At 41.1% G+C, this 72,089-nt stretch overlaps 2 protein-coding genes and 1 pseudogene across 3 annotated transcripts; all 3 read left to right on the forward strand.

Annotated features, from left to right (window-relative positions):
* Positions 1-30,127: 30,127 nt before the first annotated feature.
* Positions 30,128-47,811, forward strand: LOC123649146 (E3 ubiquitin-protein ligase TRIM58-like). 2 transcript variants are annotated; one of them, XM_045567067.1, is made up of 6 exons: positions 30,128-30,588; positions 32,919-33,014; positions 35,647-35,877; positions 37,871-37,893; positions 37,966-38,090; positions 44,204-47,811. In XM_045567067.1, exons 1-6 carry the CDS (start codon positions 30,166-30,168, stop codon positions 44,791-44,793), a joined length of 1,488 nt encoding a protein of 495 aa, XP_045423023.1. In that variant the 5' UTR covers positions 30,128-30,165; the 3' UTR covers positions 44,794-47,811. The 2 variants fall into 2 exon arrangements, with proteins under 2 accessions (XP_045423023.1, XP_045423024.1); XM_045567068.1 differs by having other exon boundaries at positions 37,990-38,090; positions 44,204-47,810.
* LOC123649381 lies at positions 47,649-49,534 on the forward strand (annotated as a pseudogene).
* Positions 49,535-57,466: 7,932 nt separating this feature from the next.
* LOC123648903 (olfactory receptor 2AK2-like) lies at positions 57,467-59,266 on the forward strand. Its single transcript, XM_045566825.1, has one exon. The coding sequence runs from the start codon at positions 57,580-57,582 to the stop codon at positions 58,498-58,500; it is 921 nt and encodes a 306-aa protein (XP_045422781.1). The 5' UTR covers positions 57,467-57,579; the 3' UTR covers positions 58,501-59,266.
* Positions 59,267-72,089: the final 12,823 nt, after the last annotated feature.

A 72,089-nucleotide genomic window follows, 5' to 3' on the forward strand; every position in this document is an offset into this window, starting at 1 on the left:
AAAATGATGTTGGTAACTTAATAGGAATTGCATTGAATCTGTAGATCACTTTGGGTAGTATAGACATTTTAACAATGTTAATTCTTCCAATCCATGAGCATGGTATGGATTTCCACTTATTTACGTGTTCTTCAATTTCCTTCCTTAGCGTTTCATAGTTCTCTTTATAGAGGTCCTTTACCTCTTTAGTTAAATATATTTCTAGATATTTTGTTTTCTTTGTTGCTATTTTGAAAGGTATTGAGTCCTTAATTTGGTTCTCCGATTGAATGTTATTGCCATATATGAATGCCTCTGATTTGTGTGTATTCATTTTATAACCTGAGAGTTTACTGAATTCATTAATTAATTCCAGGAATCTCTTGGTTGATTCCTTGGGGTTTTCCAGATTCAACATCTTGTCATCAGCGAAGAGTGAGAGTTTGATCTCTTTTGTCCCTATTTGGACTCCCTTGATTCTGCTCTCTTGCCTGATAGCTCTCGTAAGGACTTCCAACACTATGTTGAAGAGTAATGGGGATAGTGGCAGCCTTGTCTGGTTCCAGTTCTGAGTGTGAATGCTTTCAATTTTTCCCCGTTCAGTATGATGTTGGCTGTGGGTTTGTCATGTATGGCTTGTATCATTTTTAGGTAGGTCCCATTTATGACTATTTTGTTAAGCCTTCTTATCATAAAAGGGTGTTGAATTTTGTCAAATGCTTTTTCTGCATCTATTGAGAGGATTATATGATCTTTATTTTTTCTTTTATTTATGTGGTTACTTACATTTATAGATTTTCGTATGTTGAACCACCCCTGCATCTCAGGGATGAAGCCTACTTGGTCGTGATGAATTATTTTTTTAATAAGCACTTGGATACAATTTGCTAGGATTTTATTGAGAATTTTTGCATCTATGTTCATGAGAGAAATGGGTCTGTAGTTTTCTTTTTTTGTTGCATCCTTTCCTGGTTTTGGTATCAATGTTATATTGGCTTGTTAAAATGTGTTGGGGATAATTCCATCCTTCTCAATATTGAAGAATAGTTTATGTAGGATGGGCACCACTTTATCTTTGTATGTGCGGTAAAATTCAAGTGTGAACCCGTCTGGACCAGGGCTATTCTTTTTCGGAAGGTTTTTTATTGCTGTTTCAATTTCAGTTCTTGATATTGGTCTATTCAAGAATTCTATTTCTTCCTGATTCAGATTGGGAAGGCCATGTGTTTCTAAACATTTGTCCATTTCCTCCTCATTTTCCAACTTGTGTGCATAAAGATTTCTGTAAAATTCATAGATGATGTCATGTATCTCTTTGGCATCGGTTGTGATTTCTCCTTTCATGTTCCTGATGGAAGTCATTAGAGATTTTTCTTTTCTGCTGTTTGTTAGTCTAGTCAGTGGTGTGTCTATTTTATTTATCTTTTCAAAGAACCAACTTTTTGTTTTATTAATTTTTCTTATAGTATTTTTGTTGTCCTTTTCATTTAATTCTGATTTGATTTTAATAATTTCTCGCCTTCTGCTGGGTTTGGGGTCAGTCTGTTCTTCTTTCTCCAGCTCTTTGAGTCTATTCATTAAGTTCTCTATTTGTAAGTTGTCTGTCTTTTTGAAATAGGCATTTATGGAAATGAATTTTCCTCTCAGGACTGCATTAGCTGCATCCCATAGATTTTGATAAGTTGTGTCTCCTTCATCATTTAATTCAAAGCATGTTTTGATTTCTGACTTGATTTCTTCCTTTACAAAATAGTTATTCAGGAGAAGGTTATTTAGCTTCCATGTCTTTGAGTAGGAATGAGAGTTCCTGTTAGAGTTCATTATTACTTTTATTCCACTGTGATTTGAGAAGATGCATGGTATTATTTCTATGTTTTTAAATTTTTTAAGACATGCTTTATGTCCTAGGATATGGTCAATCTTAGAGAATTTCCCATGAGCTGATGAGAAGAATGTATATTCAGTGTATTTTGGGTAGAATGTCCTGTAGATGTCAGTCAGGCCCATTTGTACTACCATTCTGTTTAAGTCTACTATTTCTTTGCTTATTTTCTGCTTGGAGGATCTGTCCTGTGCTGTCAGTGGGGTGTTAAAGTCTCCAACTATTAACGTATTGTTGTCTATCGTTTGGTTCAGATCAAGTAGGGTTTGCTTTATGAATCTGGGTGCACCTAGGTTGGGTGCATATATATTAAGTATGGTTATGTTTTCTTGTTGAATTGTGTCTTTTGCCAGTATGTAGTAACTGTCTTTGTCTTTTATTACTTTTGTTTGTTTAAAGGTTAAGTTATTGGGAATTAAAACTGCCAGAACACCTTTCTTTGGGCTGCCGTTTGCTTGAAATATCAATTTCCATCCTTTTATTTTCAGTCTAAATGCATCTTTGCCAGTTAAGTGAGTTTCCTGAAGGCAGCAGATACTTGGTTTGTGTTTTTCTATCCATTGGCCCAGTCTATGTTTCTTGAGTGGGGAATTCAGGCCATTGACATTTAGTGAGAGAACTGATAAGTGGGACAGATTTCTGTTCATCTTATTGGGTAGAACTTAATTGCTACATTTTCTCTCTTGAGCCATTGTGGTGGCTGGAATTGATCTTTAGCTCTTGGGTGGTTTTACATTCGTGGGTCTTTGTTGTGATGATCCGTGTGTAACTCTCTTTTGAGTACTTCTTGGAGCAGTGGTCTTGTTTTGGTGAATTCCCTCAGGCCTTGTTTATCTGATCTTTGTGATTGTTAATTGTGCTGCTATAAACATTCGGGTGCAGATGACTTTGTTAAAGAATATCTTTTGTTCTTTTGGGTAGATGCCCAATAATGGGATTGCTGGATCGAATGGTAGGTCTACTTTAATCTGTTTAAGGTATCTCCATAATGATTTCCACAGGGGTTGCACTAGTTTGCAGTCCCACCAGCAGTGTATGAGTGTTCCTGTCTCTCCACATCCACAACGACATGTATTGTTTTGGGACTTTTTGATAAAGGCCATTCTCACTGGAGTTAAGTGGTATCTCATTGTGGTTTTGATTTGAATTTCCCTGATGATTAGAGATGTTGAGCATTTTTTCATATGTTTGTTGGCTATTCTTCTTCTTTTGAAAAATTTCTATTCATGTTGTTTGCCCACTTTTTGATAGGGTTGTTTGATTTTTTCTTGCTGATTTTCCTGAGTTCTAAATAGATTCTTGTTATCAATCTTTTATCTGATGTGTAGTATGCGAAAATTTTTTCCCATTCTGTAGGTTGTCTGTTTGCTCTCATGACTGTTTCTTTGGCTGTGCAGAAGCTTTTTAATTTAATCAGGTCTCATTTACTTATTTTTGTTTTTGCTGTGATTGCCTTAGGGTTCTTCATAAATTCTTTGCCTAGACCAATGTCTGTAAGAGTCTTTCCCACATTTTCTTTTGCAATTCTAATAGTTTCCCACCTAAGATTTAAGTCTGTTATCCACCATGATTTTATTTTTGTGAGAGGTGAAATCTGTGGGTCCTGTTTCAGTCTTCTACATGTGGCTATCCAGTTTTCCCAGCACCATTTATTAAGTAAGGAATGTTTTACCCAGAGTATGTTTTTGTCTGCTTTGTCAAGTTATAGATGGCTATATGAGGATGGTTTTATATTTGGATTTTCTGTTCTGTTCCACTGGTCTGTGTCCCTGCCCTTGTGCGAATACCAATGAGTTTTGATAACCACAGCCTTGTAGTGGGGTTTGAAGTGTTGTAAATTAATACCTCCCATTTTGTTCTTATTTCCTAAAATTGCTTTTGCTAAATGGGGTCTTCTCTGGTTCCATACAAAGTGTAAAATCATTTTTTCTATATCTGTGAAAAATGATGTTGGTAATTTAGTAGGGATTGCATCGAATCTGTAGATCACTTTGGGTAGTATAGACATTTTAACAATGTTGATTCTTCCCATCCACAAGCATGGCATGGTTTTCCACCTGTTTAGGTGCTCTGCGATTTCCTTCCTCAGTGTTTCATAGTTCTCCCTGTAGAGGTCTTTTACCTCCTTAGTTAAATATATTCCTAGGTATTTTATTTTTTTTGTTACTATTTTGAAGGGTATTGGGTCCTTAATTTGGTTCTCAGTTTGACTGTTATTTGCATATATGAAAGCCTCTGATTTGTGTGTATTGATTTTGAAATGTATCAAGCAAGAGAGCAGAATCAACGGTGTCCAAATAGGGACAGAAGAGATCAAACTCTCACTCTTTTCTGATGATATGATATTATATCTAGAAAACCCCAAAGATTCAACCAAGAGACTCCTAGAATTGATAAATGAATTCAATAAAGTCTCAGGATACAAAATCAATACACAGAAATCAGAGTGAAATTCTATAATTATTAATTACCATGATAATGCAGGTAGTTTAAAAAACTCATAGATAGTTAATCGTAATTTTACAGCTAACCAAATGTTGCCAGAATCATGACAACTTAAGAAAAGTGATAATATTTCATTCTAATGACAACCTAACTTCATTATGAAACATAAAATAATGATAATATTATTATAATATTATGGCCAACATGTTTTGAGCATTTATCTAGTTGAAGTCCCATTGCTAAAGGCATTATATACATTACTTTATCTACTTTCACATTAGGTCTGAATGTTTGTTGTCAATTTACAACTAAGGAAGCTGAAGCACAGAAAGTAGGCTATCTGCTCCAGGCTACCCAGATCAAGGTTATTACAATACTGTGAGTTCTGCATAGAATATCTTGATATAGAGGCCGTATTTGTCAACACAAGTGTCTTCTGTTCCTCTAGTCCCAGAGAGTGGTAGAGATCTGCTTTATCAAATATACGTGTTCACTGAATAATGAAAGAGAAGCTATTTTCTATTTAAATCAGTAGAAGTCTCACACAGCATGGGGGCCAGAACTACCTTTAAAATCTTTGCTTGAGAAGCTTCTAGATAATGTGGTATATGGTGAATGGAGAATGTCATGAGGTTTTAGAATCACGCCAACAGAAATGTCATGAAGAAGTAGAGGCATTATAATTGATTTAGAGAAAACAAGAGAATATATATATGTGTGTGTCTCTGTGTGTATATATATATATATGTACATATATATATATATATATATATATATATATATATATGAATCATCTTACAAGAGGCATTAAATGGTTTACAAGAGGAAATAAAATTGCTCTGTTTCACCATAAAAGTAGAAATGCTATTAACAGAAGAAGGCTTTAGGAAAATATATTTTCGTTCAATAATGGAAGAACATTCTAAAACTCAGGCTTGAAGTTGTTTGGAATATTATCACTTGGTTAGGCTATACAAGGCAGTAATGATTTAATAAATGGGGTAGATATCCAAATGTTTTCTAAAATTTAATTCAATGATTTCATAAACAAAAATTATTTTGAACTAACTTAGGGGCATAACTTACTGACAAAATCTGAATTCAATATTTTCAGTATAGGTATTGCCTCTTCCTGAGGACAAAGAGGAGGGCATTTTCCAAGATGCATTAATCCAGGTTTTACTTTCGTAAAGCTACCACCTCCTTCAAACCCATGCAAATACTACATCATTGCTTCCCTGTGAGGGGATTTGATGTGTGATGGGCAGAGTCATCTACATGGTCCAGGAATTCTAAGTACAGCCATCTAAATGGTTGGAGGAGTTATCTTCAAATACATTATATTTATTTTCAATTTCTTGTAAAGTAAGAATGGAGATTACCCAAACCTTATATGTCATTGCTTGCTGTGTTTTCCACGTATTTTAAGGTATGGTGGGGCCATTTTTAATAATGCTTTGCATTATGTTTCTAGCAAAGTGATAGGTGACATTGTATTTTTTAGGATTTTTTAATGTCCAAGGGCAATCTTGGGCAAGGTAGTCAGTTTTAATTTAGAACCACTCTCTGGAATCAAGTAACTGTATAAAACTGTAAGGCTGGTACATGGATTTGGAGGGAAAAATAAAACCAAAATAAAAGGTAACTAGTAAGGTAAAAAAAGATGTAGAAAGGCTATGAGCACGGAAATGTGTTTTTGTTAAGAAAAATCAGCGACAGAATAATTTGTGTGGAGAAGGATCTTGTGTAGTGACTTTTTGTCCTGGAACAGAATGGCTGGTTATTTAAAAAAGAAGAAATTTAGGACAAAAAACAAAGCACAAGTATGTTGTAGATGGTCTGTGTAGGTTGTGATGGAGTTCATAGGAGGAATTTACGAAAAAATTTTATATATGGTTAAGTCAGCTATGTTAAAAAAAAGAAAGGTTTAGTTAAAATCACAAAGTATTCTTAAAATACTGGTTTACTCTTAATAAAACCGCAAAAGTGCTTTAATTCTAGATCTACTGACAGCCGAAAAAGGAGGGAGCTACATCTTCCTTCAGGAGAAATGCTGCTACTATGTCAATGACAGGCCCCCTCCAATGTTTAGCTGTCTAAGCCTACTGTCACTTACCTTGGACTTAGTCTCACCCCCACTTTCTGTCATCTCACTGTTAATTGCCAGCAGGCTCTTCGCAACCTCCAGCCTCCCACCACTGCTGAACAAATTCTATTCTTCCTCGGGTTTGCGGTTTCTTCTGACAATGGATCCCCAACTTTTCTCTCCTTGCCAAACCCCTCTATGAGACAACATGTGATGCCTCCACTGGCCCTCTGTTAAACCCTCACGCTGTCTGCTGCACCTTCCTAAACTTCACAACTCTCTCTTAAAAGCACGCCCCCCCCAAAAAAAAACTCCCTCATCCTAAAATACCCTTTTATCTCTACACGGATAAGTACCAGGGCCTGGCCCTCGGCGCCCTGACACAACATCTGGGACCCACTGTCTCTGCACCTTAGCCTCAGCTGCTACTCTCACCAGGGAGGCCCTAAAATTCTCCCTGGGACAAAACTTATATGTCTTCTCCACCCACCATTTACAGGACCTTCTAACTCACCACACTTTAGCCCTTCTCACTCTGACTAGACTACAGAAATTCCATCTCTCTCTTTCTCTTTTTTTTTTTATTTCAGCTCATTATAGGGACACAAAAGTTCAGGTTATACACATTGCCCATACCCCCCCCATCCCCTAGAGTCTGAGCTTCAAGCGTGTCCATTCCCTAGACAGTGTGCATCGCACTCATAACGTAGGTATGCACCCATCCCCTCCCCCCATTCCCCCCCCAGTCAGAACTTCAAGCGTGTCCATTCCTCAGACAGTGCGCATGGCACTGATCAAGTAGGTATGCACCTATCCCTTCTCCCCAGCCCCCACCTCTGTCCGATACCCAATTGGAGTTATTACCAAATGTGCACTTAGGTGATGATCAGGGAAACCAGTTTGCTGGTGAGTACATGTGGTGCTTATTTTTCCATTTTTGGGATACTTCACTTAATATAATGGGTTCCAACTCTCTCCAGGAGAAACAAAGAGATGCCATATCACCGTTATTTCTTATAGCTGAGTAATACTCCACGGTATACATATACCACATTTTGCTAATCCATTTGTGGATTGATGGGCATTTGGATTGTTTCCACATCTTTGCAATTGTGAATTGTGCTGCTATAAACATTCGGGTGTAGGTGTCTTTTTTATAGAATGACATTTGTTCTTCTGGGTAGATGCCCAATAATGGGATTGCTGGAACAAATGGTAGGTCTACTTGAATCTGTTTAAGATATCTCAGGGGGAGGGAAGATGGCGCAGTGGAGGTGACCTCCAGGATTCCTGCTCCCAGAGAGGAAGGCATGGATCTCGACCTGCCACAATGCTAGAGGATCGCTGCCCCACAAGAATGGCGGTATGAACCCACAGAGAATCACTGTGGGACACAGAGAACAAGAAAAAACAGAGGCGAGTGGGAAATCAGACCGAGATAATTTGGAGAGTGCGGGATGGAAAATAGACAGCGGAGTGCGGGACGGTTGTAGTTGCCTCAACAATGAGTTAGCCGGGTTCAGCCCCACAGCAAAGCAGCTTGGTGTCCCCACCGACTTCCACACCCACTCAATCAGGGATCTGACTGAAGTTGGGGCAGAATCACCGCGGGAGACGTGGAACTCCGAGGACAGGTGACATAAGCAAGAAGGACCTTAGACTATGGGGGGTTTCTGTGGCAATGCAACACTTAAAGGAAGAGGTGCAGAACTGTGCTGAGGTGAGGGACAGCGATCGTGGAATTATAAAGTGTTTTATTTTTTTCTTGTCTTTTCCTTCTTCAGTGGCCCCCCGGCCAGGGAGCTGCTGAGGACCCTGGTGCTCGCTGGGCCCCTGGCTTTGGTGCCTGCTGAGCTCTGGACATACTCCCCCAGAGCCGGCAATGGGCGGGCACACGGTTGCCATCTTGGGACCCACAGCCTAGCCGCTGAGGAAACATAGGGTGCCGCATGGGTCCCAGGGTAGCTCCCTTTTATAGTCCATGAACCCATGCCAAGAGCTGTGGCTCTATATGAACTCTGTAGACAGGAGACATCAGCAGGAAAGAGCTTAGACTCTGGCGGATCCCTGCAGGGATGCAGCAATTAACGGGAAAGGGGCAGAACTGCGCCCAGGCGAGGGACTGCGATCGCGCAATAATAAAGCATTCTTTTTCCTTCTATTTTTCTTCTTTCGCGGCCCCCCCAGCTGGGGAGTTGCTGAGGGCCCTGGTGCTCGCCAGGCCCCCGGCTCTGATGGCTGCTGAGCTCTGGACATTCTCCCCCAGCGCCAGCGATCGGCGGGCGCACGGTCACCATCTTGGGGTCCACAGCCTAGCTGCTGCGGAACCATAGGGTGCCACGTGGATCCCAGGGTAGCTCCTTTTTATAGTCCGTGAACCCATGCCAAGAGCTGTGGTGCTGTATGAACTCTGTGAACAGGAAACATCAGCAGGAAAGAGCTAAGACTCTTGGGGATCCTCGCAGGGATGCGTGCTTAAAGGGAAAGAGGCAGAACTGCGCTAAGGTGAAAAGCTGTGAAGGGTTGTGGAATAACAGATTTTTTTTTCTTTTTTTTCTTTTACTTTTACTTTTTATTCATATTTTATAAAATTATTATTATTATTAATTTATTATTATTATTATGCTTTTTCCTTCTTCTTCTTTTTTTCCTTTTTCTCTTTCTCTTTTTCTTTTTCTTTTTATTAGTTTTTATTTTTCTCTCTATTTCTTTTCTCCTCTTCGGTGGCCCTCTAGCCGGGGAGCTACTATATACTCCTGAGCTTGCCAAACCCCCAGCTCTGGTGCCTTCCAAACTCTGACATTCACCCCCGGAGCCGGTGATGTGCGGGCGGGCAGCTGCCATTGTGGGGTCCAAGGCCTAGCTGTTGCAGAGCCATAAGTGCCAATCAGCACCCAGAGGGGCTCCCACCTCTGGTACATGAACCCTCTCCAGGTCCCCTTCTGGGTGTGAACACTGAGTGCTTCCCCCAGACACAAGAGTGTGGAGCCTGGACCTTGGGGACATTGGGACAGGGTAGACTTTTGCCCATGGGAGCTGAAGTAGATGGGGCACGGAGCGAGGAAGGGCACCGCCTCTTCCCCCTAGCCAGTGTCTTACCTTTGGAAAGAGACAGAAACCACCCATCTAGAGGAAGAAGCAAAGGACAGGAAAAGAAAAAAAAAAAAGAGAGAGAGAGAGACAGACTTTCTGCTTGCAAATAGTGTGAATCCTGCCTGCTAACTGAAAGTCCACAACACAGTGACTTAACTTGCCAAACAGGTCTTAGGTCAAGCCAACCCTCTGAGGCTGGACACATCAGAGGCAGCCCCCCAACTGAGATAGAAAAAACTCTAATCAACTCACAAAAGTCTCCCCCTCTGGACAAAGGAAGCAACATGCCTAGATTGTTTCACAGCCTAAGAACAGAGTATAAGGCATGCTCTTAGCGAGATTATAGCTATGAGAAAAGATCTAATGATAGATCCAGATGGGAAGGGCTCAGCGGAAAAATATGGGGAGCACAAAAAACCAAATGGAAACCTCGCCCCCAAAAAGAAATACCAGTTTTCTTCAAATTGACACAAACCAGATTGAAAATAAGAACATGTTACTGGAAGAATTTCAGTTATGGATTATAAATAAGCTGAATAACATACAAGAAAAAATGGATAACTAACACAAAAAAAACACAAAAACAATCCAGGACTTTGAAGAAAAATTCACTAAGGAAATTGAAATATTGAAGAAAAACCAAACGGAACTCCTAGAAATGAAGAATTTATTAAGGGAGGTACAAAATACAGTGGAAAGTCTCAAGAGCAGGGTAGATCAAACAGAAGAAAGAATCTCACAGATTGAAGATAACTCCTTCCAATTAAATAAGTCAGTCCCAGAAATAGAGCAAAGAAATAAGAAAAAAGATCAGAGTCTACAAGAAATGTGGGATTATGTGAAGAAGCCTAATGTGAGAGTTATCGGCATCCCTGAGGGTGAGGAATATAATAAGCAAGGGCTGGATAAGCTATTTGAAGACATAATAGAGGAAAATTTCCCAGGCCTTGCTAAAACTCTAGATATAGAGGTTCAAGAAGCTCAAAGAACCCCTGGGAGATTCATAGCAAATAGGAAAACACCATGCCACGTAGTCATCAGACTGACCAAAATATCCACTAAAGAGACCCTTCTTCGAGCTATAAGGAGAAAGAAACAAGTAACATACAAAGGGAGGCCCATTAGAATTACTCCAGATTTCTCAACTGAAACTTTACAAGCAAGAAGAAGTTGGGGCCCCATTCTCACTCTTCTGAAACAGAATAATTCCCAGCCTGGAATCTTGTACCCAGCTAAGCTAAGCTTTCTATATGAAGGAGAAATTAAGACATTCTCAGATAAATAAGGAATGAGGGAATTGACGAAGACAAGACCAGCCCTCCAAGAAGTACTCAAAAGAGAGTTACACACGGATAATCACAACAAAGACCCATGAATGTAAAATGACCCATGAGCTAAAGATCAAATTCCAGCCACCACAATGGCTCAAGAGAGAAAACATAGCAATGAAGATCTACCCAACAATTTGAACAGAAATCTGTCCCACTTATCAGTTATCTCAATAAATATCAATGGCCTGAATTCCTCACTCAAGAGACATAGACTGGGCCAATGGATAAAAAAACACAAACCAAGTACCTTCTGTCTTCAGGAAACTCACCTAACCTGCAAAGATGCATTTAGACTGAAAATAAAAGGATGGAAATCGATATTTCAAACAAACGGTAGCCAAAAGAAAGCTGGTGTGCCAGTTTTAATTTCCAATAACTTAGTCTTTAAACCAACAAAAGTAATAAAAGACAAAGAAAGTTACTACATACTGGTAAAAGGCACAATTCAACAAGAAGACATAACCATACTTAATATATATACGCACCGAACCTAGGTGCACCCAGATCCATAAAGCAAACCCTACTTGATCTGAACCAAATGATAGACAACAATACTGTAATAGCTGGAGATTTTAACACTGCACTGACAGCACAGGACAGATTCTCCAAACAGAAAATAAGCAAAGAAATAGTAGACTTAAACAGAATGCTAGAAAAAATGGGCCTGACTGAAATCTACAGGACATTCTACCTGAAATCCACTGAATATACATTCTTCTCATCAGCTCATGGGACATTCTCTAAGCTTGACCATATCCTAGCATATAAAGCATGTCTTAAAAAATTTAAGAAAATAGAAATCATACGATGCATCTTCTCAGATCACAGTGGAATAAAAGTAATAATGAACCCTCTCAGAAACTCTCATTCCTACTCAAAGTCATGGAAGCTAAACAACCTTCTCCTGAATAACTATTTTGTAAAGTCAGAAATCAAAACATTCTTTGAATTAAATGACAAAGGAGACACAACTTGTCAAAATCTATGAGACACAGCTAAAGCAGTCCTGAGAGAAAAATTCATTTCCATAAATGCCTATTTCAAAAAGACAGACAACTTACAAATAGACAACTTAATGAATAGACTCAAAGAGCTGGAGAAAGAAGAAAAGACTGATCCCAAACCCAGAAGAAGGAGAGAAATTATTAAGATCAAATTAGAATTAAATGAAAAAGACAACAAAAATACTATAAGGGAGATTAATAAAACAAAAATTTGGTTCTTTGAAAAGATAATCAAAATAGACACACCACTGGCTAGACTAACAAAGAGCAGAAAATAAATATCTTTACTAACTTCCATCACGAACATGTAAAGAGAAATCACAATCAATGCCACAGAGATACACGATATCATCTACAAATTCTACAAAAACCTTTATGCACACAAACTGAAAAATGTGGAGGAAATTGATAATTTCATTGAAACACATAGACTTCCCAAGCTCAATCAGGAAGAAATAGAATTCATGAATAGACCAATATGAAGAACTATAATTGAGGTCGGGTGTGGAAGCTCATGCCTGTAATCCTAGCACTCTGAGAGGCCGAGGGGGTGGATCGCTTGAGGTCAGGAATCAAGACCAGCCTGAGCAAGAGCGAGACCTCATCTTTACTAAAAAAATAGAAACAAATTATCTGGCCAACTAAAATGTATATAGAAAAAATTAGCCAGGCATGGTGGTGTATGCCTGTAGTCCCAGCTACTCGGAAGGCTGAGGCAGTAGGCTTGCTTAAGCACAGCAATTTGACGTGGCTGTGAGCTAGCCTTATGCCACGGCACTCACTCTAGCCAGGGCAACAAACTCACACTCTGTTTAAAAAAAAAAAAAAAAAAGAACTGAAATTGAAACCGAAATAAAAAAACTTCTCAAAAAGAAAAGCCCTAGTCCAGATGGGTTCACAGCCCATTTTACCACACATACAAAGATGAACTGATGCTCATCCTGCATAAACTATTCTCCAATATCTAGAAGGATGCAATTCTCCCCAACACATTTTACCAAGCCAATATAAAACTGATACCAAAACCAGGAAATGATGCAACAAAAAATGCAAACTACAGACCAATTTCTCTCATGAACATAGGTGCAAAATTCTCAATAAACTCCCAGCAAATCATATCCAACTGCTTATTAAAAAATAATTCATCACGACCATGTAGGCTTCATCCCAGAGATGCAGGGTTGGTTCAACATATGAAAATCTATAAGTGTAATTCACCACATAAATAGAAGCAAAAATAAAGATCATATTATCCCCTCAATAGATGCAGAAAGAGCATTTGACAAAATTAAACACCCTTTTATGATAAGAATGTTTAACACAATAGGCTTCAACGGGACCTACCTAAAAATGATATGAACCATATATGACAAACCCACAGCCAACATCATACTGAATGGGGAAAAGTTGAAAGCATTCCCACTCAAAACTGGAACCAGATAAGGCTGCCCACTGTCCCCATTACTTTTGAACATAGTATTGGAATTCCTTGCAAGAGCTATCAGGCAAGAGAAGAGAACCAACGGTGTCCAAATAAGAACAGAAGGGATCAAATTCTCACTCTTCGCTGATGATATGATGTTATATCTGGAAAACCCCAAGGACTCAACCAAGAGAATCCTGGAATTGATCAATGAATTCAGTAAAGTCTCAGGTTACAAAATCTATACAAACAATTCAGAGGCATTCATATATGCTAATAACAGTCAAACGGAGAACCAAATTAAGAACTCAATACCCTTAAAAATAACAACAAAGAAAATAAAATATCTAGGAATATATTTATCTAAAGAGGTAAAGGACCTCTATAGGGAGAACTATGAAACACTGAGGAAGGAAATTGCCAAACACATAAATAGGTGGAAACCATACCATGCTCGTGGATTGGAAGAATCAACATTGCTAAAATGTCTATATTACCGAAAGTATTCTATAGATTCAGTGCAATCCCTATTAAATTACCAACATCATTTTTCACAGATTTAGAAAACAGAATTATATCCTCCGTATGGAATCAGAGAAGACCCCGTATAGCAAAAGCAAATTTAAGCAATAAAATCAAAATGGGAGGTATTAATTTGCCAGACTTCAAACTGTACTACAAAGCTGTGGTTCTTAAAACTGCCTGGTATTGGCACAAGGGCAGGGACACAGACCAGTGGAACAAAACAGAAAATCCAAATATAAAACCATCCTCATATAGCCATCTAATCTTTGACAAAATAGACAAAAACATACTGGGGGGACAAGAATCTGTATTCAATAAATGGTGCTGGGAAAACTGGATAACCACATGTACAAGACTGAAACAGGACCGACAGATTACAGTTCTCACAAAAATCAAATCACGATGGATAACAGATTTAAACTTTAAATGGAAAATGGTTAGATTTCAGAAGAAAATGTAGGAAAGACGTACAGACATTGGTCTAGGCAAACAATTTATGAGGAAAACCCCTAGGGCAATCAGGGCAACAATAAAAATAAACGAATGGGACCTGATTAAATTAAAAAGCTTCTGCACAGCCAAAGAAACAGTAACGAAAATAAACAGACAGCCTACAGAATGAGAGAAAATTTTTGCATACTACACATCACATAAAGGACTGATAACAAGAATCTATTTAGAACTCAGGAAAATAAGCAAGAAAAAATCAAACAACCCTATCAAAAGGTGGGCAAACAACATGAATAGAAATTTTTCAAAAGAACATATAAGAATGGACAACAAGCATATGAAAAAATGCTCAACATCCCTAATCATCAGGGAAATGCAAATCAAAACCACAATGAGATACCACTTAACTCTGGTGAGAATGGCCTTTATCAAAAAATCCCCAAAAACACATATTGGTGTGGATGCGGAGAGACAGGAACACTCATACACTGCTGGTGGGACTGCAAATTAGTGCAACCCCTGTGGAAAGCATTATGGAGATACCTTAAACAGATTCCAGTAGACCTATTATCGATCCAGCAATCCCATTATTGGGCATATACCCAGAAGAACAAAAGTCATTGTATAATAAAGACAACTGTACCCAAATTTTTACAGCAACACAATTCACAATCACAAAGATGTAGAAACAACCCAAATGCCCATCAATCCACGAATGGATTAGTAAACTGTGGTATATGTATACCATGGAGTATTACTCAGCTATAAGAAATAACGGTGGTACAACATCTCTTTGTTTCTCCTGGAGAGAGTTGGAACCCATTATATTAAGTGAAGTATCCAAAGAATGGAAAAACAAGCATCAAATGTACTCACCAGAAAATTGGTTGCACTAGTTTATAGTCCCACCAGCAGTGTATGAGTGTTCCTGTCCGTCCGCATGCACGCCAACACGTATTGTTTTGGGATTTTTTTTTAATTTATTTCAGCTCATCATAAGGGTACAAAAGTTCAGGTTATATACATTGACCATGTCCCGCCCATCCCCCTGATTCGGAGCCTCAAGCGTCTCCATTCTCTAGACAGTGGACCTGGCACTCCTCATGTAGGCATACACCCATTCCCTTTCCTCACCCCCCGTCTCAGTCTGATATCCAATTGATATCCTTCCCTGATGTGCATTTAGGTGATGATCAGGGAAACCAATTATCTGGTTAGTACATGTGATGCTTGTTTTTCAATTCTTGGGATACTTCACTTAATATAATGGGTTCCAACTCTCTCCAAGAGAATCAAAGTGATGTTGTATCACCGTTATTTCTTATACCTGAGTAATACTCCATAGTATACATATAGCACAATTTACTAATCCATTCGTGGATTGATGGGCTCTTGGGTTGTTTCCATATCTTTGCAATTGTGAATTGTGCTGCTATGAACATTTGGGTACAGGTGTCTTTGTTATACAATGCCTTTCGGCCTTCTGAGTATGCAACCAATAATGGGATTTCTGGATCGAATGGTAGGTCTACTTGAATCTGTTTAAGGTATCTCCATAATGCTTTCCACAGGGGTTGCACTAGTTTGCAGCACCCCCAGTGGTGTATGAGTGTTCCTGTCTCTCAGCATCCACACCAACATGTGTTGTTTTGGGATTTTTTGATAAAGGGCATTCTCACTGGGGTTAAGGGGTATCTCATTGTGGTTTTGATTTGTATTTCCCTGATTACTAGGGATGTTGAGCATTTTTTCATATGTTTGTTAGCCATTCTTATATCTTCTTTGGAAAAATTTCTATTCATGTCATTAGCTCACTTTTTGATAGGGCTGTTTGATTTTTTCTTGCTGATTTTCCTGAGTTCTAAATAGATTCTTGTTATCAGTCTTTTATCTGATGTGTAGTATGCGAAAATTTTTTCCAATTCTGTAGGGTGTCTGTTTTTTTTCGTGATTGTTTCTTTGGCTGTGCAGAGGCTTTTTAATTTAATCAGGTCCCAATCATTAATTTTTGTTGTTGCTCTGATTGCCTTAGGGGTTTTCTTCATAAATTGTTTGCCTAGATTAATGTCTGTAAGAGTCTTTCCTACATTTGCTTCTAGAATTCTAACAATTTACCATTTAAGGTTTAAATCTGTTGTCCACTGTGATTTGACTTTTCTGAGATGTGACATCTGTGGGTCCTGTTTCAGTGTTCTATATGTGGTTTTCCAGTTTTCCCAGAACCTTTCATTGAATAGGGATTCTTCTCCGCAGAGTATATTTTTGTCTATTTTGTCAAAGATTAGATGGCTATATGAGGATGGTTTTATATTTGGATTTTCTGTTTTGTTCCACTGGTCTGTGTCCCTGCCCTTATGCCAATACCAGGCAGTTTTAAGAAACACAGCCTTGTAGTATAGATTGAAGTCTGGCAAAGTAATACTTCCCATTTTGTTTGTGTTGCTTAAAATTGCTTTTGCTATACGGGATCTTCTCTGATTCCATCCAAAGTGTATAATTTTCTTTTCTAAATCTGTGAAAAATGATGTTGGTCATTTAATAGGAAGTGCACTGAATGTATAGATTACTATGGGTAGTATAGACATTTTAACAATGATGATTCTTCCAATCCACGAGCATGTTATGGTTTCCACCTGTTTACGTGTTCTGCAATTTCCTTCCTCAGTGTTTCATAGTTCTCTCTATAGAGGTCCTTGACCTCTTTCGTTAAATATATTCCTAGATATTTTATTTTCTTTGTTGCTATTTTGAAGGGTATTGACCTTAATTTGGTTCTCCGTTTGACTTTTATTGACATATATGAATGCTTCTGATTTGTGTGTATTGATTTTGTAACCTGAGACTTTACGGAATTCATTAATTAATTCCAGGAGTCTCTTGGTTGAGTCCTTGTGGTTTTCCAGATACAACATCATATCGTCAGCGAAGGGAGAGTTTGATCCCCTCTGTCCCTATTTGGACACACTTGATTCTGATCTCTTGCCTGATAGCTCTCGCAAGGACTTTTAATACTATGTTGAAAAATACTGGGGACAGTAAGCAGCCGTGTGTGGTTCCAGTTCTGAGGGGGAATGCTTTCAATTTTTCCCCATTCAGTATGGTGTTGGCTGTGGGTTTGTCATATATGGCTTGTATCATTTTTAGGTAGGTCCCATTTGTGCCTATTTTGTTAAGCATTCTTATCATAAAAGGGTGTTGAATTTTGTCAAATTCTTTTCTGCATCTATTGAGAGGATAATATGATCTTTATTTTTGCTCCTATTTATGTGGTGAATTACATGTATAGATTTTTGTATGTTGAACCACCCCTGCATCTCTGGGATGAAGCCTACTTGGTCGTGATGAATTATTTGTTTAATAAGCACTTGGATACGATTTGCTAGGATTTTATTGAGAATTTTTGCATCTATGTTCATGAGAGAAATGGGTCTGTAGTTTTGTTTTTTTGTTGCGTCCTTTCCTGGTTTTGGTATCAATGTTATATTGGCTTTTTAAAATGTGTTGGGGAGAATTCTATCCTACTCAATATTGGAGAATAGTTTATGTAGGATGGGGACCAGTTCATCTTTGTATATGTGGTAAAGTACGGGTGTGAAACCCTCTGGACCAAGGCTTTTCTTTTTCGAAAAGTTTTTTATTGCTGTTTCAATTTCAGTTCTTGGTATTGGTCTCTTCAGGAATTCCATTTCTTCCTGATTGAGCTTGGGAAGGCTGTGTGTTTCTAAAAATTTGTCCATTTCCCCCTCATTTTCCAATTTGTGTGCATAAAAATTTTTGTAAAATTCCTAGATGATGTCATGTATCTCTTTGGCATCGGTCGTGATTTCTCCTTTCATGTTCCTGATGGAAGTTATTAGAGATTTTTCTTTTCTGCTGTTGGTTAGTCTAGCCAATGGTGTGTCTATTTTATTTATGTTTTCAAAGAACCAAGTTTTTGTTTTATTAATCTCCCTTATAGTATTTTTCTTGTCTCTTTCATTTAATTCTTATTTGATCTTAATAATATCTCGCCTTCTGCTGGGTTTGGGTCAGTCTGCTCTTCTTTGTCCAGCTCTCTGAGTCTATTCATTAGGTTGTCTGTTTGTAAGTTTTTACTGTATTTTTGATATAGGCATGTATGGAAATAAATTTTCCTCTCAGGACTGCTTTAGCTGTGTCCCACAGATTTTGATAAGCTGTGTCTCCTTTGTCATTTAATTCAAAGAATCTTTTGATTTCCATCTTGATTTCTTCATTTATAAAATAATCATTCAGGAGAAGGTTATTTAGCTTCCATGAATTTGAGTAGGAATGAGAGATTCTGTAAGGGTTCATTACTACATTTATTCTGCTGTGATCTGAGAAGATGCATGGTGTAATTTTTAGTTTTTTTAATTTTTTAAGACATGTTTATGTCCTAGGATATGGTCAGTCTTGGAGAATGTCCCATGGGCTGATGAGAAGAAAGTATATTCAGTGGATTTTGGGTAGAATTTCCTGTAGATGTCAGTCAGACCCATTTGTTCTAGCATTCTATTTAAGTCCTTTGTTTCTTTGTTTATTTTTTGTTTGCAGTATCTGTCCTGTACTGTCAGCAGTGTGTTAAAGTCTCCGATTATCATAGTGCTGTTATCTATCATTTTGGTCAAATCAAGTAGGGTTTGCTTTATGAATCTGGGTGCACCTAAGTTGGGTTCATATATAATAAGTATAGTTAATTCAACTTCTTGTTGAATTGTGCCTTTCACCAGTATGTAGTAACCATCTTTGTCTTTCATTACTTTTATTGATTTAAAAACTATGTTATAGGAGATTAAAACTGCCACACCAGCTTTCTTTTGGCTTACATTTGCTTCAAATATCGATTTCCACCCTTTTATTTTCAGTCTAAATGCATCCTTGCAGGTTAGATGAGTTTCCTGAAGACAGCAGATACTTAGCTTGTATTTTTTTAACCATTGGGCCAGCCTATGTCTCTTGAGTGGGGAATTCAATCCATTCACATTTAATGAGAGAATTGATAAGTGAGACTGATTTCTGTTCTTCATGTTGGCTTGAATTTCATTATTTTGTTTTCTCACATGAGCCATTGTGATAACTGGATTTTTTTTCTTCTCCTGAATAGTTTTATATTCATGGGTCTTCTTGTGGCGATCCGTGTGTAACTGTGTTTTGATACTTCTTGGAGATCTGGTCTTATCTTGGTGAATTCTCTGAGGTTTTGTTTATCTGAGAATATCTTTTATTCACCTGCATATATAAATCTGAGCTTAGCTGGGTATAAGATTCTAGGCTGGACATTATTCTGTTTCAGAAGAGTGAGAATGGGGCCCCAGTCTCTTCTTGCTTGTAAGGTTTCAGTTGAGAAATCTAGCGAGATTCGGATGGATTTTCCTTTATATGTTATTTTTTTCATTCTCCTTACAGCTAGAAGAAGCGCCTGTTTATTGGATATTTTGATCAGGCTCATAACTGCATGACGTGGTGTCTTCCTATTTGGTATGAATCTCCCAGGCGTTCTTTGAGCTCCTTGAAACTGTGTATCTAGAGTTTTGGCAAGGTCTGGGAAATTTTCCTCAATTATATATTCAAATAGCTTATCCAACCCTTGCTTATTGTCTTCTTCACCCTCAGGAATGCTGATAATTCTCAGGTTAGCTTTCTTCACATAATCTCACATTTATTGTAGATTCTGATCTTTTCTCTTATTTGTTTGCTCCATCTCTGAGACTGACTTATTTAATTGGAAAGTGTTATCTTTGATCTCTGAGATTCTTTCTTCTGTTTGATCTACCCTGCTCTTGAGACTTTCCACTGTGTTTTGTAGCTCCCTGAATAAATTCTTCATTTCCAGGAGTTCAGTTTGATTTTTCTTCAATATTTCAATTTCTTTAGTGAATTTTTCTTCCAAGTCCTGGATCTTTTTTGTGGTTTCTTTGTGTTGATCATCTGTTTTTTCTTGCATAATATTCAGCTTATTTATGATCCATGTTTGAAATTCTTCCTGTGACATGTTGCTATTTTGAATCTGGTTTGTGTCAATTGGTAGAGAACTAGCAATCCTCTTTGAAGGCGAGATTTCAGCTTGTTTCCTTATACTCCCAGAGTTCTTTCGCTGAGGCCTTCCCATCTGCATCAATCGCTAGGTTCCTTCTTTCAGCTTAGACTGGATAGAGGCACTCCATGCAGGCTGATCTTGGGCTGTGCAGCAGCCCAGGTAAGCTGCCTCCTCTGTCACTAGGGGGAGCCCTTCACGTGTTGTTCAGGATTTTGCTACCTCAGCTGGGGAACTGCTCCTGTTGGGTCCAGCCCCAGAGAATTAATTTGACCTGAAACTGGTTTGAGAGTCCAGTCACTGGACTGTTCTAATTGCAAACGGAAAGCGATTTTTTCCTTTCCTCTTCCTCTCCCTAGGTGATTTCTGCCTCTCTCTGCACGAAAGACAGTGGCTAAGGGGAGGGGGTGGTGCCCTTATTCATCTGGTGCCCCGGCTCCTGCAGCTCCCACACGTGATGGTCCACCCCGCCTCAATGTCCGCAAGGTCCACACTCCACTCCCTCGCGAATGGGGAAGTACTCAGTGTTCATGCAAAGGCGGAGCTCCTAGTGGGGGTCCACGGACTAGGGGAGCGAGCAACCCAGGGAGCTGCCCGGTTCCTAATCTCTCCGCAGCTGCTAGGCTGTGGACTCCAACAGTGGCGACTGCCCTCCTGCCGGTCGCTGGCGCTGGGGGCGAATGTTCAGGTTCCAGCAGGGGCTGGAGGAGCTGGGGATTGAGGGAGCCCAGCTGCCCGCAATGGAGACAGTTTGGCGTTCCCCAGGTTTCTTTTGCTGCAGCATAGTGTGAACCTTCTCCCGCCAGTTGCAGTCCACCCACAGAGCTCCAAGGTCCAGAATGCCTCCCGCTATTGTCTCCTCTCCACAGAGTCCCTCGTCTCCCTTGGTGATTCTGCAGCGGCTTCCGGCAGATCCCTAAATGAATCGGTGTGGTGGTCAGTGGGGAAACAGGCTGCTTTACTGTGGGGCTGAACCCCCCTCACTCACTGGTGAGGCGGGTACAGCCACCACACGCTCCTCTCCCTATTGTCCGTCCTGCAGTCTCCAGATTTTCACGATCTGATTTCCAGTTCAGCTCAGTCTTTTCTTGCTCTCTGTGTCCCATGTTGATTCTCCGTGGATTCACACCGCTGTTCTTGTGGGGTTCGATCCTATAGTGTTGTGGTAGACTGAGATACATGCCTTCCTCTCCAGGAGCACGAATCCAGGAGGTCAGCACCACTCCACCATCTTTCTCAATAGAAATTCCATCTTTTGTTTATAAAAATCCCACCATTACTTTACCTCAATCCCCAGCTCTAAATCCTGCCACTCTGCTCCTCATTCCCTGCCTATCCCTGTCCTCACACTCTTGCTCAGAAATGGTTGAAACCTCCACTACTCCTAGACCCAATCTGTCAGACAAACCACTCCCTACAGGGGACTTAACTTTCTTTGTTTATGGCAGCTCGGTCACAGGTGAGGACGGCAAACCCAGGGCAGCCTATGCCATTGTCTCTGCATCTCAGGTAATAGAAGCCTCCCATCTTCTGGAGAACACCACATCCCTAAAGGCAGAATTCATTGCTCTCACCCAAGCCTTACACCTAGCCAAAGGCAAGATTGTAAACATTTAAACGGACACCGAGTATGTGTTTATGATAGCTCACTGCCATGCTGCCATATGGAGAGAATGGGCCTTTCTCTCCACCAAGGGCTCCCCTGTTATTAACGCCACCCTTATCTCCCATCTCCTTGACGCCTTTCAGTTACCCACTCAATTAACTATCATACACTGCAAGGGACACTAGTTGGACCGGTCCCCTGTCACTAAGGAAACAACTATACTAATACTATCGCCCGCAGTCTGACATTCCCCCAAACACCCTAGTCTGGCTCATCTTCTTTTCTGTTCCATTCCTTCCCATTCCTTCTCTCCAACCTCGCTAAACTCCAGAGGAGCACAACAGCCTTCTCACCCAAAGGGTATCAACCACCACTGAAGGGTGGGTCCTTCTTAAAGACAGCAAGCTGGCTCTCCTTAAGGCACAGGCCCTGAAACTTCTTGGCCAGGTCCACTCCTCACTTCTTATTGACACTAAGGGCCTCTCCCACTTCTTACAGCCTCTATTTTCACACCCTTCCCTATATTCTCTCATCAAAACTGTTTGCTCAGACTGTGACATTTGTGCCTCTATTAACCCTCAAGGGGGCCTAAAACCCCCTGTGTCAACCCCCCAGATAGGTGGTCACCTCCCTGGACAATACTGGCAGGTCGATTTCACTGATATGCCACCTCACAAACATTCCAAACCCATGTACTGTCGGCCTTTTCTTATTAGGCCTTTTCTCATTGACCATTATCTTCCAGCTCAGCCCCCACATTGACCCTCCCATTTCCATATCTTCCTCTCCTCAGGCAACTTCCCCGTGACAGCCCGATGACTCATTTCTCCAATGCCGCCTGCAGGAATTATCCACAGTGGCAGCAAATCAGATACTTCTTCACCCCTACTCTCCCCTTCCAGTCACCCCTCCATCAGCCTACTCTGGCCCATAGCCCCCACTATGCCCCTAAAAAGCAGGAAGTAGCCAGAAAGACCACGGTGCCCCATTATCACTAAAAGGCCGGAATGTAAGGCTGGTGGCAGGCACCCCTCCCCTCCCTAATGGAAAAAGAAGAAGCCCACGAGACCTGCCAAGGACAATGCCTTCAAGGCCCAGCTAAGTTAAAGGACGACCACAGCTGGATGGTTACCCTGATAGAAGTCTTGGTTCCTGGTGTCCACACATACCACCAGCCCCTCCTATTTCTCAATACCTGCCCTAAAACTGCAAGGGACAATTCCTTGTTATGCCCACCATAAATCTTCCTGCCAAAGAAACCCCTACCCCCATCCCTAAAAACATATATAAACCCACTCAGACTTCTGGGCGATGCGACTTCCCGGGTCTCTCTCTCTCTCTCTCTCTCTCGGGGCTGGTAAACCTTGCCGGGGAGCTCCCCAATAAAGCTTCATTACTTACCCCTTTCAACTCTGCTCGTCTTTCTTTCTCTCGTGCCGGTCTATCCAAAAACCTTACAAAAACCAGTGAATTATTTCAAACAAGCAGCCTCAGAATATAAATAACAAATCTAAGAATCAATAATTATTCTTTTCAATTCAGCCACATCTTAAAATCAGCAGGTGATTTGTTACTATCTTCAAAAGCCTCCTGGCACATAATGAAGGAGAAAGTCCTTACTTCAGAATATTTCTACCTTCAACACACAATGGAGACAAGGAAACTTCAGAACAATAGCCCCTGCAGACAATTGTACAAAATATTTCCCCAAAGATTTGGATTTCCTTTTCTTTCTCCCAGGTGAATTTTGTGACTGGGGAGCTGGGGGTTTGGATGAGCATTTCTTGTGTACGTGTTAGATTCCAGACACTGCATGGATAATATCCCATCTAAGTCTTATAAGAGGACCCATTTCACCAGACAGGGCTTAGTCAGAGAGGCTCACATAATTCACCAGGTCACAGAAAGGCAGTATCCGAGCACTGGTGTTTGAATGCAGGTCTAGTTCAGCCTCAAATCCATCGTCTTTCATCTCGATGCACTTCTTTCAGGACAATTAGGGAACCTGCAGGTGCTGTATTAGTGGAGTCAGGCTCAAAGGGGCACCAAAGGTAATGAGAAAATCTTAGTTCTAAGAATGATGAAAGGTTTCTGGCCCTGCCAGGTAATTCACAAGCTCCCAAGAGACACAAATGAGGAAGAGACCTGACAACTGAGTGGAAGAGAACGCCCACCGCTACCAAAGTTGCTAAGCAGGGTCAGGGGGAGGGGTTGGTGGGAAAGCCCTCTGCAGAGGGGTGGGGAGAGTGCTGGGGAGAGCAACTGGACTGATGCTTCCTACCGACCTGTTGATCTAGAAGATCTGCTTTTAAGATAAATTTTACTTAAATAATTTTAAAAAAAATTTACTCCTGAAAGGCCTAGTGTAAATCATATTACCTTCTTTAGTGCTTTGAAAAATGTGTTCAGTTTTTTTAAAACTTGAAGTTCAGTGTTGTAAGTTTTGAGTGCTTTGCCTCTTGCTATTTCCACTATTGAGAATCTCCCCACTTCAAATATCGTCATGAGTTTTTTTCCTGATTTTCCCTCCACCCTTCCACCATTTAATCCAATAAATATGCCCCTTATCTTTCTTTAACTCTTATATAAAGCATAAAAAATCCTCTTTTATGACTCTCACATTTTTTCCTTCTTGTGCTATAGTGGTGTGTTTGTAGGAGATTCTTGAATTCACACACATGCTTAGCAGGAGCATGTCATTTGAAAGTACTAAGTGGCAATGCATATCTTTGAATCAGATTGATTTGTAACAATGACACAATATGAAACACCAGATCTATATACTAGGCCACTTATTGTGGATGTGGGGAAATAATGCCTCTGTGGCTTTCTCCTCTGGCATTTTATACAGCACAGAGACAAAAGAGGGCTGCTGAGATATCACTGCAAACCCTTTGGAGAATCGTTCAGAGGCCTTTCTTGAAGGAGTGGCCAGAGAAGCTTAGGCTGCATGTTTTTGCATTTATCGGATAGAACGATGGAATCCATGCAAATGCAATTGAGTCTGGGCCACCTCTGGAAATTGGCAGAAACTCCCATAACTTTACTGTCCCATCCCACCCACCCCTAGCCACTGAACAGCATCCCTCAGGGTAGACGGAGCCTGCAACTCACAGTGGTCCATAGGGCTCCCTGCTGACAACCACTGGGAAAGACAACAGTAGGGTCTAGACATCACATCCAGTGACGATAATTGTGAAAGTCTGTCACTGTTACCCATTGTCTACCCATAAAAATTAAACTTTTCGGCATAGCATGCAAAGTAGCCATTCTCTGTCCTCCCATAGTTGCCACCTAAGTAGGAGCCACATGAAACTCTGGGTGGTCCTGAGACATCATAGTCTTCCACCCTCTCGTGAACTTTGCACGTGCTGTTCCCTCTGACCGGATTCCTTCAGAACTGCAGAGGCAGGCCGGGAATCTCAGGCCTCCTGGGGACTGAGTTCCCGCAGAAGTTCTGGGTGAACTTTCCTAGACCTCTCCCCACCGTGCTCGTACGTGGTGTCTTCATTCTGGTTGTTCCCTGGTACTTGTATCCAGTAATATGTGTCCCCTCTGTGTTATTTTGTCCATGTGCCACTTCTTTCCTCAGCAGGACACAAGCTCTGTGTCCGTAGCCCAATCCCTGGTGTCTGGCTCCTAAACCTGACACTGAGCAAGTAAATAGATGCCTGTGACCAGCCTGACTGACGGGGCACACCGGGAGCATCATCCAACACCAGACCTGGAACGACAGACAGGATCCATTCATCATGTTCGCTCAGGTCTCAAATTTCTCATGACTGAAATACAGATGGGGTTTATGCCACTTCCTCCAGAGAGTGTAAACCTCACATGGGACATTGCATTATTTATTTATTACAGAATCCATACTGAGCCCTTACTATGCCCAGGCCTACAATGAAGGGACTTTGGAATAAAAATATTAACAGGAAATGTTCTTCTCCCTGAATCCGTCAAATTATGCAAAAAAAGTAAATCACTCTTTAAATATAATATGATTACATAAATATACCTTTGTTATAATGCATATGTGCTGCTAGGGTCCCCTGTGCATAGAAAGCAGGCCAGGGCCAGGATTCGTTTCTCTGTGTTAGTTTCCTGTGGGCCTCTTGATCCACTCTCAGCAGCGCTAGTCAGCAGGAGCTGTCTCTGCTTCCCACCTTCTCTCTGAATCCCTTCCATGGAAGCACAGAGCTCCCCTGGATCCCAGGGCCCCTTCCCCAGGCAGGGAAAACTGAGGCTGTGCCCATAGGGAGCATCACATAACCTTAGCTCAATCTTACTTCAATATAGTCTCCGGGGAAGAAAGAAAAAATTAAATTGCAGGGTGTACCCCCTCACACACATCAATAGCAGGATGGCTCCTATTGAAAAAACAGAAAATAACAAGTGCTGGTGAGGATGTGGAGAAATTGGAATCCTGTGCACTGTTGGTGGGAATACAAAATAGTACTGCCGCCGTGAAAAACGGTATGGAGATTCCTCAAGAAATTAAAGGTAGAATTATCTCGTGGTCCAACAATTCCACTTCTGCATACGCACTCAAATGAATTGAAAGCAGGGTCTGGAATGGATATTTGTGCACTGTGTGCATAGCAGTTTTATTCCCAACAGCCAAAATGTGGAAGCAACCGAGTGTCCACAGGAATGGATAAGCAGATTGTGGTGTATACACATGGTGAGATTGCACTCAGTCTTAGAAAAGGAGGCAATTCTACAATATGATACAGCATGAGTCACCCTTGAAGGCATGATGCTAACTGAAATGTCAGTTGTAAAGAAACAAATGCTGTGTGATTCCACTTGTGCGAGGTACCTCGAGTAGTCAATACCATGCCGCAGAACGTAGAATGGTGGTTGCCAGGGCCTGGAGGGAGGAGACAGTGGGCGTTATCCTTTCATGTGCACAGAGTTTCGGTTCCCCCAGATGTAAGGAGTTCTGTAGATGGTTGCACAGCACCACGCCTGTACTTAATACTACTGAATTATGCACTTAAAAATGGTTAAGATAGTAACTTTTTTGTCATGTGTATTTTATCACAATTTTAAAAATGGGAGAGAAACGCAGGGTGCCATTGCTAAAATGAAAACAGGGTTTTTTTTTTTTTTTTTTTTTTTAAAAAAAAAAAAAAACCACAAACAGGAAGGAAACTGCTGAGTCAGGGGTTGTTGCTTCTGAGGTTTGGACTGACTTTTTTCTTTTTTTTCTGTTGTGAATTGGGCTGAGTTTGGGGGTTGGGAGATGTGAATCCACAAAGCTGAGGCAAAGAGTGTGGCCACAGAGAGCTGAGAACCTCTGTGAAAAGGGTTCAAGTATGGAAGAAAATACTGCTGTCCTGAAGAAACGGCTTTAGGAGCTCAAAGCCACGATGCCAAAGAAGTTATGAACAAGAGCAGTAGGAATGGTCAGAGGATGGCAGCTTCCATGTTTCAGTGCAGTAACAGGATGTCAGAGAAAGCGGACACGAATGGAGAGGAATATTAGAGAAGGAGGATGGTGGGGGAGGAGGGTGGTCAGCTAGAAGATTTGGAACTCTGCAACCTGTTAAAGGCCAGAGACTGGCTAAGAATTAAGGAGGGGGGTGTATCAGAATGTGTATCAGCATAAATATAAAGGCACTTTATTCAGCCCTGAAAGGAAGATCATGAGAAAATGCAAATTTAAGTTAGATCACCCCTATGGGAGGCACTGCCCATAGGATTTGTAAATCTACTACAGTGACATCTGGTTATAACCCTGTCCATTACTTACCTGTATGGATGTGCTGTTAGGGAATCTGGGTTTCTTAGAAGAATGTACAGACCTCATCCCTAGTCTACCAGCATGAGAGACAAAAAAGCTTAATCTGAGCAACTCTAGAACCAGCGAGAGAAGTGAGCCCACTCACTCCGCCACATTCTCCTGGAAACCACTGCGACCCCCCACACCAGAAGCCAGCGACCTTTCCTTATCCTCCCAGGCACTAGGCAGTCAGAATTCACACCGCCCTGGTTATCAATTTGTCCATACATGTGCACAAGTATATTGCTTTACTGTGTCCCAAGATAAAGGCTGTAAAAATGTTCTAGCATTTGCCAGAGCTATGGAGAGCTAAAGCTAGACCATGTATGTAAAATGGAGAATAACACGGATCTCACATTTGACATAGTATGATCCCCTTGAAATTCTCTCCTCCATTAGCTTCTGTGACAAACTGTACTGATTCTGTTCATCACTTATTCACCTGCTTGTGCAACTAGTGCTTACGGTGTATGCATACGTGCCTGTCGTTATTCAAGGTTCTGTTACTGCAGCAGCAAACAAGAGAGAAAAACATCTCCCCATCCTACTGTAGCTCCCATTCTGACTCGTCGTCCTTCGTGCATTCATTTTGCTGTTTTCTTTTTTTTTTTTTTTTCAATTAAATACATCTGCTACGTGCCAGGACCTATATTAGGCAGGAAATCCCTGCTAGCTCGTTTAATCCTCTGAACAGCCGTCCTCATTGTAGGTCAGAGAAGACGCAGCACACAAAGGTGGCAGAGCTTGTCTCAAGGCTCTTAGCAAGTGGCACAGCCTTTAGTCTGAAGCCCTCTGCTCTTGCTTTGTAATTTTTTCCCTAATGTCACATGTTTGATGTTTTGCTCCTAAAGATTTGTTTTCCTCAAAGAATCTATCGATCATAATTATCCACTTCACCTTTAGGCAGAAGGCCTCTAAGTCCTTTAGACTCTGGCCGCCACCAAAGCTCCAGGCTGAGACTCTGTCCTTATAGTAAAGACCCACAATCCTCCCAGGAGCCACAAGGACCTCAGTCATCAGGCCCCGCCCCTAAATGCAACCTTATCTGCTGCAGCTAGTCCAGCCCAGCACGCCAGCCTGTCTGGCTTCTGCCTGTCATCTGGGTGTGTCCTGCTCCTCCCGCTGGCGTTCACTCTGTGCCCTCTGGGTGCACAGGCTTGCAGAGCCCCCCTTCCTGCCAGCCAGTTTGGTTCACCCATCAGGTGTCAGCTCAGAGACCCTCAGAAGTCTGACCTTGACCCTACAGACTAGATCACAGTCCTCTGTTACATCCCTGCAGTTCTGGCGAGTGACCTTTCTCCAGTCACTAGTTTGTAATTACAGGTTTGCATGATCCCACGACCCCCTGTCGCAGCTGATCTTAAGGGTCCTTGTGAAATGGGGCTGCGTGTCTTTCCTCACCCTCCTGCTTTCAGTACCCAGCGCGGCGCTGGGGACTGGGCGGCTACCAACAGACAGGAATGTGTGCCGGAGAACGGACTGAATGATGTCCCACAGGCCCGCCCCATACTGAAAGCCACCCACACGGAAGTTATTTGGCTCAGGTGACAGGCACTGCCAGGGACTCCTCCACTGTCTGGATGACCTTAATGACCTCCCTGTACTCATCCTGATTCGGCCTCCTCTCGGGGAAACTGACATCCCCTCTGTGCAATCATCTCGCTGCCGGCTCAGCCTCCCCCACCCACAGGTGCAGCGTTGATAGGCTAAGCTTGGATTGTTCCTTCTAATGAGTACCTTCGTCTACAGCTTCCTCAGCTCCAAGATATGCTCTGCGACAGGAATAACACACGTGTATGTGTCACAGGGCTCTCACTGAACTGGGACGGATATTGACATAAATATTTGGAAGTGACGCTGGGCTGTACACGTGTCACTATTATACACGCACCTGTGCAGCTGTCTCCCCACCGGCGGTGTCACATTTCTTTCTTTTCTTTTCTTTTTTTTTTATTTCAGCATATTACGGAGGTACAAAAGTTTAGGTTACGTATATTGCCCTTGGCCCCCCCACCCCCGCCCGCGAGTCAGAGCTTCAAGCGTGTCCATCCCCTAGACGGTGCGCATCGCACTCATGAGCCAATTCATGTACAATAGAAAACATCGTTTGGAAAAAAAGAATTTTCTGAAAAATGATGATGCCGCATAAAAATTTTTAAAAATAATGATTATGCCATGAGAAGATCACGGGGCGGTTCAGCACATAACGGAAGGAAGGAGCTCAGGAATTCCCCAGATCCACTGACAGTGAAACTAGGAGACTGGGGGCCCCTTTGAGGCGCACAGCGAGGGACCGGGTAGAAATGCCCTTTTCTGCGAGGTGAGGTCAATGGTGTGAACGTCGTCCTCTCAGTCAAGTGCCTGCGTTGTGACTTTTCGCAGGGCGTGGCTGCTTTGAACTCCTGAACCCCCGCCAGCGGTCACACCCTCCAGGCACCGGCTTCCCGGAGGCCGCCGCCCCTCTGCGCCAGCCAGCGGGCCAGAGCGCCGCTATCCGCGGGCCCAGGCGAGGCCGGGCGGCCATGGCCGCGGGGGCGCCCGGGCAGCGGCTGCGCGAGGAGGCCAGGTGCCCCGTGTGCCTGGACTTCCTGCAGGACCCGGTCAGCGTGGACTGCGGCCACAGTTTCTGCCGCGGGTGCGTCTCGGAGCTGTGCGCCAGGGCGGAGGGCGCGCAGGGCGGCGTCCACGCGTGTCCGCAGTGCCGGGCGCCCTTCCGGCCCGCGGGGTTCCGGCCCAACCCGCAGCTGGGCAGCCTGGTGGACGGCGTGCGGCGGCTGGGGCTGGGCGCGGGGCCCGCGGGGGCGCGCCGGTGCGCGCGGCACGGCGAGGACCTGAGCCGCTTCTGCGAGGAGGACCAGGCGGCGCTGTGCCGGGTCTGTGACACCTCCCCGGAGCACAGGAGCCACCGCACGGCGCCGCTGCAGGAGGCCGCCAGGAGCCACCAGGTGAGAGCCAGGCGCTGCGAGCTCCTGTGGCAGGGCGCGCCTGGAGAGGCCCCGTTCCGGGTCTGGAAATGCTGCCCTGACAGATGAGCAAGCCGAGCAAGAGATGTTAAGTGACCTGCCCAGAGCCCAGTGATACCACCCAGGTCTCCCGAATGACTCCTGTCTCCCCCTGCCCTCCGCCTTCCCCACCCCTCCCTCACAGCTCACACTCGGGTCGGGGTCTCTGCTCTGCTCCTGCTAACCTTCTTTGGGGCCCCTGCTCGGAAGCCCAAGGGCACTCATTATTTTAGGCTGTCCCCCTCTCCCCTGAAGCCTTTCCTGGTCCTTTAATTCGTGCTGGTCTTACTTTTCCTGATACTGGCTATCTGGTTCTCACAGCCGGAGCTCTGCTGGGGAGGGCTGTGTGCCTCGCTTGATTCTTGGTGACACTTGCACATCTTTATTGTAAACTTTATGTAATAATTCTTATTTGTACAATGTTTTCCTCTTGCATAGTGTTTGACTCTGTGTTAATTAGTACTGTCACCAAAACACCCCTAAGGTTTGGGCATTTCTTAAGAGTAGCACCGGTGGGGCCTGCGTTCTGACACCTTTAAGGCTGTCTGCAGGCTTGTGTCCCCTGAGGTAGGAATGGGGTAGCACACAGTCCACTGTCTATTCAACAAATATTTGGGAACCTTTGCTTTGACCATCCTCAATGAAGAGGTGTACTGGAGCATTTGGCCCCCAAAGTGGCAACTGCGGAGCTCTGTGTGTAGAATTCTTCCTTCACCAGCGTGCCCTTCACAAGTTCTTGCATGTTCCTAGCACATTTAAATTTCCAACATCTAGAACAGTTACTAGCACAAAGTCAAAGTCATGTTTAAGCTACTGACATATTTAATAAAAGAATTATCACACTGTGATATAGTGCAAATGCTAGCTTTCTTAAAGTATTGACTTATTTAGTCTGACTGTTTTAAGTTAAGATTTGGGATAATTTCCCCTCAACTTCTCTCTGGGTCTATCTGGAAATCTCTCTCTTGGCTTTTCTTCTTGATTTTGGTTGTCATCTACAAAATTCAGGGACTCTGTACTTTCTAGCTAGACTTTTACAGTATGTTCTTGCCCCACCCCCTTTTTAAACCCAGAAAGTACCATGTGGACCATGGCTAGTGTAATATTTCTAAAGACATTCTCTGTATTTTCAGTAGTTCTTCAATTAAATACCAAGTAAATATCATCTAAACTCCTGAGCCTATCAGTCAAGACTTTCTAGGGCCTTAAGTTGTTTCTACAGCTCTTGTCCTAACCAGTCATGAGATCCAGCAAAATTAGCCAAGTCACTGTTGTCACCAAACACAGCACACTTTTTTTCATCTCCTTGCTTTTGGTCACAGTTTCTTTGGTCTGAGGGAGATTTTCTTCATCTACAAGTGTCAAAGTACTCTGTTCTTTGTAAACACCAAAACAAATGTCAGTTTCCCCACCTTGTCAAATGCCATCATGAATTCTGTTGTTATTTTATGCATAGCATTATACTATTCTTTTAAAAACAATTGATGTGTAGCTACGAATAACTTTGGGAATAGAATTTTTTTAATTAAAAGCCTGTTTATGTGTGTATCCTTGTGGATATTCTCTATGAATAAAATACACATACTTACCTCTAGCAAGGTTCCTATTGTTGAAGGGAGATTTAGTTTTTGTTGTATTGTATTTTTACTCATTGTAAGACTTACAACTTACTCTACTTTTTCCCATTTAAAATATGTTAACCTACGAGGTTTCTTCTGGCCCAGGGATAGACTACTAATACTACTAATTTTAAATCGCCTTCTTTTCATAAGTAATAAATAATTTTGAGTAGTCAAAATATAGAGAGATCCAAGAAATAGCATCTCTCTTCAACCTAGCACCAACAGACAACATTTCTTCTAATAACATTTTCACATACCTCTACCTGGTTTTTATATATTTGTTACAAGTACATTTTTTCTAAAATTAGTGTTAAGTTTTATAAGATATACTTGTTTATTTGACATTATTATTGTATCTCTTCTCATTAAATATTCTGGAAGACCTTATTTTAATTATTAATACATCCAGTTAATATATTTTTTATCACTCCCCTATTTTTAACATCTTGGTTAATTACACTTACAATATTATAAGTAATGCTGCAATGAGCAATGTTAGATAAATCTTTGATTGTATCTGGTATTAAAACACATTTATCTTATTGAGGTCAAATAAGGAATGTTTTAGGTGATCTTACTTCCTCACACGTCTGGGATACATTTGGTACTGAGAGGGTATCTGTAACAGTTTTGGCACATCTTCCCAAACAGGTAAAGCTCCAGCTGGCTCTGGAACTTGTGAGAAAAGAACTAGAAGAGGCTTTGGCTCAAGAGGCCAGTGTGAGGAAGCAGACTGTCATTTGGAAGGTACGAGAATATTGGGGCTTCAAGACATCTGCCGTCTGAAGGGTGCAAATTGGGGTCATTAAGTCATTCTTCCACCATCCTCCATTCCCCAGTGCTTTTGCTCCTTCTACACAGTTGCTCAAGAAACACATCTCAGTGCCTTCCTGGGTCAGGCCATCCCATTATATGGTTTGTTTTTATCCTGTTTACCTCTGTTGGTACCACCCAATGCAAATTATAAATAAATAGCTTTACTAGCGTGATCATACTGTGAAACCCACTGCAGTGTTCCTATCACCTAGAACAGTCTTGTACTATCACTACTAGTTTAAAAAATATTTGGTAGACAAATTAATGACTATTTCACAACTTTATAACAGGTGATTTGTAGCTAATAATGATGATCTTATATACAGGAAGATGATCCGAACCTTCAGCCTCTTTTGGTCATCCATACACATACTCTCTTTTCTCTGCACCTCACCAGCTCTTTTATTTCTCATACTCTTTTTATTTACACACACATACAACCTGCGGTGATTTTGCACCCCTCTCCAAGAGACATTTTGCACACCTGGGATTTTTTTTATTTCTTGTTTTTTCAGACAATGTCTCACTCTGTTGCCCAGGCTGGAGTGCAGAGGTGCAGTCATAACTCATTGCAGCCTTGAACTCCTGGGCACAAGTGATCCTCCCGCCTCAGCCTCCTGAGTAATTGGTACAACAGGCAGGCACCACCACACCCAGCTGTTTTTTTTTTTTTTTTGTAGAAATGGGGTGTCGCTTTGTTGCACAGGCTGTTATCAAACTCCCAGCCTCAAGCAGTACTCCTGCCTTGGCCTCTCAAACTGTTCGGATTACGGGCATGGTCACCTGGCCTAGAAATATCTTTTTATTGTCACAACTGGTGGTGGCTGAGGGGTGTAGTGTGATACTGCCATCTGGAAGGCCAGGAATGCCACTAAGCACCCTGCAATGCATGAGACAGTCCCCACACCTCACAAGAAACAATTATCTCGTCAAAATGTTAATTGCGTCAAGATTCAGATATAGTTTCAACTGTGTATAGAAACTATGTGTATAGTTCTATACATTTATACAGTGTATTATTTAATATGACATGTAAGACATATTTTATAAAATATTCCTGTTCTCTCTCCTTCTCCAAATAACCCTTCTTCTCTGGTCATTCTGTATATTTTTCCAATTCTTTCCTTTTTGTTGAAAATTTAGTCTTTTACTCTATTCTCAGACATATATCTCCATTAAGACCATTTTTGCTATACTTTTTCTGGGCTAAGTCCTATCCTTTCCTATCACTCTGTGTATTATAGGTACAGTGAAATATTGATTGATAATTTTGTTGTTTCAAGCTAATAATCTAAGTCTATTGCTTTCAATCCTGGGGTATTTACCATCAAGAATGTGTGAACATGTGTGCCAAATGCAGCAAGCGCGGGATTGATAAAAATGAACTCTGAATTCAAAAAAAAAAGAAAAAAAACCCTTTTTTGTATACCTGTGGATATAATCGTAGTGCTCAGGAGGGTGGTGCGAAAGGAAGATGAACCGCAAGCAAATCGCCTCCCACCGCTCCATCCTCGTGCCACGCACGTCGCTGCGCTCTCCCTCGGGCTGAGAGGTTTGCCCCACTCCTCAGCAGCACAGCTCCCGAGTGGGGCGAGTTGCTCACACTTCCATGAGTTCGACCTTTGGGAATCAAAATGCGAAATGCAGAGCTGGCTGATATTAGAAAGAAGCCGGGATCGGGTGAATCTAGTGATATAGAAAATGACAGAAGGAAGTAGAGATGGAAAATTGGGAGGAGTTGAGTCTTATGGGATCATTAGAGTTTTGCCTTTTAGTCAAACCAAGAAGTTACGCTGTTTAAAAACAGGGCGGAGGATCCAAGGTGTAGGTGCTTTGGGAGGACGATTTGCCTCTGGTACTCAGTGTAAAGTTAGTGTCCTACGTGCTCAAGAGAACAAAATGCAGATATGATAAGCCTGTGCAAAGTACATTCCTTAGGCTGTTTGTTCACAGATTGTAAACGTGAGATTTGGACAGAAATCAGGATCGAGCGGCCTGAGGATGACTAAGTTCTTTGCTGGCTTTCTAAGGAACATGAGGCTCACGGTGGGTTCACGATCACCACGTTGTGAAAGAGCCTTCGTGTTCTCTGATCTCTACGCCCCTTTTTATTCATATTTATGAATCTAGGTGTCTCTAATCTCTTCATAATTTAATTGTTTCTAGTGACTAATCTAATAGTAAATAGTACCTTCCCTTGTGGGACTCTGTGCTAGTCACTGTTCTCAGCAGTTTAATAGATATTTGCTAATAGTTCTAATCCACAGATTCCTCTTTTCCCCACATTTCATGCATGGTACTGAAACTGAATATAAAAGTGCCTTGCCCCCAAGCCTACGGCAAACGGGAGCCCAAGCCCAACAGTCTTTCTCAAAGGCTAGGTTTGAAAGCTCCGCCAGGCTACTTCTCATAGGAGTGTGTTGTTAGAATGCAGCCAATCAGTCCTCAGAGTTATGGGGCCAGGGGGACTCCAGACATTGCCTTCTCCAGCGTCCCAGAGGCGAAGGCAGGAGGCCCAGGCACTGCGCCCCAAGTGCCTGTGACGTCCCCTGTGTCCCTCCAGGAGAAGGTGGAAATGCAGAGGCAGCGCTTCAGGTTGGAGTTTGAGAAGCATCGCGGCTTTCTGGCCCTGGAGGAGCAGCTGCAGCTGAGGCAGCTGGCGGAGGAGGAGCGAGCCGCCCTGCAGAGGCTGCGGGAGAGCAAGAGGCGGCTGGGCCAGCACAGTCAGGCCCTGAGGGAGCTGGCGGAGGAGCTGGAGGACAGGTGCCGGCGCCCAGCCCTGGGTCTGCTGGAGGTGAGGCCGGGTGGCAGAAGGGCAGGCAGATGTGAGACTGAGGGCACAGAGACAAGGACGGTGGCTCTCAGAGACAGACACTTAGGCCTTTGTGTTCTTTAGGAAAATGGCATCCTAGAATTTACTCAGGAGGCATCTTAATCCTAAATCCTAGCGTCAGAATCATAAGGGAGTCTAGAGAATTGTGTAATTTGCACTAAAGACAGAAAAAATTAAAAAATTAAAATTTATGTAATGATTTATGGACACTTAAGCAGCGAGGAGGACAAGCTACACTATGCTGGCTGAGAAGCGCTTCTTAAAACCTCACAGTCTGTCAGTGACCACATTGCTGTTTTCAGCGACAATCAGCACAGGCAGACTCGGGTAACCCATGGCAGGGTAAACAGCCAAAGGTGTGAATGCTGCTGCAAATTGCCCAGCTGGAAATTGGCACATTCAGCTGCAGGCAACACTGCCTGGCCCCTGCTGAGGAGGGATTAAGTGGGCTCCCAAGCAGCTTGCTCCCAGGCTGCTGGGGATTGAAGAGCAGAAAGACAAGTAACAGGTGAAAGGAAATGTTTGCTTTTGTCCTCCCTGAAGACACACTATCCCAGGTGAAGAAGGAAAGCCCTGTTTGCTGATGGGTGCGCGTTGTCATTGCACAGCTACCTGCAGCGGGGTTTCACCTGGGCACAATTCTTTCTGTCTCACCCCCTCACCTTATTCAGGGAAGTCTGAGCTAAGTTACTTGTGCTAACGGCAGACCCACTGATTCTATCCTGTCTGACTTAGTCTAGACACTGAATGTGCCACGACTGTAAACAATCCTATTAACTATCTATAATATTTATATCTAAACACTGCTGGTTACACAGTGGGGATCATTAAATGAATGAATTTACAAAGCATTTCAATTTAATTTGTCTCCTTTTACCATCAAAACATCTATGATAAGCAAAACTTGTTTTTATTCCGTTATTGGCATTGTTATCATCATTGCTAGCCTCATTCCTTGCAAGCAAACTCGGGGTCAGAAAGGAATTAATTTCTGAGTAGCAGACAGCAAATAAACACAGAACGTTGACATTTTCAGTAATAACAGTTATTGCCTTACCTTGACGAGTTTCACATAACTTATTTATGTTTAGCGTTTCTTAGCGCCAAATAAATGTTAAAATAATTGTTAATACCAATCTTAGGGAGAATATATTCTTAAGTAATCTATATTTATTTTTAAGCTGCCATTTCCCTTTCCTCCCCAGTCCCAGTAAGCTACATTTTACCCCCATGGCCAAGACCAAGGCCTGTCCTTTCTGTAGAGGTTAAGGAGAATTATTTCCATACTTTTATGCTCTGTCAGCATCAAGCAGACTGGTGACTATTTTTTTGGAGGAGAGGGGAAAAGTTTCCTAGGTATGTTTATTTATTAATAAATGTACATTTATTTAATAATCTACTTTGAGATAAAATGTTGCTAGCTATTAATGACTTCCTTTTTTATCTACTTAGGTAACCTACTCATATGAGTAGCTCTACTGTGTCAGTTCAAAGAATTAGGGATCTGGGGTTCTATAATGACATTGAGGAAAATATTTTATGTCTATACCTATCCCTATTCCTTACATAAATTCTGCAAATATTTAGGATCTACTTTTACCCAAATTCCATCTGTGTTAGGTGCAGAATGTAGCTCTGTTAAAATAATCCAGGTGCCAGAATTACCAATTCAAAAAATAATTAACATTGAATTAATTATGGGAATTAATCTAAACTTTGTGTAGTCTAATTCATTTCTAATTATTACTGATTCTGTTATTTCAGAATCTTGAAAAAATTAAATGACAGCCTGTTTTTGTCTTTAATGAAAAGAGATTAATCATCTCCTATAGTTTAATTATTAATTATTTCCAATAATTCCTAAAGAAATTTTCATGGTGTGTCCCCAGTCTAACTGTCAAAATCAACTGCAAGGTCTAACTCCCACCTGGTTGTGTTTCCCTTTCACTTTCAGGGTGTGAGAGGAGCCTTGGACAGGTATGTTTCCTTTCTGAATCAGTGAAGGGATCGGGCGAGGTGGAGGAGGATGGTGGGTAACCCTACTGACAGCCGATGGCTCTGTGCCTGTCTCAGAAGTAAGGCTGTCACCCGGCGGGAACCAGAGACCGTCCCCCTGGAGCTGAAGACAGTGTGTCGCGTCCCCGGGATGAGGGAAATGTTGAAGAAGTTCCAAGGTGGGTTGCGTCTCAGGGCTTGGGGCGCTGTGATGCCTGGGGTCTGGCTGGTATTGCAGGTTGTTCCGTGCAGGGCAGGCTGTAGTGACAGACAGAACCCAAAGTCTTCATGGCCACAATCAGCAGAGATTCTTTTGAGAGTGTGCTAGGGGTTTGTTATGAGATTGTGGGAACTGGCATGTGGGGACTTTCCTGTCCTATCTTAACGGAGCTTCGCCTCCTTCCTGGTGCTGGGAGCCATGGGAAAGGGGAGGGTATGTCAACCTGAAATGAAGTAATTGGAAGAATCGGAACCCAGTTTTAAGGAAATTATTCAAGTAAAAAGGTGGGAATAGCCACCTGGACACACAGACTCCAGAGAAATGGCGGTCAGTGCTCCAAAGTTAAAAGTTAAGGTCTTGCTTATATAGGCAGAAAACAAAAGAAATTTAGTAGCATTATAATATTTTCTACGCAAGACTCAGTGTCGTATAGAAAACATCATGAGTTACAACAATTTAATTAATTACAGCGTGTTTTAATTTCAAAGACTGCATTTCACATTTCATCTTAGACAATGTGACAGTCATGGCGTGTTTGTGTGAGAGAGGAAAGGAGGAAGTCACGCTATAGTGAAGACCAACAGTGCAGAGGGAACGCGCTTCCCTGATGCCCTTTACTCTTTGAAACCTTTTGCCAGCCGCTGTTAGTAAGGAAGAAGACTAATCTCTAGTCAGAGAAACGAAGGTTACAGCTGCCTGTCACGAGACTCAGGCCCCATAATCACATTCCTTTGTGGCTCAAATAATGGAAAGTTCCAGAAGCTTAGATTTGAACTGCTTGCTGTCATGGTTACGAAAGAGGTCGGGCAATTCCCTTGCGCAGTCGACACAGCAGGGCGCCTCTGGTCTCCAGAACGTGTGGGGATTTCTCCGCAGCCGCAGCCAGTCAGATCTCCAGCAGACCCTGCAGCCGGGTCCTCCGATTCGGCGGGATTCTGACGCTATTAGCCTGGGGTAGCGTCAGATCTGACAGATTGCGGCCAGGCCCGCATGTCTGCCCCATCCACGGGATGCCAGGCGTAGGCACAGCTTATGACCTGGGCCTCTGACCGACTAGCCGTAAATTGGGGTTCCCATGGCCCTCTCCTTTGGGTTCAATTAACTTGCTACAGCTGCTCACGGAACTCAGGGGAGACACTTATTAAGGCACATTTACTCATTTATTATGAAGGGTGTTGGAGAGGAGTAAGAACAGGCAGATGGGGAGCTGCATAGGGCAAAGGCCTGGGGAAGGGGCGCGGAGCTTCCATGCCCTTTCTGGCCAGGCCACCCTCCAGGCCCCTCCATGTGTTCACCTGCCTGGAAGCTCTCAGCACGCAATCCTTTGGGGTGTTATGGAGCACTATGGTGGCGTGACTGATTGAGCCTTTGGCCGTGGTTTGTCAGCTCCGCCTTCAGCCCTTCTCCTCCCTAGCGGTGCCTGTGGGGGAGACATGTAGGACTGAAAGTTCCAGCCCTCTACTCATGGGCTGGTTCCCCTGGCAACCAGCTCCCCCTGTGAGGCTTTCTAGGCCCCACCCCCACCCAAGCAACCACTGGTCGTCTCATTAGCATACAAAAGACGTTCTTCCTCTAGGGAGAGTCCAAAGGTTTTAGAGCTGTATGTCAGAAAACAGTATATACTCCACAGTGGCACCGCTATGGTGACTCACGGGCTCCCCTTGAAGGCGTGGGTGCTGAACTGGCGCATGTGGCCTCCCTGAGTAGTTCATGGCTGTGCCAAACTCTGAGCTGTGTGCCTAGGTGTAGGGGCCGAGGAAAAACTTACCCTTCACCCCCTGAAGGCTTGCTGAGAATCAACCGACCAAAGGCAAACTAATAGGAGAAAAGGCATACAGAATTTTATTTTAAAATGCAAAGCATGAGGAACTCACAGGGGGATGAAGACTCAATACCACAGTGAGGTACAGATGCTAATAGACCCTTTTGGGGGGAGAATGGGAGATGGGAAAATAGGAATGATACTAGAGGGGTAGTAAATGATTTTTAGGAAATTAAGTGGCCTTGCAGAATGTACAGTGGCCTGGAACAAAGTCTGTTGAGCCCACAGAGCAGACAGTGGTTTGTGACTAAAGTCTGTACAAGTGTGTTGACAGACTTCAGTCTCTCTTCCTACAATGTGAGTTAAATGAATGAAAACTCAGGGAAAGGACCAGTTGTAATTGTTTACTTCTTTGGCAGGTCTGGACTTTAGGCAGGTAAAGGAGTATTAGAGAAAAGGTTCTTCCAGTGTCTGCTGTTCTTCAAAGCCCTTTAATTTAAAATAATCAGCATACCAGGGTGCCATATTTTGGGGGAAAATTCCCCGGTCTCCCTGAGTGGGAGGGTGCACTGTGCCCAGAAGAATGAGGATTGGGATACTGGTGAACAATCCTAAAGAATACTGAGTCACAGACACTCATACATTTGGTTAGAACAATGGGCTTGCAAGTGGAGTTCATTTTTTATTAGCTGTGATATGAGTAACATCAGTTCCAGTAAATTTCCATTTCCATATTTATAAAATGATAAAACAATATATTATTTAGAGGACTAAATTAAACGTATTTGAAACCCCCCCACCCCCTACATTACTCAATATGAAAATATTGCAAAGTTATCATTTAATGAGAAGTTTGGTATAATTTATTGGCTACCAATTTAATGAGTTGCTTGAATTCATAAATCAATAAAGCCAAACATATTCAATCAATGATTTGTATGTAGGAATAACTAGTGTAATAAATGAGTCTGTTCAGTCTTATGTTCTTTAAAACAGTATATATTTAGTATTTTTTAAATTTCATTTTCAAATCTAATTTATGGCTAGTAATGAAAGCAAATAGTAGCTTCACTGCTTACAGGCAAAGAGTTTCGTCCCATAATGAGAAGCTCTATCTCCATGTGTAATTCAGCATCTGTTCTCATGGGCAGATGAACATATACCAACTGCATGACTTTGTGAAAATCATCATGGCACTCTCGGACTCAGCGACCTCATATTCCCATTTCTTTTTATTTAATGAAATAATTAATAAATCAATTCAACCATTATTTCCATTTTATCACAGCCACTCTTCTAGGCATTGTAATCCATCATTGAACAACCACAACAACAAAAAGTTATGCTACAAATTTAGAGTTTCACATTGCATGTATTTACTTAAGTTAACCAAAATATACAGAATGTAAGAAGATGATATACAATATTGAAGAAAAAAGGAGGGTGACTAGAAGCTCTCATTTGAGTGAGGAGACCAGGAAGGACCTCACCCCGTGAGGAATAGCTCAGCAAACATGTGTGCTGGAGCAGAGCATCCAGGCAGCAGACAGGAGGGCGAGGCCCGCGAGGGAAGGATGCAGACGTGTCCCGGAACTAGGAGGCCGGCAGCGTGAGGGCTCTAGCAGGGTGAGTGTCTGGAGAGTTGGAGAGACCAAGGAAGGCCCAGAAAGGCAGGCCACTGCAAGTGTGCTACTTTATCTCTGGTGAAATAGGAAATTATTGAAAGGCTGTAACTAGAAAAATTGCAGGATTAAACTAGTGTTTTATGAGACTCACTCTGTATGCTTTATTGTGAATAAATTACTGAGGGAGGGGGAGAAGATTGAAGAGGACAATGCCCTTAGGGGCCTTTCTAGTAATTCAATGAGAAATGATTGTGGATTGGAACAGGTGTTCCTACCAGAAGTGCTGAGAAACGGATAGGTTCTTTGTATGTTTTGAAGGCAGAGCTGTAAGACTTGCTGTTGAGTTAGATATGACATGTCAGGGAAAGAGAGAAGCCATGAATGACTCCAAGGCTTTGGATCTCAAGAATTAGCAAAATGAGATTGCCGTTTCCATTGGTGGGGAAAGCTGCAAGGGATGCAGAGGGAGGGGCTGGGTTCTGGGCATGTGGGTGTTGTGGCGAAGGCTGAATATGCAAATGTGGATGCCAGGGAGGCAGATGAATTTCCAAGTATGGAGTTTTGGGAGAAGGTCTATGCATTTGGAATCAGTAAACATGTGAATGGAATTTCATTAAAGCAATGAGCCAGCAAACCCCGGGACACACAGGGAGTGCACTGAGAGAGAGAGAGAGAGAGAGAGAGAAGAGGTCCCAGTCTTGAGACCGTAGGGTTCTCCAGTGGTCGTGGAGGAGGAGGGGACAGCAAAAGGGACCAAGAAGGAGCAGCACGTAGAGAGGGAGGGAAAGCACAGATGACTGGTGCCTGGGGAGAAGGGTGGCTTTCCGGGTAAGTGGATTCTCAAATATTGAGTGCTGTAGAAAAATCATTTAAGATCAACTCTGACAAATGCCTGTCCATCACCATGGAGGTCCCTAGGAAGACGGACGTGGGTACTTTGGTTCCAGTGTGATCATATCAGGACGAGCAGTGGAGTTTGAGAGAGAAAGGGTAGGGGGAGGAATGGGAACTAGACCTTCTCAAAAGCCATTTCACGGATTTCTTTTGCTACAAATGAAGCAGAGAAACGTGCTGGCACAGGAATGCCATGTAAAGATATAACGTCTGTTAAATACACAATTCCAGGGCGCCCTACCTTTCAGTCCTGTTATTTAGTACCTGCAGAGTTTGGGGAAATCCCATAAACTCTTTGCCTCTGAATCCCCAGGTGCGTAAGGTAGGAATGGTCATGGCCGCGGTCAGGGTGGCTGCGCGAGTTCGCATAGATGAAGCACATGCACTGCCTAGGTACACGGCCACTCTGCTTTGAGTATCAATGAAAGTGCACTAGATGTGGTTTAAAGACAAGTAAGACTAGTGGTATTCGTAGTAGCAATAGTAATTGTTACGATATTTAAAAAGCTACATTAATGGATTCACTACTTTTGAATGCTTATACGGAAATAGCCTTAATGTTGTACACCCTCCCTTCTTCACTAAGGTTTCACATCCAGATGTGCGTATTTATTACGTATACGGGTCAGAGGTCACATCAGTCTCCCTGGGACTTTACAGTGTCACTATCAGTTTTTTAACATTATATAACATATTACCACAAACTCAGTGGCTAAAATCATACCCGTTTGTTAGTTCTGAAGATTCGACACCCAGGTGAGATCCGCTGGCCCCTCAGCGTAGGCTTTCCCAAGGCCAAGGTCAGGGTGTGGCCTGGCTAGGCTTCTCTGAAGGGCCTGGGCAAGAATCCGGGCTTATTCAGCTTCTTGGCATGATGCAGCTCCCTGCAGATTGGAGGGCTGAGGTCCCTGTTGTCTTGCTGGGTGATAGCTGAGGCCACTCTCAGCCCTGGATATCAGTCGCCTTTCTGCTCATGTGACATTTCCCTCTTCAAAGCCAGTAATGATGTACCACATCCTAATCTCACTGACGTTTCCTTCTGCCACCACCAAATAGCCAGAGAAATCTTTCTGATTCCCGAGGACCCGTGCCATGAGATCCGGCCCACCCATGTAGTTATAGTCATGAGGCTAACGCCAGAGTGTGAAGGCCATAGGATCCATTTTGGAATTCTGCCACCATGGTCACATAACCTTGAAAGTAGTGGATTTCATATCAGTGGAATTTTCCCATAGATGTTAAGGAAAATAATCCCAAAGGGGTTTATAAATTTTATGTTAAATACACAAGAGCCACCTAAGTGCAACCAGACTTTGGAGATAAGCTGGGCACTGCCTTGCACTCCTGTAGTCCCAGCTACTGGGGGAGCTGAGGCAGGGGGATCCCTTGAGTGCAGGATTTTGAGGCTATAATGTGCCATGATCATGCCTGCAAAGAGTTCCTGCACACCAGCCTGGACAACATAGCAAGACCCCCACCTCTTTTAAAAAATTGCTTTGGATGTAGATGAAAGGAATCTAAATGACTATGCATTTGGCTTGTCGTCATCAGTGGTTATGCTTTTATTGGGGAAATGAATGAGTCTGGATTGTGCAGAGGTAACAGTGCAATACACCAGAAAGCAGTGGTGAATAAGCTCGGTGACCTGCAGGCTGAAACACAGACCTGTCTTCTCTGGGAGCTGTCAGAGAGAGGCGCAGGAGCACCTGTGTGACTGTCCTCCTCACTGGCTTCCTAAGAGTCACCGATCCTTTCCATCCTCTCACGTGTTCCACAACATTCTCTCCACAGTTGACGTGAAGCTGGACCCCGCCACGGCGCATCCCATCCTCCTCTTGACCGCCGACCTGCGCGGCGTGCAGGAAGGAGAACTGTGGAGGGACGTGCCCCGCAACCCCGAGCGATTTGACACGTGGCCCTGTGTCCTGGGTTTGCAGAGCTTCTCATCAGGGAGGCATTACTGGGAGGTGGTCGTGGGGGAAGGAGCAGAGTGGGGTTTAGGTGTCTGTCAGGACACGCTGCCGAGGAAGGGGGAAACCGCGCCGTCTCCCGAGCACGGGGTCTGGGCCCTGTGGCTGCTGAAGGGCGGCGAGTACCTGGTCCTCGGCTCCGCACCCGCGCCTCCTCTCCGGCTGGAACCGCCTCGCCGCATTGGGATTTTCTTGGACTGCGAAGCCGGTGAAATCTCATTTTACAGTGTCTCAAGTGGCTCTTACATCTACACGTTCAACCCAATGTTTTCTGGCTTTCTCCGGCCGTATTTTTTCATCTGTGACATGAATCCTCTTATCTTGCCACCTATGACAGAAGCGGAATCAGGAAATTGGGCCCCCTCGAGTCGTCCTGACGCTGCTTCTCAGGTTGGAGATGATCCTTCCTAGAATTCTGTTCCCGGGGCCCAGGCTCGGCCTGGCAGAGGTTCCCGCAGCGGAGGGAAGGCCGTAAACACGCCGGGTCCCGGCAGGTGCCCCCATGTGGGTGAGCACTGTGTTCCCTGCCCTGTGGAAGGTCCCAGGGGACACAGAGAGCAGCTGTGGAGCACGTGCGTGTGGCGGAACCCTGCAGTGTCATGGCTTTAGAAATGGGCCCATCTCATCTAACTCTATTTGCAGATGACGCCACACGCTTTCTTAATGGCTCTTCCTTCAAATTAATGGCCTCCTATGACACACAGATTTCTATGCCTTCATTACGATTTCTCATTCCTTTTGATACACTTTCACTCCTAGTCTTCCCTATGTTAAGAATCAGAAACGGCAGTTCTTACGCTGGTTCAGAAGGGTCTGATATTATCCCAGCGTCAGACCCGCAATTCTGTTTCTCTTCCTTTTCCTTATTTTCCTTCTCTTTTCGTTCTCTCCCACCTCTGTCTCTGTCTCTCTGTTTCTCTCTCTCTTTCTTGTTGTGATTTTTATGTCTTATTATTTAACCTGTCATTTCCTTCTAAAATAAAATATGGGGAACCATTTCTTCATACATTCACCTTTGCTGTGACTATACTCAGTTACTTTCTAAATTCTCTTTATTCTGGGATGACTTTTTGAGGATTATGAAATTTATTCCTCTGAATCTAATATTAGGGATTTCTGGTCTTTTTCCTTTATCTTTGGCTACGTTATTTTTAATGTAGGGATTTCTCAGAATTTTGAGTCAACTAGTCCTTTGACCTAGACAGTTATTCGTTATAAGTTATTAGTCTCTCTCTCAGTCCCAGCTACTTTTCCCAGTTCCTGTATGTGGAACAGTGACACTGGCCTTACAGAGTTATGGTAAACATTTAAGGGCATAATTGATATTGTTGGTTTAAATTCAACTTTTCTATTTAAATGCAATATAAATGTGATGATGATGATGGTGATGATGATGATGAAATTATAAAATTTAACTTATTTCTAAAGTATATTCCGTAACTTTCCTGCAAACTTTCTTAAAAGCCATTGAAGGCTAACTTTTCTGCCATCATTCTCTGTATCTGTTTCTAATAAATAATTGCAAAACAAATGTTAAAATGCTTACTTACTAAATGCTTCAATGCTAACCAAATATGAATTAATGGCAAAATGCTTAACATTATCCTGATAGTAATCTGCCAAAGGTTTAATCCTCTTCTTTAACTTTTGACTGACATCTTTTACTTACCTTCCAATCATATTATTAATGTAGCTTTCTTTCAAGATTTTTCAATTGTCTGATCATAAGTAAACACTTGCTGTCTCTGTCTCTCATTTTCAAACAGAGGCTATAACACGTCCTTCAACCCTGGTGTTGATATTTTACCGACCACGCATGCTCCAGGCCTCTCTGCTGCATGTCTGGGTGGGGAAATGGGCTTCAGCTCAGCAGTAGATCCCTTCCCCAAGGGGATCCAGAGGGATCGAGTCCCTGGTTTGAGATCCCTCAATCCATGGGGCTCCAGCCATTCCCTGGGGCAAGGAAGCCTGGGTGGGAAGGAGACTCCTACATGTGCCTTTCACTTTCTTCCTAGGATGAGAAGAGAGCCCCAGGGATACCCCATCCCTACCGTGTAACCCGATGTTCAGCACTCCACCGTCCTCCTTCAATCTTGTCATCTCATTGTGCATTTTATTGTGCCTTATGTCAATCATTACACTGATGTCTGCCTTCATCCCTCGCATTCTAAGCTTCATAAAGCTTTGTGCATCTCCTACGATGATCGCTTCTCCTTCCTTTCCAATCCCTAGAAGCTTTCCACCATTCCCTCTGGAATTCTGCATCATTACCTGCAAAATACTCTGAATCTGTACTATTTCCTGACCTTCCCCATCCTTTCTCCTGAATGCTAGTCTTTTCTAGTCAACGATCCGCTTGATATCAAAAGAGATATTTTAAACTCCATGTGCCTATACCTTAACCCTAAATTTCTCACCAAGTCGCCCTTTTACAAGAACAACCAAATCATAGGCCTCTCCGTCTCAGTGGATGGTAACTGCCTTCTAGCCATTGCTTGGGCCAAGCATCGGGCTGACTCCTTTCTCGATCTTACAGCCCACGTCCAGTCCGTCAGCAAACTCTGCCGGCCCCACCTCCAGAACATATCCAGGGTTCGGCCAGCCCTGACCACGCTGCTGCCAGGGCCCTGGTCTGAACTTCTACCCTCCTCCACTGGATACACGTTCACTTCCTGACGGTGGTCCTGGCCGGGCTCCAGCCCTCCCATTTCCATTCACAGCACAGCGATTGGGTGACCCCTTAGCACCCAAGACAGTGGCACCATCTCAGCGACCTCCTGTTCAACTTATAGTCAGAATCTGCACAGTGAACCCTCAGACCCCAGAGTTCTGAACCTCGATCCTGTCTCTGGTTCTCTCCTTCTTCTCTTACTTCTCTGTTCGTTCTGCCTCAGCTGCCCTGGCTTCGTGGGTGCTTTGCACCAAACCAGACACTTGACAGCAGAGGGCCTTTCCCCCACCTACGGCTTCTGCTTGAAATTCCCTTTGCCCTGATGTCCCCTGGCCTCATTCCCTTTCCTCCTTTGTGTCTGCTGGAACCCAGCCTCTCAGTGGGCAGCACGCAGCCCAGCCCCCAGAGCCCACCCAGAGCCACCTTCCCACTCCACCTTCCTGGCTAATGGAGGCTCTGTTTGCTCATGCAGTGTGTGGCAACTAGTGGATTACCGTGTTCTCATATTTATTAGGGTTATTTTTATTTATTGATTTTTTGCCTTTTAATGGTAGAATGTAAAGACCATGAGGGGAGGGATTGTTGTCAATCGACAATGGCATGTTCATCGACGTATCCCAAGCACCAAAATGTTGGTTTGTGTGTGGTTATCACTCAATGCGTATTTGTTGAATGAACAGATGATTGACTATTTGGAAAGCAGAATTAAATGATGGACCTGAAAGTGTTTTGTGATGTTAATATATTGTAGTGATATAATAATAATAATTTTATTATAATTATTTATAACTAGACAACGACTGGCCAATAAAGTTTAATGCCAAGTGCTAAGTGAATAAAATTGATTTTGGGGTACAGAGGAAATTGGAACAGAGGCTTAGTTTTGTCGGGTGATGGATTCTATTGATGTGGTAACTTGGCATGTCCAGGCACAGTCCCTTTGAGCCGCCTGGGTTTTGATTCCCTGTGACATCACAGTGACACCTTTGAATTACGCCTTGGCTCATACTCACTCCATAAGTCATGTCTCGATCTTGTACTCACTAGGAATGTGGGGACCTTTATATATAAACTTATATGGACTGAAAGCTTTTTTCAAAAAAATTGACTTTCATTTTTTTTTTTTTCTTTTTAAAGAAGTTTTCTCACTCTGTAGCCCAGGCTGGAGTGCAGTGGCATGAGCAGAGCTCACTGCACCTTCGAACTGCTGGGCTCAAGGGGTCCTCCCACTTCAGCCTCCCAAGTGGCTGGGATCCCAGATGTGCACCACCACACCTGGCTGACTTTGCCATGTTTTATTCACCTCTCTTCACCTGAACTGCACAGTTGAGCTGCTCCCTTCACAAATGGGATGTCTTGGGTCTTCTGTTCTCCCCGCCACTTCCCCACTACTGTGCATCTCTCTGTTATTGTACATTGGGATTTTTTCTATCTCAGATAATCATGTTTTCCTTTCCTTACATATCCTTCAGCACTGCTCTGATAATTACTAATGAAATTCTATTCTTCCCTCTAAGGAATATGTTAAAACTCAACCACCAAAATTAAATTCTATATTTTTCTAAGCTATAACTTCCAGAACTGTCTGTCTGGATCTATTTCTGCATGTCCTGAAGACTGGATGATTTTTTCAAATAACTAATTTGATCAATTCCTCTGCTCCCACACCCCTACTCGCTAATCTGGTGACTGTTTTCTCAACTGAGGTAAATAAGTAAACTCATTTTTTCTAGTGTGTTGGGAAGGCCCTAAAGGGAGAGAACCGGGAGGGGGTGATATGTGGAGCTGTTCAGGAGTGGGAAGTAAAATAGCCTCATTAGCTGGCAAAGTGATGGAACAACTTTAGAGTGCTGGGTGGTGTGGAGTGCCTGCTCCTGGCCATCATGGCGTACAACCGGTTTGTTGTTGACTGCAGGCCCCTACGCTACCTGATTGTTATGCAGCCACAGCTCTGTGTGGGCTTAGTGTCCCTTGCTTGGGGCTGTGGGGTGGCTAACTCTTTGATTATGTCTCCAATGACCTTGTGGTTATCCCTCTTTGGGCACTGCAAAGTGAACCACTTCCTGTGTGAGATGCCAGCCCTGATCCGGATGGCTTGTGTCAACACAGCTGCCATCGAAGGCATTGCCTTTATTCTTGCAGTGGGTATTGTGCTGTCACACTTGGTGTTTATTTTGGTGTCTTATGGCTACATTGTGAGGGCTGTGTTAAGTATCCAGTCATCCTCAGGGAGGCAAAAGGCCTTCAGCACCTGTGGCTCCCATCTCACTGTGGTCTCACTTTTCTATGGAAACATCATCTACATGTACATGCAACCAGGAACCAGCTCCTCCTGGGACTAGGGCAAGTTTCTCACCCTCCTTTACAACATTGTCACCCCCACTGCTCAATCCTCTGATCTATACTCTCAGAAACAAAGAAGTGAAGGGGGCTTTGAGAAGATTGATTTTGGGAAATCTAACTTTAAGAAAGACATTATAATAAACGGAAAAAATAGGAACTTCTTCTTATGTTAAAACCTTATAAAACTTGGGATGTTGATCTATTACCTTGTATCACCAGCATCCATCAGAATTTGAGCAGAACTATTCACAATGTTCTGGCCCATTCTTAGGTTGTGCACACACACACACACGTGTGTGTGTGTGTGTGTGTGTGTGTGAGAGAGAGAGAGAGAGAGAGAGAGAGAGAGAGAGAGAGAGAGAGAGAGAATCATGCAGGTGTACCTCAATGCTGATATTCAATACTTCTCAATGTAAGGTCTGCTGACCATGGCTGATGCACAGATATCTAGGTCATTCATGTACTGTTCTAAAAAGCTAAAGATGTAAAGCCATGTTTTCTAGTCAGTCTGGAAAAGTAAAATGATGGGATTGAGACCACTGGGACTTAGGGATGCTATGTCTGAGGCTGTGAGAGGAAAGAGGTGAAGGAATTGCCTGATCAGAAGCCTGAAATAAGGGCAGATGGTAACTTCCTAGTTGGGGGACATATATCCACAATCTGAGAGTACAGCCAAGAATGCTCCAACCTCAGAGCCTAAGGGGTCTCATGCCTGAAAAGCTGCAGAGCAGCCTGACACGAAAACTTCTCATGGCTGTAGAGGTAGATTGCCATATGTCAGCCCGGGAGAAGGGTCTCAAGGTTACACTGTTAGAACACTGGGCCGAGTTCCTTCTCTCCTTTTCTCTCCACAATGCCTCAGTTAATGTAAAATCAGTCTCCCAGTGGAAAGCATGTAGTTTCTTTGTTCCTTGATCAAATGGGTCACAGCTACTGAAGTTAAAGATTGATATCCATGTACATAGCTCAAGCTTGGGATAAAATTAGTTAGTTTACCTTGATCAAAAGTGTTGTACCTACTGAAGAATTATATGTTTTTCACTTCTAAAAAGAAGGAAATTAGCTAGGACACCTTGTGATTTTGGGGGGGAGCCCCGAGACTTTTGATCAAGGTATCCCATGATTTTTTCGCATGAGATCATTGTATTTTGCAGCACAGCAAAGAGAATAAAAAGCAAGTGCTGGATTTCAGTCCCTGCCATGTTGGCACCAGAGTGCTTGTTGTCTCCTGATTTCCCTGTTCTCTTAAATATTATTTCTGTGTCTGTGTTTCTTTCGTCTCTTGCAATACATTCTGCCGGGGACCCTATCTTTATTGGGGATGTCACGAACCCCTGATAGTAAAAGAGTTAGAGGGAAATGGGATTTCCTTTGCCCAGACTTTCTGAAATGTTTAACCATCACTTAGAGCACACTGAGTATTTCATTCTAATTATCCACTTTTACAAATCTTGTTTTTTTCTTTTGGTATTTTGTTTTTAATGTGAAAAATTTTTTCACAAGTTTGTAAATTTGAAGGACTTGAAAGGTACAATCTGTAAACATATTTATACTTTTCATAATAACAAATTTATGATTTGCACTTATTAATCATTTGGTAAACATTTGCCAATTAGCAGGAAAGTATTTATTTTCACTTGGTGTGATTCTTCTAATTCATTTTACAAAATATTTCACCTCATGAAGCATTGATATGATCACAAAAATGAATTGGGCATGATTATTGAATATATTCTCATTTATTTTTTTTTATTTCAGCTTATTATAGGAGTACAAAAGTTTAGGTTATGCATATTGCCATTGCCCCCCCACCCCCCAAGTTAGAGCTTCAAACGTGTTCATCCCCTAGATGATGCGCATTGCACTCGTATGTATGTATACAACGATCCCCTCCCCCCACACATCTGCCTGACACCTGATTAATATTATCCCTGAATGTGCTCTTAGGTGATGATCAGTGAAACCAATTTGATGGTGAGTACATGTGGTGCTTATTTTTCCATTCTTGGGATACTTCATTTAGTAGAATGGGTTCCAACTCTATCCAGGAGAACATAAGAGATTCTATATCCCCATTATTTCTTATAGCTGAGTAGGACTCCATGGTATACATATACCACATTTTATTAATCCACTCATGTATTGATGGGCACTTGGGTTGTTTCCACATCTCTGAAATTGTGAATTGTGCTGCTATAAACATTCAGGTGCAGCTGTCTTTTTTATAGAATGTCCTTTGTTCTTTTGGGTAGATGCTCAATGATGGGATTGCTGGATCAAATGGTAGGTCTACTTGTATCTGTTTAAGGTATCTCCATATTGCTTTCCACAGAGATTGCACTAGTTTGCAATCCCACCAGCAGTGTGTGAGTGTTCTTGTCTCTCTGCATCCATGCCAACATTTATTGTTATGGGAATTTTTGATAAAGGCCATTCTCACTGGAGTTAAGTGGCATCTCATTGTGGTTTTGATTTGCATTTCCCTAATGATTAGAGATGTTGAGCATTTTTTCATATGTCTGTTGGCCATTCTTCTGTCTCCTTTAAAAAAATTTCTGTTCATTCCTTTGCCCGCTTTTTGATAGGGTTGTTTGATTTTTTCTTGCTGATTTTCCTGAGTTCTAAATAGATTCTAGTTATCAGTCTGCCTGGATTTTTGTTTCCTTTTTAAATTAATTTTTTGTATTATTCTGTTTTTGTATTTATAATTATTGGTATATCACAATTGTACACATTTTTGTGGTACAGGTGATATTTTGACATCTGTATGCAGTGTGTAATGATCAAGTCAGGGTAATGTGGATTTCCATCACCTCAGACATTTATCTTTTCTTTGCATTGGAACCATTATAATTCTTTTCTTCTAGCTCTTTTGAAATACACAATCAATTAATTGTTACCTATAGGTATAATTAGGTATAGGTTAACTATAGGTATAATTGTTAACAATAAGTACAATTTCCCTACAGTACTATTGATCTCTAGAACTTATTCTTTCTGTGTAAATGTGTTTTATACCCTGTAACTGACTTCTCTCTTGGCAGGATGGCTGAACGCTGTCTGAGTAGCAGAACCGGGACTCAGTGCTTGCTTTTGTTACTCACAGACATAATACTACTTCCTTTCTGTTGTGTCTGGTGACAGCGCCTACAACTGAAGGCGATTTTTCAGAAGTAAATACAGGCAAATAACTCACGATCTTTCCTGACATGAAAAAAGACCTCCCTAAATATTATTTTTAGTGATGACTAATGTTGTTATTGCTGATATTAGTGGTTTTTTTTTCCCAAATTACCCTTCTTTATAAACTAAGAGGGTTCATAAACTAGGTCCCACTGGATAGTAGATAACTATTGAAAGGGTTCATGTCCACATTGGAGCGAAGCCATGAATGACATACCTCCATTCCTGAATCCATCTTAGTTTAAGTGGAAAATAAGAAGAATATAACAACAGCAATTAACAATATTAGTCATCATTAAAAGTAATATTTGTTGAAGACATTTTGTGTCAGATAATATTGTGAGTTATTTGCTTGAGTTAAGTATTTACTTCTCAAAAGTCACCACCAGTTGTAGCTGCTATCGTCAGACACAATAGAAAGAAGGAGAAAATCTCTTAGTAAAGAAAGGAAATGATCAGATCCTGTTTCTTCCATTCAGACAGAGGTAAGCCATCCTACCCAACCCCCCTCCACCACTGCTCTCAGCTTGTACCCCCTTGCTCAACGGATGAAGAGATACCTCCCTTTTTATATCACAGGCACCATTTCAAATTAATTTTCTCATAATGATCCTAAAGAGTGTACCTTTGTTGGTATATAATAATCCTAACATGTGTACTCACACAATGTCAAGTGAAAATAACAAAAAAAAAAAATGCTAAGCACTACTAGAATGAATTAGACTTAAATTCAGACACAGATGTGAAATAAAGAAACTGTTGTCAGGGCATCTCATGTGCTCAAGCTCTTTCCAAGGCCATATCTTGATTTTGATTTTTTATTTCTTCTTTCCTTCCCTTTCTTTCTTTCTTTTTTTTTTTTTTTTTTTTTGAGACAGAGTCCCGCTTTGTTGCCCAGGCTAGAATGAGTGCCGTGGCATCAGCCTAGCTCACAGCAACCTCAGACTCCCGGGCTTAAGCAATCCTCCTGCCTCAGCCTCCCAAGTAGCTGGGACTACAGGCATGCGCCACTATGCCTGGCTAATTTTTTCTATATAGATTTTTAGTTGGCCATATAATTTCTTTCTATTTTTAGTAGAAACGGGGTCTCACTCTTGCTCAGGCAGGTCTTGAACTCCTGACCTCGAGCAATTCACCAGCCTCGGCCTCCCAGAGTGCTAGGATTACAGGCCTGAGCCACTGCGCCCGGCCCTCACCTTCCCTTTCCTTCCCTTTCTTTCCCTTTCCTTCCCTTCCCTCCACTCCCCTCCCCTCCCCTCCCTTCACCTTCCCACCCCTTCCCTTTTCAGTTTGTTTATATGTTTTTGGAGACAGTCTTCTAGAGTTCGTTGGTGTCAGCCTAGCTCACAGCAACAGCAACCTCAAACTCCTGGGCTCAAGGGAACCTCCTGTCTCACCCTTCTGAGTAGTTGGGACTGTAGGTGTGCACCCCCACACCTGGCTAATTTTTCTAATTTTAATAGAGACAGGGTCTAGCTCTTGCTCAGGCTGGTCTTCAACTCCTGACCTCAAGATATCCCACCTCGGCCTCCCAGAGTGCTAGGACAACAGGCAGAAGCCACCTCGCCCAACCTCTTATTTCCTTTTTCATAAGGGAACACCCAACATGGCACATGTTTCAAGCTTCTAACTTAGGTTTGTCCCGTCACATTCCAGAAATATCCCATCAGTGATTTCCTTCCAAAATTGACAGTGATGTTTCAACAGTGGAGTTACCTTTCTGTGGAAATTGTTATAAAGAGTTGTACAGAAAAGGGAGTCAGAATATGACAAACTAAAAAAAACGACAAATATTATAGTGATGGAAAGTAAGAGTAGGATGCATGTGAGCATTTAGTAGAAACTTTATAACCCAGTTAAGTACAGGGTAAGCCTGTGTAGCTTTCCTCTGAATTTTAACTTACCTCACCTTGCCTCCTAAATTGTTGTACTTTTTTTTTTTTTTAAATCTGAGCAAAGGAGTTGCATTTTGCCATGCACGGAATTTTGTAGGGAGATTGGTCAAAAGTCAACCTTACCTTAACTTTCTCAGATTAAATAAATCCCACTTCAGTAGAACACGATTGAGTGAATACATACCGTTATCTAATTTCCTCTCTATGCACTCAAGCAAAACTAACTCTTAATGGTTATAGCAGTTATAATTGTACCTGTGGACTTTCAGAGATCTGAGTCCTCAACTTCTGTGACCATAACAACCATTTTAATATTTTCTTTTGAAAAAAATTATAATATGTAATACAGACCATCGCCTGTTATGTAATTTTGGGGAATATCATATTTATGCATCTTATTAAACATTATATATCAGTTGGCTAATTACATACATTCCCATCTATATATATATATCTTAACTGTGTATAGAATAAGAAATATTTTTTTAAAAACTTATCAGTTGACTTGATTAATTCACATTGTATGCCTGTAAACATCATATGTACTCTATAAAGGTATACAACTATTATGTACTCAGAATACATTAAAATTTAAAAAGAATTTAGTTGAAAATTATTTGATTGTTTCTTATTTGAACAAATATATTTCGAATATTCTCCTTAAGTCAATCTTGTCTTCATTTTTGGAATGAAGACATTAGATCTAATAAAGCATCACTTGGTATGTATACAGTGTGTTTAGTTACTGACTAGATACCACGTTTTCCCAGAGGGTCTCTTAGATAAACAATATGAGCATCAACCTTGTTAGGCAGTGAGCTCACTTAATGTGAGAGGTTAAATGGCTTATATAGGATGAGGAAATGGTGGCTTTTTTGTTTAAATTCTGCTTTCCACTGAATTTTTTTATGGTAAAGGATTGAAGGCTTATTTTATAAGGCAAAAATAAACAATCTTCCAAATTCATAGTGTATAATAGCTACTAAATTGTGATTCAAATTAGAGATCTCAGAAGGTTAGGATTTCTTTTTCAGAAGTGTCACGTTACATGTCTTGATTACTTGGAATATATGCCATTCAGCTTTCAAAGCTTTTCCATATATATGATCGACAGATATAATTTATTGAAATGGATTAAAGAGGCTTTATATATACAGCAAGATTGAACTAATTGTTAAACTGATTATTTTATAAATGAAAGGCAACCTGTGTTTCTGTGTGTCTGTCTGAGGAAGTCCTGCTCTCCAGGCGGTACCTTACTCTTCATTCGCAAAGGCAGGGCCTGGTGGGGGTAAAGAGGACCATTCACGGCAACTGTCACTCAGCTCGTGCCAAATAGCTGCTTGGAAAACTATTTTTGAAGTAAATCAGAACAATTGCAGCCCCCTGACAAATTCATTATAACTCATGTAAAGAAAAATTTTGAAACTATTCTCAGACACGCTCCTTAAAGGTATGTATTTCATGTGAATAATTCTGCAGAGTGAATTTTGTGTTTTTTCTCCTATGTGCTTATTTTTGATTGGGGGTACTACCAGGTTATATAAATTATCCAGGTGTTACTGAAGTTATATTTGCAAAAACAACATCAAGGTATGTACTTGAGATTTGTTTGGTCCTATGTTGGATTGAAATCATCTCAGGGTTGCAGGACAGAGGGGCTGAGGCAGGTTGGTGTGGTGATGTAGGGTCGGTGCTTGTGAGCCCTGTGCGTCCTCTACTCGACAGCGTAATCTTGAAGGGTCACTGCATTCTTACTGCGCTAGGAGACATGGATCCTTCTTCCTCACTTTAACGTCAAAATTTAACATTGTGCTTAGCATGTAATCACATTTAACAATATTTTAGAATGATGGGAGTTTGAAAATAGGTAAAATATTCCAAAAACCTAAATACATGGTGACATTTTTTTCAGTTTTAACAAAACACACTATTTCTAAGTTCTGTGGCCCTCTAGCAGTGAAAATCGTTATAATACTTCGAGTTTTAGAAGTTTACTTTAGTATTGCCTGGTGAATATTAACGAGATACGGATTTCCATACCAGTTGCCTCCAGGTCTTTGCATTTCTGTAGTTCTCATCTTCTGTAATAAGTTACCTAACTTCTTGAAATCATTATATAAGAAGGATTTTAAATAAAGGCAGAATTCAAAATTCAAGATAAATGTGGAGGTCAATGATGTGAAAATGTATGCATATGATCGTGAGAATGATAAAGGGCTACATCACAATGAATAAATATGAATTTAATTGCTTATTTAATCAAGTTTTTCAAGAGGAAATGTGTGGCTTTCAGGACATGGGTCTAATAATAGTAAACTAGCTCTCAGCTCTATCATGGTAAGCAGAAGTGTTAATGTTGATACTTCTGTCCCTGCCAAAGGAGTGGGATTGGTTTAAAACACACTTTAAATGGATGTTTATCTTAAGTTGCTTAACTCACCCTGAAGGTCCAAGCCATTTGCTCATGGAGTGACTGCCTTATAATCCTATGCCTTTGCGACTGGAAAGGGCAGCATTTTTAAAGTATAATGTTAAATATAGTGTTATAAAATATATGATATGCATATATCTTATGTATATCATATAAAATATGTAGTTCTTAATATATGTCTTGTTCATTAATTGAAACTTTTCTTTGGAATTTCTTCTAAACAATTGTAATTTTTGATTTGGTGTGAGGAGGTTGGGAAGAGGGAATTTCTTTTAGGAGTTCTTTACAGAATCTCAGGTTATTTTTTAGAAACATTTGTGCTTATCATAGCACATTTCTCTCACATATCAGGTGAAATATTTGTATTTGTAAAACACCGTATATGCTGTAACCCCAAATTAAGGGCTTCAACATTATAAAGAGGATTTTACGTGTTTATACCTACTAGCAAATGATGTTTTGTAATCATAGGTGGGACAAAACCCAATTCAACAACTTGTAAGAAAGGCTTAAGAGTCCTGTCCTTATTGGGGTCAAATGAAGAGAATGACAAATATATCTATTAAAATCTCACAGAATTTTTAATTATATTTAATGTTTCTCTCAAATGACAGTCAACTTATTAGATGGAACTCTTCAGGTATTAAATGCTTTAATATTTTGATTAAGCCATGAACACAGGAAATCAAAGTTTTGGGACAGATTTTATACTTCTTGGGCTTTTCCAATATGGCCAAACGAACACTTTGCTCTTTGCTGCCATTGTCATCATCTTTCTGGTGGCTCTGATGGGGAATGTCATACTGATCCACCTCATTCGACTGGATGCCAGACTCCACACCCCGATGTACTGGCTGCTCAGCCAGCTCTCCACCATCGACATCATGTACATCTCCACCACTGTGCCCAAGATGGCAAAGGACTTTCTCTCACAGAGTAAGACCATTACCGTTTTGGGCTGTGAGATTCAAACATATATGTTCTTGGTCCTCGGTGGAGCTGAAGCTCTTCTTCTAGGTTTCATGTCTTATGATCGATATGTAGCCATCTGCCATCCTTTACGTTACCCTACACTCATGAGCAAGAAGACCTGCTGCTTCATGGTTTCATGTGCATGGACCAGTAGTTCTGTCAACTCTTTAGTACATACGCTCTATGTATTTCAGCTTCCATTCTGTAGGTCTCGGCTCATTAACCACTTTTTCTGTGAAATTCCGTCTCTACTGCCATTGGTGTGTCAGGACACATCCCAGTATGAGCATACTATCCTGTTGAGCGGGCTTATTATTCTGCTGCTACCATTCATGGCCATTCTAGCTTCCTATGCTCGTGTGCTTATTGTTGTGTTCCAGATGAGCTCAGGTAAAGGAAAGAAAAAAGCTATTTCCACTTGCTCCTCCCACCTGACTGTGGCAAGCCTATTCTATATCACCACTCTGTTTACCTATACGAGGCCACACTCCTTGCATTCTCCTTCACAGGATAGGGTTGTGGCAGTATTTTATGCCATTGTCACCCCTCTTCTGAACCCATTTATCTATAGCCTGCGGAATAAAGATGTCATGGGAGCTGCGAGGAGACTGTTGGTGTAATAGATACTGATGCAGGTAGTATGTTTTTAGAAACCCCTTATTGACTGAGGATTAACAACTGCAAAAGCTGTTCATGAATTTTGTCTGGAATGATGTAAGAATGGGTTTTCTGTACAGAACCCGGAGAAAACAGTGTGCTTATCAAACTTGTTTAACTTCTAAAGGAATAGAATTCAACTCTATCAACTCAGTGTTCTAATGGCATTAATATTTTTACTGTCTTGTTTGTACTCTGAAATTCAATCCATAGGAAATAAAATCCACCCAAACATTTAGCGTCAAGAAAATCTGTATAACAACCAAAGTTAATACAGAGACAACTACATCCATTCATTAGCTGAACAAATGCTTTAATGCTTTAACCACGTGTGTGATGGTTTCACAGACACTTGTGATGTGGGAGGAAACAGAAATAAAAACTGACAGAAATTTATGCTGATCAGCAACCTTAATTCCATCTGCGATCTTAAATTCCCTCTGCTATATAACCTTAACATATTGACAAGTTCCAGAAATTAGGACATGGACATCTTTCATGGGCCATTTCTCTTCCTACCTCTTTAATGTTCTTTACAAAGGTATATGCATAAAAGAAGAACACCAAGGCGAACTCCTTGTAACACCAAGACCTGACTGATAATACCTGGCTACTGGCCAGCTCTGACTGGCAGGGGCTGCTTATCTCAGGAGAGGAATGTTCAATTTCTAAACGTAGACCATTTGCACCCTTGTGGGTGGGTTAATTTACCTTACCATGATGCTTTCATTTTACTGTATCTGCTTAAATACTTCAATAAAACTTAAAATATAAAAAGTTCAATAAAAATTTTAAATGTACTATAGAGAATTAAAGGAAACAAGATCACAACGATTTCATTAAATTATACTGTGCTTTTGTGTCATGTAATATGGACTGTTCCTTATTTATGTTTTTAAACATTCACTAGGCTAGTGAAGCCATCACATCCTAAACACTTTTCATGAATCAAGTACTATGCCAATCTCCGAAAACATATTTCCTAATTGACGCACACAAACACACACACACATACACACAAATACACACGTGGAAAACTTACTGAGTGCTTTGAGCAAGTACCATTTTATCCTCATGATATAGGTAGAGAACAAGGCCCACAGTGTTTAAAGCCTTTTCCAAAGACATCCCCCCAATAATAAACAGAAAAATCATGACACGGACTCATATTAGCTGATCCTCAGAGCCCCCCAAATTAATGATTCTATTACACTTTAACAATATGGTGCAATGTAAAAAACTCCCTTTCAATAAAAATTATGTATGGTAGCTAATGCATTTTTCAGTGTTTGTATTCCATTGCTAAAGGAATGCTAGTATTACCAGAATCTATTTGATCAGGAATAGTAAAGATATGAAATCACACCAAACTTGCTGTAAGGGAAGAAATATATTTAAGGGCAAAATCATGTGGGTTCCACAAAGAGATGACATCTTTGAGACCAACCCAGACAGAAACCAGAATATTCTCAAAAGTGATGTTGATGACAAAGCTTAACAAAAGGTAGAGATGACCTATAACAAATACTGTGAGGTGATATAGTGGCAACAGGTTTAGGAAAAAACCCTGGACGATATGTGCCCCTGTGGAAGCTAAGTTTGTAGATATTAGCAGGAGATTACTAGGGAAACCACACTTAACAACCCATGGCTTATGGGGGTGGAGGAAAATGCATCACAGACCAAGTAATAACCTCACAGTCTGAAAAAGCAATTTATTTCCTTATGGAGGACATATTTTCTCTTTTTAGGGTTCTAGAAAAAAGGTCAGGAATCACAATGCCATGTTACCTGCAAAACAGATCCTTGTAGGGCTAGTTTCTCACGTCTAGAGAAAGCTAATTTGCTGAAGGAATGGAGATTTCCCGCAGATTCAAAAGTGTGATTGACACACAGAAATCTTTTAATGTAGTTTAGACACAGTTAAGTAACATCTAATTGTAGTCCTCTTCTTTTTACCTGTTTCTGTTTTTCTTTTGTGGTTTTCTTATTTGTTTAACGAAAGAGTCCTTAAGAAAACCAGTGACCTAAATTAATTAATGTTTAGTTAATTTATGGAAAAAATACTGTTTTCTCCTCTAATTTTGTGGAGGAGAAGAGTCAAAGCTTGGAGCGTCTGAAGGGAGAATTAGGACCAGTAGCAGTAGAAAAGAGAGTAGGGGCAAAACCAGGAGTGTCTATGGACTTGAATGTTTCCTCTGGCACCGTAGCACCCACTTCACACACACACACACCCACACACACACACCCACACCCACACACAAACACACGAGCACGTGTGCGTGCACACAGACACACACATGCGCACGCACGCGTGCACGCACACACACACACACACACATGCATACAGGCAGGTGCACACACACACCGGCACGCCCACCCAGGCACTTCTGCCATGTGCCTTTTGGGTGATTGGGCGAAGACCGCTCCTCCACTGCCTCCTTTTTCTGTGAATATTCTAAGACTCAGTCATTATTTCAACTTGGAAATTAAATGCCCTTGATTTGACTACTAAATCCTGTACTTAGATTCTGAGTTTCATCTGGGACAGCTAATAACTTTGCTAAGACTAACTTTCCTCATCTACAAATGGGAGACAAACATAGCATCAGTTTCCTGGTCCAATAAAGTCAAATTATGCAAATAAACTCTTAGGTCCCAAAAAAATCACTCAGACACTAATTAGTGAAAATTAATATTCTTAATTATTTTTTGCTTCCGTTATTATTATAATTAATCAATATTGCTATTATTCTTTTCTTATATAATCAATTTATGGAAAAGCACTAGCACTTCATTTGTTTTATTGGTCTTTTTCCTTCCCTTTGTCACTTCATAGACTGTCTAGGATTCCCCACTGGTTTGAATATAAAATTCAAATAGCCCCCTCATGTATTATTTTTAAAATCCCTGCATGTTTATTTAAAATAATTTGACTGGGGTTTTTACTTCCCAACTGGTTCATATGTGGAGCTCTACTTCAGTCAATTACTGAATGCTTACATTTTGGTCTTGTAATATAGCATCATGATAATCTGCCAGAGTTGGGAAAAGAAACCCTTTGTCACCAGGAGGGATATTTCCTTTTTTTTAAAAAAAAAAAAAAAAACTTTTTCACATTGCTATGTATTGACTCAGAAAACAAGATTATTTTAGAGAATGGAGGAAGAAGAGAGAGGAACAAACAGTTGTTTTATATATCTGGTGCTTTTTATTCACTGCATAAAGTAGCAATGTAATAATATAGTTCCATCATAGTTCTTCTCATTGGACGTGTAAAGGAAGTTGGGAAAAAACCCAAAGCTTTTGTGTATATAGGTTTCCATCCCCTTTCTTTTGGGTTATTTCTTTGAATGAAATTCAGAATATCTATCAATGGTCTCAAGGGAAAGGCCAACTCTATAATTCTCACCCCATAATGTCAAACAGATTACATAAAGATTTTTCATTTTTACCCATATTCCGAATGGTAACCTATATTTAAAGAAACAGATAAAGTTTGAGTCCATAAAAATAGTAATTATGTGATTTAATCCATGTGTTTCTTCAATTTCCACTGAAGCTGCACATTTTCTGTGCTTATATTGAATGTTTGTCCTAGCAAATTGTATTTATGTAAAAAATATTAATGAGCTTTGCTGGAGACTTAGGATTTAATTGATGCTCCAGCTCTAAGTTAGATGGATGCATTTAACTTTACTATTTAATTCTGCTAGTCAGTTTCCTCTTGGAAAAGTGACAGTTTCTGAGTGGATAGTGCAATAGTAATTAATTAAAGCACATCACATACACTATCTTATTTTGTTTTTACAGAAACCCTGCATTTAATTACTGTACACATTGTAAATACATTCACTCGAGACCAGTCTTCAAATCTAAGAAATGTGCCAAAATACACAGAACTTTTAATTGTTTGAATACAAACCAGAAGTCACCTCTCTCTACTGCACAAGCCCACGTACTTACCTCCTCAAATCATTCCTGATTGAATTGTAGATGCTGTGGTTTCTAGTTATAGGTTTCTTTATGTTATGTAAACTAGAGAGAAAAGGAATTCCTGATCTTGGTCAAATCAAGATTTCTATAATTATCTTATGTTTTTTTTTCATTTATTCAGGTATTTACAAAAATATTCCTTCCATTTTCTCTTTTCAATCAGAATATATTTGGTAGCAAAACAGAACCTGGAACCACATCTATCCAGAGTGCCTGAAAAATAGTGCACATTATTTGAATTAATTTATCAATTGCATGAAATATAGTCATTTGATCTAGGACTTTTGATAGTAAATTATTTATCTTCGTTCATTGTAGTCAACATATCACTGTTGACACTATTAATGTATTAATTGGAACAAAAAACAGGGAGGCTTGAAATGATTACGAGAAGTTTACATTCAGAACCTTGGTTCTGGACTTACTATGCCTGGTTTGAGACCTGACTTCTTTCCCTGATTTTCTAGGTAAAAGTAAATTATTCTAACTCCAATGTTACACATATACATTTCTAAAATAATAACAGACTCTACCTAATTTAGTTCTTGTAAAGTTAATTGGGACAATGCATATCAAAGGGTTAGCAGTGCTTGAGACAATGTTTGCTACAGTTACTGTTATTATGTTTGGGTTGCCACGTCTACACCATGAGGATGTGGAAACACAGTCATTTCAGTTTTAAAATGTTTAAATAAAATTGAAGAAAGTACCATAATAGGGCCAGACCAAAATATCGGTCAGCATGGTCTATAACATAAACTGTACAGTTGAGAAGGGTGCAGTTTTGCCGATTCTGGGGAAACTACATTGAAGTGGAGATAAATATAAGACAATAGGTCTAATGACTTTGAGTTTGGTGTAATCACATATTTAAATAGATCCAGCAATCCACCATATGATCCAGAAATCCCACTCCTGAGTATATACCCAGTGGAAATGAAATCAGTATGTCAAAGAGATGTCTGTACCCCATGCTTACTGCAGCGCTATTCACAATAGCCAACACATGAAATCAACCTGTTAATCACCAGATGAATGGAAAAAGAAAATATGGTATATATGCAAAATGAAATATTATTCATCCTTGAAGAAGAATGAAGCCAGTCATTTGCAACAACATGGATGAACCTGGAGGACATAATGTTAAGTGAAATAAGCCAGACACAGAAAGACAAATACCACATGATCTCATTTATATGTGGAAACTTAAAAAAAAAAAAAAGAAAAGAAAAAAAAGTAAGAGGAAAGAGAGAAAGTTTATGTCACAGAAGCAGAGAGTAGAACAATGGTGACCAGAGACCGGGAAAAGAGTGGAGAGGGGAGAATGGGAAAAGGTTTGTCAACAGGTACAAAGTTACAGTTAAATAGGAGGAATAGTTTCTGAAGTTCTGTTGGACAGCAGGGTGACTATGGTTAACAGTAAAGTATTGTATATTACAGAGAGCTAGAAGAGAGGCTTTTAAATGTGCTCACCACAAGGCAATGATAAATGCATGAAATGATGTATACACTAACTACCCTGATTGGATCATTATACAATGTACATATGTATTTTTACTTAAAATTTTACTCCATAAATATGTACAATTATTAATACAATTTGTCAGTTAAAAACAAAATAAAAATGAAGTAACGAGAGCATGATTTTTATCCTATTTTACTCGCTTAGAACAATGGTATAGACGACTTGAAATTCTCTAGAATTACACAGAATTGAATTCACTTGGGTACAATAGGCTTTTTGGCATGAAATACTACATTATAGATTACCTTACTTCTTCAAAATTTTTAAGAATGAAAGAAATATTGATGGTGGTCTCACAATGTGTGCCACACCCATATTGGAATCATCTGTGCTAATACTCATTACTATTAACATTGACTGAGGGTTTATGATGTCTATATGTTGCCTTATCTGCTAATAAACAAGCAAATAAACAAATTAAACACCTCAAAAAAAGAAAGAAAATTAAATGTCTGATAAGCTCCATGTTATGTTAAAGTGCTTAAAATTGCTAGAATGCATTTTAGCATGAAATGAATATTAAATATTAAAACATTTTAAAGATTAATAATCAAAAACTTAATAGCCTTAGAATGACTAAGTTCACCATGACCATATGTGCTTGCTCTATGTTCAAAAGAAACTTATGAAAGGTAAATGCTGGTGGGACTGCAAACTAGCGCAACCTCTGTGGAAAGCAATATGGAGATACCTTAAACAGATACAAGTAGACCTACCATTTGATCCAGCAATCCCATTATTGGGCATCTACCCAAAAGAACAAAAGACATTCTATAAAAAAGACATCTGCACACGAATGTTTATAGCAGCACAATTCACAACTGCAAAGATGTGGAAACAACTCAAATTCCCATCAATACATGAGTGGATTAGTAAAATGTGGTATATGTATACCATGGAGTATTACTCAGCTATAAGAAATAACTGTGATATAGAATCTCTTATGTTCTCCTGGATAGAGTTGGAACCTATTCTACTAAATGAAGTATCCCAAAAATGGAAAAATAAGCACTACATGTACTCACCATCAAATTGGTTTCCCTGATCATCACCTAAGTGCATATTTGGGCTAATTGGGTGTCGGGCAGATGTGGGTGTGGGAGGGGAGGGGTGTATATCTACATAATGAGTGCAATGCGCACTGTCTGGGGATGGACACTCTTGAAGCTCTGACTCAGGGAGTGGGGGGGGCATGGGCAATATACATAACCTAAACTTTTGTAACCCCATAATATGCTGAAATAAATAAAAGGTAAATGAAGTATAGAATCTGGTACAGATATTAGAAATACTGTCTCTTAAGCTGTCCCTTTGATTAAAAACAGGGAGAATTATATTGCATGTTCTCAAATATATGTTAATTTTTCTCAAAATATCTCAGTGGGAAACATCTATTCAAGGCTGAGTAATTGTAGTAAAATAAAATTATGGATAGTCTGTGTAGAGCTATTTTATCATGCTGTAATTCTGTTATAATATTATCTGCATTTTCTCTTATAATTGTCAAATAATTCTAAAAAGAGACAGATACTATTGATATTATCTCATTCCATTTTGCACATAATGAACCTGAGATTTACAGAGATTTAAATTTCCTAATCTTATCCAACTACTACACAGTGACAAAAGAAATTTCAAGAAGGCCTATCCTTAAATTTGTACTTCTATATTCATGAAATTAATGAAATAATGCTATTGAGTTAAGGATCAGAAATTTGGATCCTGCTACCACTTCTCCAATTTTTTAATTGTGCATTATTATTTGAGTTATATAACTTTCTAGACTCTTGAATTACTGCTGGTTAATAAGAAATATACAGATATTTCATGAGACATTTCATTTGGAAATGCTATGTAGAACTATTTGTGCAATGAATTGAAATGTCTAATATAACAATGAGTATTTTAAAGTTTTGTGAGTTTAATTTATCCTTCAATTGTAAATCCACAGAGGACTTTTAAAATCACATTTAAAGTATCTCATAATCTGAATATTATGTTGGAAAGCTGGTTTTAGTACAGACACTAGTTGATTGTTTTCAATTCAAATAAAGAGCAGAAGGTGAACCCAATGGAAGCAAATGAAACTATTATTGGAAGACAGTCTAAAATACTTGTGAATTTCTTCAGTCCAGAAACAAGGAGACTGACTCCTGAAGGCTGGTGAAGACCTGGCCCAAATCTTGCAAATATGTGTTAAATTTAGATAGAACTTTAGTGTTTCATCTCCAAGTCTTCATGCTATGAACCTGGAATTCATATCTGTAACCTCGCCATTCCTGATTCTATGTGGCTTAACTGGAGGAAATTTATATTTCATTGCTTGGGATTCAGTAATTCCAGAAAGGCACAGATTTGTGTACCATGACATGCTATTAAAAGATGAACTCTGAATGATGCATTTGCAGGATTAATGTATTTGATAGCCATAGATACAATGATGGCACAAAATAACACCAAACTTATGATCATAGATTCAAACAATTTATATATCAATAACTACTCTTATTATCCCAATTATATTCAGTGTGAGAAAATTTATAGACAGAATCCAGCACATTAACATTTAATGAATAATAATATATGTGTTTCAAATATATCTAATCTAAAATGTAAAACTCTGGTTAATAATGAGGTACAAAATTAAGTATGTAAAGTAGGCTGGAGAAGATATTTGCGATGTGTCTAAATAACAAGGTAGAGCAGCATATATAAATAGCAAAATACATAAAACATTTGTTAAATCAATATAGGAAATTCAAATAATCCATTAGAAAACACAGACAAGGGATTTTCACAGAAGAAATCTAAGAGGTCAATGCATAGATAAAAATAGTTTCTGCTTCAGGATCATAGGGCACGTGTAACTTAAAAATATATTTTTACTTTGCTGTGATGTTGTATGCCTACATGATGAATGCAATGCACACCGTCTGGGGAATGGCCATGTTTGAAGGTGCTGACTTGGGGAGGTGTGGGGTGGGAGGAGGGGATGGAGGTATGACTACATGGTGAGTACCAGGCACGCTGTCTGGGGAATGGACACGCTTGAGGCTCTCTGACTCAGGGGGATGGGCGGGACATGGGCAATATATATAACCTGAGCTTTTGTACCCCCATAATAAGCTGAAAAAAACAACAACAACAGCAAAAAAAAAAAAAAAATACTACATGTGGAGGAATTTCAAATCAGCAGCTGACAGGATAGAAAATTAGGGATTCAATTGCACATGGTCCCGGATGGACCTCAGACTGATTTTGTGTGAACAAGTTATCTGAGCACATCTTCATAAAGTGGTTCATTTTTGTCTACTACCGTTAAATATGTGGGGTTACTGGTGACAAAGTGGGAAAATCTGAAAGTAACATAATTTCATTACATTTCCTTAGATTATGTTCAGTTATGGAAGTATTCATCTTTTACGAATGGATATATTCAATTAAATCCAGTGTCATTTTTTACTACCTTCTAGGCATAAATGTTGAGAAAAGTGTTCCCGCAATCAAGAAGACAAGTCACGTCACATGAGGTGAATGCCAGTGTGTGCTGTGCAGCAGTGTCTGTGGCAGCCGGGAGCTGACGCAGTCAGAGTATAGGCTGCTGACAGGTATGGAATAGAGACTTAACATTTCTATGTTTGCTTTGTTTTCTTAAAATTATTAACATTTAAAAATTAATTCATCTTGACATTGAAGGAAATATTGTGAAAATATGTCAAACAAATATATGAGAATTGGGCAAAAATAAGAACTACGACATATGAGAGCCATCCAGAAAGTACCCAGCCACTGTTATGACAACAAGAATAGGTACATGGCTGGATACTTTCCAACAGCCCTCCTATATCACATGTACCTTGACTAAAATACACTCCGTTAAATAAAGTGAATTAAATTGCAATAAAACTAGAGAACAATATGCAAATTAATGACCTCACACATCAATCTGACACACAGTTCATTCCATATGCATACGGTATGAATTGATACTGTATTCCAAGGTATGGGAATTATGTGCATTAAGCTTCCATCATTTGAAAAGTATATAAAATGTATATGGCTTTGCCTATGTAAAACAGATAATGCTTATGGATAATATACAATTTAGCAAATATATTTATATTAAATATAATACATAATACACATACTTTATATATACATATTATATATAATGCTTTATGAGCATAAATTTCTTCATGAAACCACAAATTCCAAGCTGCAATATAGTAAAGATATACGAATTACATATCATATATGTGCATCTTAGTCAAATTCAATCCATTTTACCTGCAAAGAATGGCTAGTATTGCTTATTTAAATTTAATATATATATATTTCAAGTATTATGTTGGGTTCTGACAGTTAAGAGAAAAAATGTTACTTAATTTCTATTATTTAAAGCAGATAGGCCAGGCGCAGTGACACATGTCTATAATCTCAGCTACTTGGGAGGCTGAAGTGGGAGGATAGCTTGAGCCCAGGAGTTTGAGGCTGCAGTGTGCTGTGACTGCATCTGTGAATAGCCACTGCACTCCCGCATGGGCAACACAGTGAGACCCCATCTCTAAAAAAAAAGAGAGGAAAAAAAAAGAAAGAATATAATGATATAGGTACCTCTGATAGACTTCACTTTTTAAAGGTAGCTGCAAAATATTTGTTATCTCACAAGCTTCACTAGACCTTGTTACTCCCTCATTAAGAGGTCAAGTCTATGCCGTCTCATTGAACTTGCTTTTGTGAATTTATGCCCTCTCCCCTTGAGTATGCCTAGAAGGCCTTTGTGAGTGCTTTTACCTGTAGTGTATGGCTGAGGAGATTCTAACTGAATTTAAAGATTAGGTTATAAAAGTACTATGCACTACCTCTTTTTTCTACTGGCTTGCTCATGCTAGAACCTAGCCACCATGCTGTAAGGAAGCTCAAGCAGCTTGTGGATAGGTCAACATGAAGAAAAATTAAGACCTTCAGCCAGGTGAGTTCCCAACTAGCAACAAGTACCAACTCACCACCATGTGTTTGAATCATCTTGGAGGAGGACCTCCACGTCCCAATTGATCTGCTCCAACTGAAACATAAAAAACCCTGTATTTTTCATGAAGCTCTGCCCAAACAGCAGATTCTTGAGTAAATACATCAGTGTTGTTTTAAGCCATAGGTTTTGAAGTAGCTTGAATGGAGCAACAGTAACTAGAATGAATGAATGAATAATTGTGTGTGTGTGTGTGTGTGTGTGTGTATTTAATCAGCGGTGAAAATCTAAACGAAAGCAGCAGGAACCCAGAAAAAATAAACATTAAAGGGATCTTCTCTTTACCAAGAATACTAGTTTAAGGAGGTAAACAAAATGATATTCACTTTCATGGCCTTGTATGGTATGGAAAAAAAGTCAAAAACGGCAAGGCCCACCAGAAGTTAGGGTGGATTAGAAGACACCTAAATAGAAGAGGGATGTAAAGGATGACACACTCAGTGTTGAGGTTGGCTAGGAATAAACCCAGACACCCACCAACATAGAGTCCAGCCAGTCCACAGCACTGGGGAGATAACAGCAGATAATAATGCTATTGTTTTACACCAATACGTTTTGGGTGGTTTGTTACCAAGCAGTAAATATGAGGATTATCATGAATTAAATGATATAATATCTTTTTACTCTTCGAGAAGATTATAGGGGTATAATAAAATTAGTGTTTGATAAATAAAGTACATGGTAAAAATGTCTTAATCACTAAAAAAATTTAAAAGCAGAGAACACATTGTCTTAAGGGGTGGAAGGGAACTTTAAATGAGGAAACATCCAATCCAAGAAAGAAAACATTATGATGAAGGTGAACGTAGAGAAGAACGATAATCCAGAAGCACTAAATAAAATGGTAAAACTGAATTTAAATATGTCCAGTTCATCAGCAAATATAATTATACTTACTGCTCCAAATAAAAAGCGAAGGATTTAGACTTGAGTAGACTGTTATTTTAAGTAGGCCTATCACAAATATGAAGGTAAAGAATGTACAAAAATGCAAGAAAGAGAATAGGTACATCAGACGATTATTAACTCAGCAGTGAACTGTTTAGCCATAGTAATATTTAAAAAGTGGATTTTAATTATAGGACAAGTACGGGAGGTACATTATCCACAAAATAGGTGATATCAAAAGGCTAGCAAAGAAAAATTAAAACATTTTGTTTCAGTAACATTTCCTGAATTGGAGGATCATTCAGTTTGAAAGGCCCACTGAGTGGCCAGCACAATGAATGAAAAATATACCCATTAAGTAGAATACTGGAAACACAGATGAGCCCGGTAGATAGGAGAGGTCAGGGCAGTTCACGCTGCCCCTCCCGCCAGGCTGGTGGCGTCCTCTGCCCCACCGCGAAGGACCCGCGCTGGAAGAGGTCTGGCGCTCTCGGAATGTCGCCTGGCGGGCCCTGGGTGACGCCGGCCGCCCAGCCGCCCTGAGCCATCTCGGCCTGCGCGGGCCTCCAGGAAGGCGGTGGAGGCGCAGGGCGCAGGCTCCTGCTGGGTCCGCACCTGGCCGGCGCCGCCCTGCAGCGCGTCCTTCCCCACAGCTGCCTTGGCCCTGGGGACAGCCTCCTGGAGCGGCCCAGGTAGGCTCAGACCCCGGCCCCTCTGGGTGGGAAGCAGGGGGCGAGCAGGGGCCTCTGAAGGGCCGTGGGCGCGTCGCCTTTGCCTAAGGCACGTTCCCCCCAAGGACAGCTGTGCAGCCGCCCACACCCGTTCCTAGTGTTCCAAACGCTTGTTACTCCCCTTACGTGTGCTTTTAAAAAGAGGGAAAATCAGCCGGGCGCGGTGGGTCACGCCTGCAATCCTAGCCCTCTGGGAGGCCGAGGCCGGTGGATTGCTCGAGGTCAGGAGTTGGAGACCAGCCTGAGCGAGACCCCGTCTCTACTAAAAATAGAAAGAAATTAGCTGGAGAACTAAAAATATATATAGAAAAAATTAGCCGGGCATGGTGGCGCATGCCTGTAGTCCCAGCTACTTGGGAGGCTGAGGCAGGAGGATCGCTTGAGCCCAGAAGTTTGAGGTTGCTGTGAGCTAGGCTGACGCCACAGCACTCACTCTAGCCCGGGCAACAAAGTGACTCTCTGTCTCAAAAAAAAAAAAAAAAAAAAAAAAAAAAAAAAAAGAAAGAAAGAAAAAAAGAAAAAGAAAAGGAGGAGAAATTCATGTCCTTTGCCCACTTTTTGCTAGGGTTGTTCGACTTTTTTCTTACTGATTTTCCTGAGTTCTAAATATGTTCTTGTTATCAGTCCTTTATCTGATGTGTAGTATGCAAAATTTTTTTCCCCTTCTGTAGGTTGTCTGTTTACTTTCGTGACTGTTTCTTTGGCTGTGCAGAAGTTTTTCAATTTAATCAGGTCCCGTTTATTTATTTTTGTTGTTGCTGTGATTGCCTTAGGGGTCTTCTTCATGAATTCTTGCTTAGGCCAAGGTCTGTAGGAGTCTTTCCTACATTTTCTTCTAGAATTCTAATAGTTTCACACCTAAGGTTTAAGTCTGTTATCCACCATGAGTTGGAACCCATTCTATTAAGTCAAGTATCCCAAGAATGGAAAAATAAGCACCGCATGTACTCACCAGCAAATTGGTTTCCCTGATCATCACCTAAGTGCACATTTGGGAATAACACCAATTGGGTATCGTACAGAGGTGGGGGGTGGGGGAGGGGATGGGTGTATACGTACATGATGAATGCGATGTGCACTGTCTGGGGAATGGGTACACTTGAAGCTCTGACTTAGGGGGATGGGCGGACATGGGCAATATATATAACCTGAACTTTTGAAATAAAAAAATAAATAAATAAAAGGAGGGAAAATAGTGTTCAGTGATCTTTTTATTGAAATTATTGATTTACAACGCTTTAGGAGAAATACGGACAATTTGAGAAATGCTGATGTCATCTGTTGCTTCGTTTTCAAAATGACAGCAAGCAAAACACTAATAAGAAAAACTCCTCTCTTCCTCTTCCTAGCATAATTTAAAAAGGCTTTTTAACTATACATAGC

Source organism: Lemur catta, chromosome 13 (assembly GCF_020740605.2).
Source record: "Lemur catta isolate mLemCat1 chromosome 13, mLemCat1.pri, whole genome shotgun sequence".
Lineage (NCBI taxonomy): Eukaryota > Metazoa > Chordata > Mammalia > Primates > Lemuridae > Lemur > Lemur catta.

Excerpts from the sequence above, each read along its gene's own strand:
- LOC123649146 (XM_045567067.1), top strand. The coding sequence starts at position 30,166 with ATGGCCGCGGGGGCGCCCGGGCAGCGGCTGCGCGAGGAGGCCAGGTGC. Across the intron at positions 35,878-37,870 it reads CAGCCCTGGGTCTGCTGGAG|GGTGTGAGAGGAGCCTTGGA; the intron begins GTGAGGCCGGGT and ends TTTCACTTTCAG. Across the intron at positions 37,894-37,965 it reads GTGAGAGGAGCCTTGGACAG|CCGATGGCTCTGTGCCTGTC; the intron begins GTATGTTTCCTT and ends CCCTACTGACAG.
- LOC123648903 (XM_045566825.1), top strand. The coding sequence starts at position 57,580 with ATGAACACAGGAAATCAAAGTTTTGGGACAGATTTTATACTTCTTGGG.